The 72,089-nt window shown below is 29.3% G+C and overlaps 2 protein-coding genes and 1 pseudogene across 3 annotated transcripts in view; all 3 read right to left on the bottom strand.

Annotated features, from left to right (window-relative positions):
* Window positions 1-37,721: 37,721 nt before the first annotated feature.
* LOC111280600 (uncharacterized) lies at window positions 37,722-39,028 on the bottom strand. The gene is made up of 4 exons (XM_022868038.1): window positions 38,929-39,028; window positions 38,649-38,795; window positions 37,969-38,055; window positions 37,722-37,879 (listed from the first exon to the last, which is right to left on the bottom strand). The coding sequence occupies exons 1-4, from the start codon at window positions 39,026-39,028 to the stop codon at window positions 37,722-37,724; spliced, it is 492 nt and encodes a 163-aa protein (XP_022723773.1).
* A 629-nt stretch (window positions 39,029-39,657) lies between these two features.
* On the bottom strand, window positions 39,658-48,476 carry LOC111280599 (katanin p60 ATPase-containing subunit A1-like; annotated as a pseudogene).
* A 20,838-nt stretch (window positions 48,477-69,314) lies between these two features.
* Window positions 69,315-72,089, bottom strand: part of LOC111280518 (putative disease resistance protein RGA1) — a 4,523-nt gene continuing 1,748 nt past the window's right edge. Inside the window, exons 2-3 of one of the 2 annotated variants that reach the window (XM_022867995.2) lie at window positions 70,337-72,089; window positions 69,315-69,684 (exon numbers count right to left, since the gene is read on the bottom strand). The exon at window positions 70,337-72,089 is cut by the window's right edge and continues 1,033 nt beyond it. In XM_022867995.2, coding sequence (XP_022723730.2) covers window positions 69,627-69,684; window positions 70,337-72,089 — 1,811 coding nt within the window. In that variant the 3' untranslated portion in view covers window positions 69,315-69,626. Of the gene's footprint in view, window positions 69,689-70,336 lie in introns of both variants that reach the window. The other variant, XM_022867994.2, reaches the window with a different exon arrangement.

Genomic DNA, 72,089 nt, shown 5'->3' with positions numbered 1-72,089 from the left:
TATCGAAAATTATTTCAAATGCCTTAATACATTTATGACATTTTAGAAAAATTTCTTCACATAGAGATTTCTAAAAACTCAGTATTCGAATTTTTTTAAGATCTCATTCACAAGGATTTCATTTATTTTTGGAATTGATGTTTATGGATGAAATATGCTATTCATTGATTAATTTATAACATTATTACATTGTACAAAAGTTTATTTTTTATTATTTTTTATAAGGAGAAGTAAATAGGAATTTTTTTTATTGAAAATTGTCCTAAATATCCAATACTTTGAAAATAATTTAGAAAAATTTTCTCACCTAAGAATTTCTTAATAATCATTATTTGGATTTCTTTAGAATTTTATCATTGGGAACTCACATTACTTTTGAGATTATTGTTTGACAAGCAGACGATAAAATATGACATGCGTTCAAAAAGTATTTTATTTTTCTTTTTTCTTTTTTTATCTAAGTCATCATACTTATTTTTCCTTACGTTATATCTTATCTAACTTAAATTCTTTTTCTTTTATTATCTTTGTTTTAATTATTTAATTGTTTTGTCTTCATTATTATTATTATTATTATTATTATTTAAAAAGAAACAAGAACAAAGAAAATCTTTTATTGAAAATTATTTTAGCGCTCCACTTAAACAACATTTTATAAAAATTTTCTCATTTAAGGATTTCTTAAAAATCATTACTCAAAATTTTTTAGTATCTCATCTTGAAGACTTCCATTTTTGCTTCCCTTTTTTTTTATTTATACTTATTTTTATTTTGTTTTTATTTTTATTTATGAAATTTTTTAAAATAAAATTATTAATTACCATAAGCAATATTTGTGCATTATTTCATTAATTATATTATTAAAAGAGTCGCTTTTCCGTTTCCTTTCCCTTTCTTTCTTTTTTTTGTACCATTATCATTTTATACATATATATTAAAAAAATAAATGAATGAAAAATATTTTGTATTGAATATTTTTCAAAACACTTTATTATTTAGTAACATTTTTAAAAAAATATCATCACTTAAAAATTTTAAAAAATCACATTCGAGTTTTTTTAATATCTCATTTTCAAAAATTTTTATTTTTATTATTATTTATTGTTATTGTACACTTTCAAGTTTTTAGACTTTTATTTATTTATAATAATTATTATTGTTATTATTATTATTATTATTATTTACACCTTTTCATACATGTATTCTTTTAATTTACTAATTTTTTAAAAACTAATTTTCCTATTTCCAAAAAAAATGCATTTATTTTATATATTTAAAACATAAATATGCACTAATACACTAATAAATAATTTAAATAGTTTAAAACTAAAAAAAAAAAATTATAAAAAATCGACTGATTATTGCTGGTCAACGATTTATGGACGGTTCCGGCAATTCAAACACAGTTTAAGACGGGCCACTGTGGTTTGGAGCGGTTCCGACGGATTTGACCGACTTAGGAATGATTCAGAGATGGTTCAATTGAGCCAACTGAGGGCTAATGTTAGGAACTGGATCTGGGTCAGGTCGTGCGAACTTCGAGTTAACCCACGGATTGATTTGAGCATCTGGGGCATAACACGACATCGTTTTTTTTTAATATACAAGTTAGTTTTTTTTGCTACTTCATTTTACACCCATTTCATAAAAAAAAAAAAAAAAAAAAAACTCTTTGCCTACAACCTAGAATAATCTTCAAATTTTGCCTACACGACCTTCTTGATCCCCTCTTTGCTATTCCGGCCTTGGTTTTGCCAGAAAACCCCCCGAACAACCTAGATTTGACCTTGAAAGCCATAGGTTTCGAAGCCAAAACCCCCCCTTTGCCACGCTAAAAGCCTCCATTTTATACTATATTGCTTCCCCTTCCTTGCCTGTTTCTTCCACCCAAAATCGAGCATCGATCTCCCTCAAACACCCCAAACCGAAAGCCCCTTTTTTGTATCTTTTTTTTTTTTTTTGCTATGGCTCGCTGAAAAGGGATGTGCTTTTTTTTGTGTGATTTTTTGTGGATTTTTTTTTAGGTTAGGCCAAATGGGTTTTTTAGGTAGATGAGCAATGGGTTACGATTTTTGGGGTGATTGGATCGGTGGCCGAGGCTGCTTAGTGGTTCACTTGGCTTTTGTGGTTAAAGTGTTTATTTGATTTGGTTCTGGTGGATGATGATGGTGGTGGCTTGGCTAGGCAGTAGCAGTGTTGTGTGGTTGTGATTTTTTTTTTTTTGCTATGAGTGATCTGGTAAAGGAATTTTTTTCCCAAATATTTTTTTGTATGTGATTTCTTTTCCAGTCTTATAGCCAATTCCAAATTTTCGGTTCATGGGAAAGACTGAGTAGAGGGCTAATGATCTGGTGGGTAAGAATAGGGGTTGATGGCAGCTAGATTTTAGCTACACTGGTGGCTATTGCAAGTGCTAGGGTGGCTGCTAGGGTGGACGGTCGACTGTGATGTTGTAAAATCCCAGTTCCTTAAAGTTTCATTCTTCCCATTTTGAGTAATATTTCTTCAAAGGATGGGTAAGTACTCTGTAGCCAAAAGAAGAAAGGGGATCTAGTAGGAGACTAGAAAAGTGGGCTAAGGGTGGGACGGCCATATGGCTATGGGCTTGGTTGGTTGGTGCCGTATAAGGCACATTTTGTTGTTTTATTTATTTTCTTTATTTATTTGTTTATTCATTATTATTGTTTTATTCAGATGCCTCAATTAATAAAAAATTTAACTAATTTTAAAGTTATAATTTTGGGGCATAATATTTGGATATGAACCATCTTTGTACGTTGGTTTTTCAAGCCCGATTGAACTCAAACAAAATGTGGACTGAACTTTAAGTTTCCATATTCAATTAACTTGTGCTCTAGATTTTTCCTCTTAACTTTATTCACACAATCGATCCCTCCCGAATTTAAATAACTAACTCAATTAGATGTTTGAACAGTTATGAATTGAGAGCTGTTTATAAAATAAATATTCGGATAAAATAAAGTATCTACAATGTTTTTTTATGAACAATTGAATGAAATCATCCCAGGTGCATGGAGAAAAAAATGACTTTGTTATGGTCAAAATGGCAATCACGACCTAAGATTTAATTATCTGAAGGATTAATTTTTGTCTCATATACTAAGTTTGCTTTCTTTCAACATCTGAAAGATTACTAATAACATTCGTTAAAAAAAAAAAAAAAGAAGAAGGAAAGATTACTAATAACATGTTTTTCAGAACTTTTAATTGAAAGTGGATCCAAATATTTTGAGAAGAGAAATTGGAGTTTATCAAATGCGAAAAGATTAGTTCTCATTATATAACCTAATCCAGCGGATTAAATTTTGTATTTATTTAAAAAAAAAAAACTACTTCTAATAAGATTTTATTTGGATGATAATAATGAGTAAAAGTAAATTAGGAAAAGCCAATTCGTTGGTTATTACAAATTGAAAAATTACAAAAATAAAATACATATATTTAAGCATAATATTATTATAAAAGCAAAAAATTTACATTTTCTTATTCACAAAAGTTAAGTTCTTAATTTTCATTCTTCAAAATATCATTTTCATTTTATACATAAACTTGGTTTTCTTTTTTTTTTTTACATGTAAATTCACTCTTTCTTTAACTTTTGAAGAAAAAAAAAAGAAAAAAAAGTTCAAAAAGAAAAATGGATCCTACATATATTTGTTCCATTATATTTTGAGACAGGTTGATCAATGTCCCATACGTAGTTGCTATAAAATTTTGAGTCAGGGAGTTGCAGGTCCAAGCCCTAGTCCTTGTTCTTTTCAAGCTAAGCACTCCTTATAGTTTCTTCAAATATATTTAGGAAACTTTTAATTTCTTAGCCACTCCAAATTAAAAGGAACAAAAAAACATTTGTTTGCTTCCTTTATAGTAGGGTAAGCCACCAGCCAAGATAATATATGACCTAACTCAGATTGACAATTCAAATATATATATACATATATATATATATATATATTTTCAATTCCAAAATACCAAAATATTTTATTCGATCTCAATAGCGAGACATACCCTAACTTTACCCATTTTTAAAATTACATAATAAGAAAAAATGTTCATAGGTCGAATTATATCAGACCCGATCATCCTTCTAAAGGCCTGGCCAAAGGATGCTTTTAATTAAAACTTATGACAAAATTTCAAGTGTTCATCAACTGTATATTGATTAAATTTTTGTAGATAAATGTAAATATAAATATAAGCTACTCTTTTAAATATTATTGAAGGTAAAGGCTTCTCCTACAAATGCATGTCAAATTCAAAAAAGAAAATTATTAGATTTGAAAATAATGTTAATTTTAAACTAAGGTCCTAACATGCATCGTGCATGGTAGCTAAATGATTGCCAAATTATCTTAATAAAATTTGTCTCCCCAATTTAACAAAAAAAAAAAAAAAAAAGGAAAAAAGCTAAACATGCCCAAGCAAGGTTATTATTTGACAAAAAAACAAAATCACAAAAGAACAAAAGAACAAAAGGTAACAAGAAGGGGAGAAAAGACCAAAATAAAGGCAATGAAACATAAAAACCAAAAGCCCCTGAGGATTGTCTACTTGCATTGCACTTAGATTCCATGGCACAAAGGATAAGGATTTGCACTAAACGCAAAAGGAGACAATACGAAAGAAGAAAACACCATGAAGGCAATGCCAAAATCAAATATAGCTCTCGTAGGACTAGCAATCACCTTGGCCACATGTCCTTTGTCTTGTGGTCTATCTAATGGAAGTAGACAAACCAATACAGCCAACAAACCATTGATATAATTGGTTCTCTCCCAATTTCCTTAATCATTTCCTTGTTTTTGCTTCTCTTTTTATTTTTACTTTTTCTGTTTCTTCTACATATACAAAAGGAAGTATTGTAATGGCTTGAACCTGTGATTTCCATCTAAGGCTCCCTTTACCCACACTATTTTTTATTTATCCCAAATAAAAAACTTTGGCAAAGTATAACATTTTGAATCATCATCTAACCTCCTATCATTTTATTGCAATCAATTCAATCTTCAAACATCAATTTTCTCCAATTGAATTTTTATTGGACAAGAATTGATAAATTGTCAACAACTATTTCCATCCAATTGAGGTTCAATTGTGTGAAAAATATGTTTAAGGATTTAATTAGATGAAACTAGATGTTGAAGGGTTTAATTAGATGAAAATAAATGTTTTAAATATCAATTGATTACAATAAAACAATAGAGAATTAAATAATTATTTAATTTTTGTTTAATAATATTTTTATATTTAAGCCAAAATTTTTTTCTTTTTTTCTTCCAAAGAAATAATAACATTAAGTTTTTTTTTTTTTTTCTTTTGAGTTAAAATTAGAATTCAAACTCGAGATGTTCAATCCTAGAATTGAGTTTAGTACCATTAAGATAACTAGAGTTACATACTAGCTAACAATATATATCTTTGAGTATAAGATGGTTAAGTGATACCCAGTACTATATTATACGTATGGTGGCTTTGGATTCAAATCTCGAGAAACTAAGTAATTATATAGTGTTATTTGTAAATATCGATCGTTTTTAAACAAAGAAGAAAAAGGGTATGGCCACAACTTTTATAGCATGGCTAAGCATTTGACCTAAGGTGAATTATTTGAAGGCAAAAATTTCATCCATGATGTGAAATGTCACTGTAAGAAAATGGAAGATTAGTGGCAATTTAATAGTGATGTTTCACTTACAAACTCCGTCGTGTTTTTATAAAACTTAAGGCTTTTATTATCAAAATGTCACTAAATATTTAGATAGAGACGTTTTTACTTATAAACACTACCCAAGACAAAAATTAACGACGTTTATCAACTAAAACGCCTTGAATAATCCTCTGTAAAAAATGAAATGATTATTGAAGACGTTTTTGATAGAAAATACTTTGTATAATCCCGTTATAAAAATGAATAAGAGATTACTGAAGGTATTTTTGGCAAACAACGCCTTAAATAATCCCCTCATAAAAAAATGTAGTCGATTATTGAAGGCATTTTCTACAAGAAACACCTTCAATAATTTTGCTAAAAAATTTGAGAGGATTATTGAAGGCATTTTTGGTCAAAAACTAAAAATGTCTTCAATAAATATCCTATCAAATTTTAAGGATCATACAGTTGTTAACCATAAAGTCGTAGGTTCGATTCCTCCTTTTAGCCTATTTTGGATTTTTGAAGGGATTATTTGTAAAGGATTATTCAAGGTGATTTTTGGGTAAAAAGGTATTTACTAATCTATTTAAAAATTTTGGAGAGAGAATATTGAAGGCGTTTTTGATAGAAAAATGCCTTCAATAATCCATAGAAAAAATTTGGAACGGATTCTTGAAGGTATTTTTAGCCAAAAACGCCTTTAATAATCCAACCAAAAAATTTTTATGAAGAATTATTAAAGGTAGTTTTGGTCAAAAATGCTTTTAATAATTCATACAAAAAAATTGGAATAGATTATTGAAGGCATTTTTTGCCTAAAATGCCTTCAATAATCCATTCAATAAATTTTTATATTGAATTATTGAAGGCGATTTTGGTCCAAAATTGCCTTCAATAACATTTTGTTAAGGATTATTCAAGGTGTTTTCTGGCTAAAAACACCTTTAGTAATCCCATCAAAAAATTTTGGTTTAGTTATATATGTGAAGTCAGTTGTAGGTTTATGCCCAGAAAACATTTGAAGTCAGTTATAGGTTTATGCCCAGAAAACATTTGGTTTATATTTGTGATACTATGAATTACATTTTGGAATTTACATTATGAACAATGTTGTATTTCAATAAATTGACCATACATCCGAATTTAAAATTGATAATGTTGCCATATAAATATACTTTTCTCAAATAATCGTACTCAATATATGTGTATTCATATAAAACAAATATATAACAATAATTTTAAACCAATACCTTAATCTATAAAATTAAATTATCCATTCAACTTGGCATGTTGAAAACATTATAACAAATGATCCTCATATATTTACATTCAACCAACAATGTCCAACCTCAAGGTTTATCAATAAATGATAATACATACTCACATCACTTTTTACGGACTTCATCAAGTTCCTCCACAGTGAATCTCTCATTACTCTCCCACTAAAAAATATATCAAAAGTAAATGTTGATAAACGAGAATATAATTTAGCTTTTTTTTTTAAGATATAATGACTTTATGAAATTTATACTAACCTTGAATGGTGTGATCATAAAATCATATAAAACTATCTCCTGCATAAAATAAATGACATAATATCCACATTCAATATATTTGGGTTGACGAGGTACCTAAAAATTAAATTTAGTGGGTTTAAGAAATATTTATCTATACAAACTCAGCATAAAAGAATAAATTTTACATTTACCGATAATGACACTCAGTTTATCTTTGCCTTCTTATCTAATGCAGATATTACCCTAAATTGAAAAGAAAAAAATTACTTAATACATAAATAAAATTACTTATAAAGAAACAGAAGATATATAATATAATAACATGTAATAACTTTTTATAAAAGTTTTAATTTTAGGGTTAAGCATCGTTGTTGATTGAGTTGAATTAAGTAAGTATGGCATTAAGGAATTGGTATCAATCACAATAAGCTACCAATGACGACTGCAAAATAATAAGAATGATATACTCAGATTAGACATCATATCAGATCCGGATAAGGTTGGAATAATTATTTGTATGAATATAAGTTACTACGCATTATACGAGAGCAAATAATAATCAACCCATTTTTTCATGCATTCAATCACATGATTAGCACAAAAAGTGACTGTGCCACTCTGCTCACTAATGAAGTTGGGGTTAACAAATCTAAATCTATAGGTCATTTGTCTCACCTTGACCTATTTATATAGTAAGCTGTATGATAACAATCAACAATCCTAGTTAGTAATATACCGTAATATAGATTAATACATATTGAGTTTGCATATTTGTATTTATAAGCTAACCTCATGTAAGCAACAATATCACAACTGATATTTCATCTAGTTCACAAAATTCTTCAACCTCATTCACACTAATGTAAGAAAATAATGGTTTATCAAATAACCCTTCCTCAGACTTAATGGTTATACAATTTTCTCCAAATAAATGATTAAGTGAATAATTAGATAACTCATCCATGGCTGCCTGAGCAAGGGTCATACTCTGAGTCCCAAATTTCTGTTACAATATATAATGAAATATAAGTATTAAAACCAAATCAATAAATATAATAAACAAATAATATTAAACTTATAAACAAAATCATACTTTATGGCCGGTAACAGAGGTTAGGTTCCTTCTTTACTTGTAATGAAAGCTTGTCCTAGGTAGATGATGCTATCCAACTAGCCTACAGGTATGCTATGCTGCATTGCTACCAACATGGCCTCCAAAGTAATGAGTCTTTGTTGTTACTTATTGAGACATTGCTCTTGATCATCAAGTCATTGCTATTGTTGCTCAATATTGCTTCATATTGTGCATTTGTTGTTCGAGGGGTTTTGGGTTGATTACTAAAAACCTTTGATGACAACACAAATTTACCAACCCCACAAAATCGACCAGGCCTTTCTTTAGCTCATAATGCTAAATACAATGGATCTTCGCCATACTAGATTGTCAATTCACCGAATTTAACTTTAGCACCATAATAATCTTGAAAGACAATAATAAGATGGGCTGTAACAACAAATCTATACAAGCTAGTATAGAGTCATGCATACAACCATAATGCCAATCATACGTGATTTAATGAACATTTATACATACAATCTTTTTAGCCAATTCTTCTATTGCTTCATCTGTAAAAGATCCATCATTTCGTAGATGTTTTTATTTTCAAACATCCTATATGGAAACTTCAGTGCCAGAGCCACTAATTCTTAATAAATTACCGTAATATAAGAATTAGAATCTATGAAAAGAATGATCATAAATATTCATTTATGAGTATAAAACAAATGCGTGAATACTTACAAGCTCATACTTGACATTTGCATATCCTTTTTCACTATCCAATGGTGATATATTTGTTTGGCTTTAATGTTCCTTTGGTTTTCTTTGATTTTCTACAAAAAAAAAAAATTACGTAACTCACATATGAAGATATTGAATATATTGCATAAAATCTTATAAACAATTTTTTTGGTAATGGGTTTATGTACTAAAAAAGCTTCTGATAGTTGATCTCAAACAAAATTTTTTCAATCTTCAACATTTATAACATCTGCATATGATATAGGTGGAACAACCAATATATCACCTTGATCAACGAGTGGTAAAATATATTGGATTGTCAATCTACTTTTAAAGTCTCTGAATGCCTTTCCAGTAGATTATAACACAAGCTTTTTATAGTTAATTGGCACGTCGAACTATTCCTAAATAATTTAACACAATTAGTATGAACACATTAAATTTTAATTAAATGATCATTTAACAAATTTTATGAAATAGTTGAATAAATATACCACAACCGACTATCATATACCATCCTTTATATCTTCAAGAACTCATTGTCAATTGGTGTAAGTATTTGAAATGCTACTATAGACAATAACACTAATATGAGTAGCCATCTTGGTAGCTCCATCAAACACAGGCTATCCACTTTGATTGAAGTCTATATGAATTTTTGTGTCACTCACTTTAATTTATTTATTTCATCTCCTTTTTTTTTTTACCTACAGGTGTGTCTTGTGCATGTTCAGCAGAAGAAGAAGTATGTTGGTCAAAGTCTATAATACTTGCAATTTTGATCATAATTATATGAAATACACAAAACTGTCTATCTAAATTTAACACTGTATGTAATAAAATACAAGCAATATCATACTACGTACAGAAACACCATTCAGCAAACCAATTAGTAATACGTTTAGAAACACCATTCAGCAAACCAATATCATACAATACCATTCAGTAAACTAAAATATTTAAACTAAACTGCATAGAAACACCATACATGCAATGACAGGCACTTAAACGACTAAGGTGACGGTGAAATGAATAAAAATATATATGCAGATGTAAATAGTAAGGAACCAAAAAAATTACCTTTGTCAAAGAATATAAATAATACAATAAACAGAAAAAATACCTTAATACAAGTAAACAAAGAAGTGCATGACGTTGAGTTGTTGAAGGTCAGTGGCGATGATAGAAATAAAGAAACCAAAAGTCAAACTAAAAGTGTTTATGGGGTTTGGTTTGGTTGGTTAATGTAGCTTTTAATCGTTCTCTATAATAGCAGTTTGTGATTTTGAAGTTTAAGATAAAGGAATGAATATAAAAATTATAAGTGGAGGCATTTTTTTTGGCAAAAACGCCTTCAATAATCCTGTTAAAATTTGACTATTAGATTATTGAAGGTGTTTTTACCAAAAGAAACCTGTAATAATCCCAAAAAAATTTTAAAAGGAAATTATTGAAGGCATTTTCTGCCTTCAATAATTTTATACAAAATATTATGATGATTGTTGAAGGTATTTTATAAAAAAAAATGCCTCTAATAACTTCTTTTAAAAATTTTGAAGAGGAGATTATTGAAAGCGTTGTTAGTCAAAAACGCCTTCAAAAATCTCCTTATTAAAATTTATGAGAATTATTGAAGGCGTATTATGCAAAAAATACCTTCAATAAATTCTTCTAAAAAATTGAAGTGAATTATTAAAGGCATTTTTAGTAGAAAATTGTCTTCATTGATATTCCCTTGATAAAAATGGAGGGGATTATTGAAAGCATATTATGCAAAAAACACCTTCAATAAATTTTTCTAAAAAATTAGAATGAATTATTGAAGTTTTTTTTAGTAGAAAATAACCTTCATTGATATTTTTCTAATAAAAATGGAGTGGATTATTAAAGGCATATTATGCAAAAGAACATCTTCAATAAATTCATTTAAAAAGTTTGAAAGAATTAGTGAAGGTGTTTATAGTAAAAAAGACCTTCAATAATCCCCTTAAAATTTTACTACGAGATTATTGATGGCATTTTTTACTAAAAAGATGCCTTTAATAATCTCAAAAAATTTTTAATAAGAATTTATTGAAGGTATTTTTTTAAAAAAATGCTTTCAATAATCTGACCCATTTTTTCAATACCTTGTTTATTGGAGGCATTTTATGCCAAAAATGCCTTCAATAATCCTACCCAAAAATATTATGAGGATTAGTAAAGGCATTTTATAAAATAAAAAAAAATGCCTCCAATAAATTTTTTAAAAAAATTAGAGTGGATTATTGAAAATATTTTTAGTAAAAAACTGCCTTTATTGATATTCCCCTGATAAAAATGGAGAGGATTATTGAAGGCATATTATGTAAAAAATACCTTCAATAAATTCTTTCAAAAAACTTAAGGGAATTAGTAAAGGCATTTGTAGTAAAAAACGCCTTCAATAATCCACTTAAAATTTTATTACGATATTATTGAAGGTATTTTTTACTAAAAGATGCCTTTAATAATCCTAAAAAACGTTTGAAAGGAATTTATTGAAGGCATTTTTTTTTAGAAAATACTTTCAATAATCCAGTCCATTTTTTCGATACCTTGTTTATTAGAGGTGTTTTATGCCAAAAATGCTTTAATAATCCTACCCAAAAACATTACGAGGATTATTAAAGGCATTTTATAAAAAACACCTCTAATAATTTTGAAGATAAGATTATTAAAGGCTTTTTTTGTCAAAAACACCTTAAAAAATAATCTCGTTAAAATTTAAAGGGATTATTGAAGGCGTATTATGCAAAAAACATCTTCAATAAATAAGCTATTAAAAATTTGAGGCAGTTAGTGAAGGCGTTTGTAGTCAAAAAATGCCTATAATAATCTCATAGTTAAAATTTATTATGAGTATCGAAGGCATTTTTGGTAGAAAATTACCTTTAGTGATAAAAAAAGAAGTGAAGGCATTTTTCTGCCAAAAAATGTCTTTAATAATAGATTATTGAAGGTATTTTTACTTAAAAAAGCCTTTAATAATCCTAAAAATTTTTTAAGAGAATATTATTGAATGCATTTTTCTTGGAAAATGCCTTCAATAATCTACTCCAAAAATATTATGGAGATTATTGAATGTATTTTTTTTTGTTAAAAACACCTCTATTTGTTAGATGTATGCACTTGTGTCTTACAAACTCCAATAAAATTGTCCCTAAACTTAGTGCATCCAATCTCTAACTTCAAGCTTCATCTTCATTAATCTATTATTTCTCTTTCCAGACCAACTATAATTTACTTGAGCTTTCCTTCAGCTTTTAGTATTCGAGCTTTGTCTTTTAAAACCCTATTTCAATTATTCCTTAGTTATTTACTTTAGCTTTTACTTTATTTTACTATTCTTTCAGCTTTTGCAATTTACGATATTTTTTTTAGTTTAAAATTTTTCTTCAAAACCCACCTTCCTTAAATACCCATTTGAACCCCATCATCCATTTCCATTTCCCTTTCATTTTCATCTTTTTCAGGGTTTCCTTTAAACCAATTTTACCTTATTTCAACCCCAACTACAAATACTCTAGGGTAATGTCTGGTTTAGCAGCAAAGTTTTAAATGCTTTATATCAGGTAGCTGAAAAAGTACTTCACACCAAGGAGTTTTGATTTTCTGTAAGTACTGGTCTTGTTATTATTTTTTGTTTAAAATATAGTAAACCTAAGTATCTTACATGTTCATTTTCATATAAATGATTTATATAAATTTGGTATGATAATGTAGTAAGTACTAAATGGATAAGAGTTGGATGTAAAAGTCAAGATTAAGTCAAAAGTACAGAGATGAAGTAGAAAATTTTCTTTATTTTGCATTTGAGAATACAAGTAAAGATAATATGATATTATGCCCATGTGTGAAGTGTACTAATATCGATTGACAAATGTGTGAAGTTATTTTTGAACATTTAATTTGTATTAGATTTGTCTCGAGATATGTTAATTGATATTTTCATAGAGAGTCTGTACCGTCAAGGTCTTCCATTACAGTTTTTTTAACTTTAAGGGCTCCCCAATACCAACATGATCTTTTTATAGTAGATGACATTGAAATCATGTTGCGAGATACTTTTAACATTCATAACCAATATTTACATAATATGTTTCCCTAAAATGATGGATTTAATCAGTCTAAAGTTGAAATGAATGAATTTGGTAAACATGAGATAGGTGTAGGTAATCAATAACCTAGAGGAGAAGCATCAAAATTTGATAGGTTACTTGAGGATATGAATGAAGAACTTTATGAGGGATCGAAGCATTCAAGGATATCTTTCTGTGTTCGTCTTTTTCACTTAAAAAGCTTATGTGAATGGATGAGAAACTCTCTGACTTTATTGTTAGAGTTTATAAAAGAAATGTTTCTTTTTGCAAAAATCTATTAATCTTGTAAAGAATCAAAGAAGATGATTAAAGATTTAGGTCTCAAATATGAAAAACTTCATAGTTGTCCCAATGATTGCATGTTGTATTGGGGTGATAGAAAAAATAAAAAATCTTGTCATTTGTATGGTACTTCTCATTGGGTGAACAAAAACATTGATAAAAGGTTGAATGAGGATGGTGATGAAGTCTATGTCAAAAAGAAGTCGGTTAAGGTTTTACGCTATTTTGCATTAATACCAAGATTTCAACGACTTTTCATGTCTTCAAAAATTACAGATTCAATGAGGTGGCATTATAAGAAGTGGACAGATGATGGATCATTAAAGCATTTTACAAATTTTTTAGCATGAAAATCATTTTATTTTAGGTTTTCAGACTTTGCATTTGATCTTTAAAATGTTATGCTTGGACAAGCATCTAATGGATTCAACCCGTTCAAAATAATGAGTACTTTTTATAGTACTTAGTCAGTTTTATTGATTTCGTACAATTTGCTACCATGGATTGCCATGAAGTAACAGTCGTTTATTTTATCTATGATAATTCTCAAGAAAAAATATCCGAATAATGATATAAGCATCTACTTACAACCTCTTATTAAAAAGTTAAAGCAATTATAGAAAGGAGTTGAGACCTATGATGCATAAAAAAAAAGATAACTTCAATATGTGTGCTGTTTTATTATGAACTATCAACGATTTTTCTACTTATACAAATTTATCTGGTTAGAGTACAAAATGTCATTATACTTGTCCATGTTATGCTACGCAGACATGTTCGAAGTGGTTACATAATGGTAGGAAGTTCTGTTATATGACACATCATCAATGGTTAGATGATAATCATTGATTTAGATTCCAAAAATATATTTTTGATGGAACTGAAAAGTTGAGGAGATTGCCTTTACCAATTAATGGGTCTAATATCTTGTCAAAGTTAAAAGATATTAATTTCACTTATGAAAAAATGACTTTATCAAGGAAAAGAGTGAGAGACATCTTTGAAGGTGGCTAGCCTCATATTACACAATTTGGTGATACTAATACTCAAGTTGATGATCTTGATGTTCAAAGTGATGAAAATGATGATGAAGAAGATGACCCTAATGAGTCTGAGTTGTGAAAAAAAAGAAATATCTTTTTTGAGTTACCTTATTAGGAATATAATTTATTACGTCATAACCTTAATTTGATACACATAGAGAAGAATGTTTATGAAAATTTTATTGGGATAATTCTCAATGTGAATAGAAGATCAAAAGATGACTTACAAAATTGGCTTGACCTAGTTGATATAGGGATTTACCTTGACCTTCATCCGAAGTTTCTTCCTAATGGCAAATATTGATTGCCTCTTGCCTGTTTTAGGATTTCTAAAGCTGAAAAAAATGTTTTTTGCAAGGTTTTGAAAAATGTTAAAGTTTCGGATGGCTATACGTCAAATATATTGAGATGTGTGAATTTGAAAGAACGAAAACTTTCTTCATTAAAGTCATATGATTATCACATTTTGATGCAAGACTTATTTCTCATTGCTTTACCTTCATCAATGTCAAAGTAAGTCCCTTCTGTGGTAATTGAATTGAGTAACATATTTAAAGCTCTATATGGGAAATGTCTAAAGGTGGAAGAGCTTGACAAATTTGAAGATCAAGCCACGATTACTTTATGCCATTTAGAAAAGATTTTCCCTTTAAACTTCTTCACTATTATAATGCATTTGGTTATCTACCTTCCATATAAAGTAAAAGTTGACGGACCAGTTTATTATTGATGGATGTATCCTATTGAAAGGTATTATTTGTTAATAGCTTGATTAGGTTATTATTATTGATCATGCCACTCTAGTTAAAAAGATATATGAAAAATGTTTTATACCATAGGTTTTTGGAGAGGTTAAATCTTATTATCACAACAAATGCTATCCGAAAGGTTCTATTGTTGAAGGATATTTAGCAAAAGAGTGTATGACATTTTGTTCTCATTATTTATAATATGTTGAAACGAGATTTAATAAACCATAAAAAAATATTGGTATGCAGCATACTGACTTTGCATATAGTTATCTTTTTTAAAGTTTTGGACAACCAATAGGCAAAGCTGAAATGATGGAGTTAGATGATAAATCTTAGGCATAAGCATAGCAATATGTTTTTTTCCATCATGACTCAATTGAATCATTTTGCATGTAAGTTTTTTTACAAATAAATAAATCATTCAATTAAGCATATTTTATTAAATTTTTTGTCATTGTTAATACTTTATCATGATGCTTTATAGTAAGTATAAAAATAATTTAAGAGCTCGTGCACATTATCGACAATCAAACCCTCGAGAACTTGATAAGTTATTCACCAAAAACTTTCATGAATGGTTAGGAGCAACTGTAAGTAATGCCATATTTCCCATTATGAGAAATCTACATAGAATGCTTACGGTATAACTAATATTAATAACATATATATATATTTATTCCACCTTCATAGGTTTAGAGTGGAAAGCTTGTTAGTGAAGAGTTGAAATGTCTTTCACAAGGTCTAAACATGATTGTGAAATGATACAAAGGTTTCATCATCAATGGATTTAGATTTCACACTAAATCTCGTGAGAGATTTAGAAGTACACAAAATTCAGGAGTTGTTATTACTTCATTAACTACTAGCTATGCTAGTGCTAGGAACATAAACCCTTTAGAGTGAAATATTGACTATTATGGCATGATTAATGATATCATTAAGTTGGATTATTATAGCAAATGGAAAGTTATCTTATTTCGATGTAATTGGGCTAATGTGAATAGTGTGAGGGGTATTGAGAAAGATTAGTTTGTATTTACACTTGTGAATTTTTCTCGATTAATTCACACTAGACAATAGCTCATCGATGAACCTTATGTTTTTTCATCTCAAGTTAAACAAGTCTTTTATTCTAAAGACCTCAAAGAATTAGGTTGGTTTGTTGTTATTCAAAACACCCCTAGAGACTTATTTGATATGGGGTTAGATACCAGAGATGATGTCAAACATGGAATTGAATGTTATCCTTTTACTAAACAAAACTTGGATGAAAATATCTCTAGTACCCCTGCTCAGTGGGTCCACAAAGATGTTAATGAAGATATTTATGAACCATAATGAATCATCTATATTTTGTAATTCGAGTATTTAAGACATAATGTAATAAATGCTTGTATGTAATTAATGTTGCATTCACTATTGCATATTTATTATATTATAAATCATACATTATCTTTTGATTTAAAGGAATACAATAATGTAATATGCTTTTATGATGAAGGTAAGCTACAATATGGAGGAGTAGATTGAAAGGAATACATATCAGAGATATTAGTTCAGAGCCATCTACGGCTCCTATTGATATTGGCTATGGACTGAATCTTTTGGAGGGAAATGAACGTACTATCGGTTCTAACTCAGTCACTTCTAACCCTTCAACTGCTATTGGATCTGGCAATATGGGAGGTCTAAGTTTAGATAGTATTTCGTCAATTGATTCTGCTTTAAATTTGAATACATGTATCATTTACTCTATATTTAGAATTCAATTATAATGATTAAAGTATTGGCGTTTTACAAATTGATTTTTTATTTTTTGCAATTGGTAACAATGGTCAACAGATGACCAAAGGCTGGACAACTTTGAAGAAATTGTTTGCACTACCTTCGAATGAGCGTATTGTAGTGTCTACAAACTCTAATAGGCAACCAATTGGTGAAAAGGCTTAACAGTTGACTGGATTTCTAGGCATGCTTGCCCGTAATGGAATGAAATTGCCTATTCATTATGAAATATGGCATAAAGTTCTAGCAGAAGTTAAGGCCGATGCTTTAAACCTTATTAAGATATTAGTATAATTAATTACATATAAAAATATAATTATTTTACATTTGGTTTATTGATTCAAACTTTTCTTATTGTATTATTATAGTCATGATTTATACTTGAAATACCAATTTCGTTTGTGCTTAAGTCATTGGAAAAGAAATGGAAAGACTATAAGCATAATTTGATAAATAAGTATTTCGATCGAAATACAACTATAGAGGCCACAATGGAAAATCTACCCCATAATGTGATTAGGTGGTAATATGAACAATTAGTTAGATTTTGGTTCTCAAGAAAAGGAGAGGTACTAATTTATAACTTTGTATATTAGTTTTAAATAATAAAAGTGTTTTATGTTTTAAGTTGGTAATATTTGTATTTCTACCTTATACACAATTATTTTTTATGATAGGAAAGAGAACAGATTGGGATTGGTAGCAGAAAGTGACAAAAATATAGTCACACAAGTGGATCAAAAAGTTTTGCAAGAAAGCAAAAAGAAATAGTAAGTTTATGATTTTAAACTTATTCTAATTAATGAATTTTTTATGCCATTAAAAGGCAAAAATGTAAATTAACAGTTATTGTTCTGTTACAATAGTTTTGATAGTTTCAATACATGATATTAAACTTATCCAAAGTATTAAACCTAGTTTCCACGGTTGATATGTATGAAAAAGTTATTGTTTACATTTATTTAGGACTTTTTGTGCCTTTAATAGGTAAAAATACAAAATTGTTGTTATTGTTCTATTTTAACAGTTTGGATAGCTTCAATACATGATATTAAAATTGTCTGAATGATTAAACTTGGTTTCTATGGTTGATATGTCTGAAAAAGTTATCGTTTATGTCTATTTGGGATTATTTTTTCCTTTTAAAGGAAAAAATACAAATTAAACTTTTAGATGGCTTCAAATCCATGATATTAAACTTATCCAAATAATTGAATTTGGTTTCCATGATCGATATGTATGAAAGGCTAAAATGCTTTTATTGTTTATACCTGTTTAAGACTATTGTGTTATTAAAGGGCCAAAATATAATTTTACAATTATATTTCTATTTTAATAATTTAGATAGATCAAATACATGATATTAAACTTATTTGAAATTTTGAACTTGATTGACAAGCTTAATATGCATGAATAAGTTGAAGTTAATATGTATTTAACAATAACATATGTTTTTATATAGGAGATTGAAATGGGTGGTAAAATTGGACATGTGAAACATTTTCACTTAATACAGTTAAAAAAAGACGGATCTTACCTGAATGTCAAAACACAATAAATTGTGATAATTTGTAACATCTATTTTAAGAGAAAGTAAATATTTACTCATTTTACTATATTATGTGTCATAACATATAGATCCGTTGACCTACCGCTAGACATGGATTAGGAGTTATCACTAATCTTTTTTTGTCTAAGTGAGATTGGCCACCTAATTGAATTTGATCTGCAAAAAAGAGGTTAGGTTCAAAAGTTGATTGCATATGGGGAAGGTTGTAGCACCCCCATAATGCCTATCTAAGGGATGGGACTAGTTTGATTTCGAATTATCCAAGCCTTAATCATTTTTATGATTTACCAAATAATTTATTAATGAATTATTGATTTTTTTGTTATTCGAATTATTTTTTTCTTTTTTTTTTACTTCATTTTTCTTTTTACCCTTTTTCTTTAGATATAAAAATGGTAGAAATAATCTTCCCTTTTTCTTGTATTTTTAAATAAAACCAAGAAATAACAAAAAAAGGTTAAAATAAAATAAAATAAAACAAAATAAAAAAATAAAAATAAAATGGAAAAAAGGAAAACCTATGATCAGGTATGGTCAGGATGCAGGTTGACGCGCGAGTCTTCGGGTCAATGCGTGGATCCTGGCTTATCCAAAATGGTGTCATTCCAGGCATCTATATAAACTAATTCCAACGTTTTTGCTTTAGAATTCTTTTTGCACTCTCTCTCTCTAAACAAAAAAGCTCTGCCTTCTTTCTAGAATTTTTCAAACCACCTATCAAAAACTGGGAATTTAACCAATTTTTGGCAAAGTCATCAAAAACTTCAACCAAAAACTAAAAAACCATCGATTTCTGGAAAATTGGCCAATTTTACCAAAAAATTCAGACCCCGCAAAAAAATTCAACCGAAAAATTTCCAAACCTAAAAAAACTCGAATTTCTCATAGATTTCTCGAATTTTGTCCTAATCACTCCCAGAACCTCCCAGAATTGTCCTGAATCCTAATCCTAACCTAAAAACCTAAAATTGAACCTACAATTTCATATTGAAATCCAGAACCATAAAATTAAACTACCAAAACCCTTTTTGCCAAAACTTCCTAGATTTTTTTTAAATTTTTCCTCATTTTTTCTGTTGTGTTTCTCTGTTCTTCAGTGTCAGAATCAGTCTAATTTATAAGCAGTCCTATGAACAATTTTAAGAAACAGAAAGAATCATTCCCAAGCTTGAGTCATGGGATTGCTTTCTATCCAAATGAGATTTTAGGTCCAAAATTTTGGCAATCATATTGATTTGATTTTGTGTTGAACAAAAGGATTTTGATCCTGATTTTTTCATCCATGTACAGGTTGAATCGAAAAGGAAAGTAGCAAAGAAGAAAAGAACAGAAAAGAAAATGAAAAATAAAAATAAAAAAATAAAAATATAATAATAAAAAATAACAATAATAAAAGCATCAATTTGACCTAAATGGGCTAGAATGGGCCCGAACCAAGATGGGCCTTGACTAAAATGGGCCTAATTGGGCCCGAATGAAAATAGGCTCAATTGGGCCCTGATTAAAATGGGCTTAATTGGGACCTGATCAAAATAGGTGTTTATAGCTACCCCTATTTACATATCTTTGTTAGACAAGGATGTTGCAAAGACCTAGAAATCCTCTTTGGTCTTGAATTTGAAAAATGACTTAGATTGAACCAAGGTCGAGTGACCAGGACTAAATCAAGTCGAGATAAAAAATAAATGATCAGGATGAAATCACGAGTGAAATAAGGTGATCAAGATCGAGTTAAGGTAAAAAATAAATGATCGGGGTGAAACCATGAATTATAAGAAATGATCTGAACTAAGCTAAGATCAAGTGACTGGGATAAAACCACAAGTCAAATGAAGTGACCAGGACCGAGTCGAGGTCAAAAATAAATGATTAGGGTAAAACCATAAATCATAAGAAATGATCTAGACTGAACTAAGATCAAATGATCGGGATGAAACCATGAGTCAAATGAAGCAATTAAGACTGAGTCGAGGTCAAAAATAAATGATCGAGGTGAAACCATAAATCATAAGAAATGATCTGGACTGAGCCAAGATCAAGTGACCAAGACAAAACCACAAATCATAAGAAATGATTTAGACTAAGCCAAGATCAAGTGGTGGATAATGTAAATGCATGTCTTACCTAGAATGCAAATGGAACATCAATTGTGGTGCTAAGGCTTTTGTATCTTCCTTTCTATGCATCCTTAGTAGAGACACCATCTTTCATTATCCTTAATATTTATCTTAACTATACATTTTAGCAAAAAAATCCTCATTCATTAACCTGGATACACATATTTGGCAAAGAAACTATTTTTTATCAACCTAGAGGTGCATTTTTGGCAAAAAAGCCATTTTTCACCAGCCTAGAAGTACATTTTTAGCAAAAAACTAATTTCCATCCACCTAGAAGCATATCCTTGGCAAAGAAACTAATTTTCATCTGTCTGAATGTTTATCCTAAGGGAAGCCATGCAAATAATTTTTTCTCTCTTTTTTTTTTCTTTTTGTTTATTTTTTTATTTTTTTTGTCTTTTTTTTTTAGAGGTTTTCATCCTTTGCCTTTATTTCTTTTAATTCTTTAAGGTAGCATACAATTTCTTATGACTTTGTTCAGTCATTAATCATTATCCCAGTTTCAAAGTGTGGGATGCAAGTTACACATTTCTTCCACTTATGAATGGGTATAAAGAAAAAGGACAAATATATTGGCAATGTATTAAAACTAGGAGAGAACAATAAGACGGCTTTCATTTATTTGGATAAGCAATAAATTATAAATAATGGTATAAAGATAAAAAAAAAGGTATTTAGGAGTAGCTATTTAAGGTAGCAATGCCCCAAGACAAATGATTAGATAATCATGATAATAAATCTTAGATCTCCTTCAAAAACTTAATTAAAACTTGATGCCCTAACACTTCAAAGCTCTTTAAAATTTATTGTCCTTGATATGCCTTCCCAAGTGATACCAATTCAAGTTGCCTTTTAGAGTTTCAATTTGAACCTTTTTCTTTGGATCCAAGTTGCCCTTTCGGGTTTTTAACTTGAACTTTTCTTTTTTTTTTTTTACTTTTTTTTGGGTTCAAAATGCCTTTTCATGTTTTCAATTTGAACTTTTTGCTTTTTTTGTTTTTTTATTTTTATGTTTTTTTTAATCAAGCAAAGTACTTCTTTATTATGTCAAAATTGACAGGACCAGAAAGTTCATCTCCATCCATTTTTCACAAGATCAAAGTTCCTGAAAAAGCTATTTTTACCACTAAGGCGTTTCCCAATTTGGGGTCTACTTCTTCTATCATCATGCTAACTTGAAAGGATTCTTTATAACACGAATTCTTCTTCTCGAAACTATCCAGGTTTGATCTTTTTGTATTAAGCTCTCATCATTCTTCTTTGGTACAACATGGCACAATGCCGTCAACCTCTTCTTTCAATAAAGTTCAATTACTCATAGAACTCTTAAATCCATTCAGCTTCTTCTAATCTTACTTCTCTTAGGACCCTTAACAATGGGATTTCTACTTCTACTGGCAATATAGTTTCCATCCCATAAACCAAGGAAAAAGGAATTGCCCTAGTAGAAGTACGCACAAAAGTTTGATATGCATGTAAAACAAAAGGTAATTTCTCATGCCAGTTCTTTTAGGTTTCAGTCAACTTCTTTAAAATTCTTTCGATATTTTTATTTACAGCTTCTACTACCCCATTCATTTTTGGATGGTATGGAGCTGAATTGTGGTGTTTGATTTTGAACTGAACACATACTTTTTGCATAATCTTGCTATTTAAATTCTTGGTATTGTCTAAGATGATTCTTTCTAAGAGTTCATATCTGTAGATTATCTCTCTTTTGATGAATTTGCAAACCACTAATCTAATCATAGTTGTGAAAGAGGTAGCTTCGACTCATTTAGTGAAATAATCAATCATCATAAAAATGAATCTATTTTCATTTGAGGCCTTTGGTGTAATAGGCCCAATGACATCCATCCTCCACATAGAAAATGGTCAAGGTGGTGCTATGACATGTAAAACACTAGGCGAAACATGAATCTTAGTAGCATAAATATGGTATTTATGACACTTTTGAGCATAATCGATGTAATCTTTTTTCATTGTCAACCAGTAATATCCAGCTCATATAACCTATCTTGCCATCATATGCCCATTTGCATATGCTCCACATGTGCCACTGTGAACTTCTTCCATAATCTTTTTAGCTTTAAAAATGCCTACACAGTGTAATAACACTTAGTCCTTACCTCGTTTGTACAAAACTTCTCCTTCTAAGAAAAATCCCATAGCCAACCTTCTGAAGATTCTCTTATCATTTTCTGTTGCTTGATCTGGATACTACTAATTATTTAAATATCGCATAATATCATAATACTAGGGGTTGCCATCTTCTTTCTTTTTCAAATTGGCATAAAATACTGGTATGTCTTTGATATCTAGTTTAATGGGTTGAATTTTTACAGTATCACCGATTCGTACCATTACAGACAATGTGGTTAAGGCATCTGTAATCTAATTTTCTTCACGAGGTAAGTGTTCAAACTGAATTATTTTGAATTGTTTACACAACTTTAATATATATTTATGGTAAGGAATAAGCTTTGAATCCCTTGTTTCCCATTCACCTTTTAGTTGATAAATGACTAGAGCTGAATCCCCAAACACTTTTAATGTTTCAATTTTTCTATCCAAAGCAGCATGCAATCTCATGACACAAGCTTCATGCTCAACTACATTATTAGTGCAGTTGAAATTCAATCTTGCCGTAATAGGGTAATAATGTTCTACTGGAGATATCAAAACTGCTCCAATCTCGTGCCTCATGGCATTTACAGCCCCATCGAAATACATCCACCATATCTCTTCGTCATCCTCATCTTTTTTTAATTTTGAGATGGCCATTAGTTCTTCATCTGAAAAATCAAGCTTCATGGGCTCATAATCATCAGCGGTTCATCTGCCAAGAATTTAGCAATGACACTTTCTTTGATTGCTTTTTGGCTCACATATACTATGTCATATTCAGAGAACATCACTTGCCATTTTACAATTCTTTCTGATAGTGATGGTTTCTCAAAGATGTATTTGATGGGATCCAGTTTAGCTATGAGCCAAGTTGTGTGGTAGAACATGTATTGCCTGAGTCTTTTAGTTATCTAAGCTAAAGTATAACACATTTTCTCTAATGATGAACACTTGGACTCATACTCTATAAACTTCTTGCTTAGGTAATAACTAGCTCTTTCTTTCTTGCCAGATTCATCTTATTAGCCCAATACGCATCCCATTGAGCCCTCATGTACTATTATGTATAGAATCAATGATTTTCCCAGAATAGGAGGTGCTAATATTGGAGGATTTGATAAGTACTGCCTAGTCTTATCAAAAGCTTATTGACATTGTTCATTCCATTTTTTATGAATATTCTTTCGAAGGAGTTTGAAAATAGGGTCACATTTGAGAGTAAGTTGAGAAATGAATCGGGACATATAGTTTAATCTACCCAAGAAAACTCCAACCTCCTTTTAAGTACTTGGTGGAGATAAATTTTAAATAGCCCGAATTTTGTTTGGATCCACTTCTATTCCTTTTTCACTAACTATAAATCTCAGTAACTTTCCTGATTTGGCTCTGAATGTACATTTAGTCGGATTCAGTTTGAGTTGGAACTTCCTCAACCTTTCAAATAACTTTTTGAGGTTAACTACGTGATCCTCTCATTTTTGAGATTTAGTAATCATGTCATCCACATACACTTTAATCTCCTTATACATCATATCATGAAAGAGTGTTATCATACCCTTTGATAGGTTACCCTGGCATTTTTTAGTCCAAAAAGCATGACTTTGTAATAAAAGGTTCCCTACATGGTGATAAAAGTGGCTTTTTCCATGTCATCTAGAGCCATTTTTATCTTCTTGTAGCTACAGAATTCATCCATGAAAGAGAATATTAAATGTCAAGCTTTATTATCCACCAAAGTATCAATGTGAGGTAAAGGAAAATTGTATTTAGGGGTAGCTCTATTCAAATCTTTATAGTTTACACATATCTACACCTTGCCATCCTTTTTAGGGACAGGTACTATATTAGCCATCCATTCAGGATATTTGGTCACTTGTAAGAAGCTTGCATCAAATTACTTTTTAACTTTCTCTTTGATTTTTAATAGCATCTCCAATTTCATTTTTCTTAGCTTTTGCTGCATCGATTGGTATTTTGGTTTCAATGGTAACTTATGCTCCACTATTTCGATACTGAGTCTAGGCATATCTTGGTAAGACCAAGCAAATACATTAACAAATTCCTAGAGCAAATCCTCTAATCGCTGTTGGTTAACAACTAAAAGTGAAGTGCCAATCTTAACTTTTTTCTTATTTTCGACATCACTTAAATTGACCAATTCAACCACTTATTGATGAGGCTCAATGGATTTATCTTCTTGTTCAATTAACCTCATTAAATTCAGAGACAAAGTATATTCCTCACAATCTTCTTCAATATCAAGTTTATTGGTATTAATTAAATTTTCAAAGTTAAACCCAGATCATTGTCATGATTATCTTCGCATTCATTTGGAGACCTAAAAGTTAATAGAACAGGAAATATTGGTAAGAAATTTTGATGGTGAAATGAATGGAATGAAAGAAATTAACAAAATGCATGTTCTTACTTTTATTAAAACAATGAAAAATAAAAGGCCCAAACATAAGATTTTTATCCCAATGCTTTTGGGCATAAGCGATTAGGAGATGTGGTTACATTGAAGAAAAATCAGAACCATAAACATTAGGATGGCCCTCCAATTTTGCAATTCATATCCTGATAGGCAAGGGTAAACTAAAGCTTCCTCGTTTTGGCTTCTATCATCCACCATGTGAATGGATAGCTTAGTAAAAGCTTCTTTCCATTTCAAGTCTTCTTTTGTATCCTCTTCAGCTCCCCAGTGTATGTATCCTCTAGGAATGAAAGTTTCATTCAAATGAGGAAAAATAATTGATTCTTTCTTTACCATTCTGTTATTGCTTTGCCATTCTTCAATCTCATAACCCAATCCAGATGTACAACTATAATCCTTAATCTTAAGAATTTCCCTTATCCTTTAAAGGCTTTTGCCCAGGCTAAACCTGATACTCCAACCCTTGTTAACCATCTGATTGATCATAATCCAACTGAACTTGAGTCTTTCACCCACTACATTAATAGGTTCAAAAGATCAGTAAGAGCACTCCAATGATTCTTTTGTCGCTTTCACATATAGGGCATTTATGGGTTGGGTCACCAATAAATCTTTTTCCTTAGCCAGAATCACCAATTGTCATTCTACATTGAATGGTCTTCCCAATAAACAACTGTATGATGGAGAAATATCCATAACTTGAAATTTTATATTGAAAACACATGAACCAATCTATATGGGTAGCTCGACATCTCTCAATACTTCTCGCCTAGTCTCATCAAATGCTCAAACTATCATTTGACTATCTTGGATATGAGATATATCGAAGGGAAACTTTTTCAAAGTGGACACGGGCATAACGCTAATGGCTGACCCATTATCAACAGAAATCTTGGCTACTATATGGCCTTTACATTTAACAATGATATGCAATGCTTTGGTGCTTCTTCTACCCTCCGACAGAGTCTCATCATCACTAAAAGAGATATGGTGTGGCACCACTAAATTGCCTATCAAATGATTCACATACTCTACGAAAACATTATGGGCCTCTTGGATGTATGAATTTATAGTCTCTTTTTCCATTCCCAACATTTGACCCAGCTTCCTACGACTTTCTGATTTGTGTTTCTTCATGTATATTCTGTCTGGATACAGTAGATGCATACCCACTAGAGTTGAGTATTTCTCAATTATTGGTACTAGATCAACCTCATTAAAAATGAAACATCGATAGGAAGGATCCCAAAATTGTATCATCACTTTGATAAGTGAGTAGTCAAGCTTTACTAACAAGAGATATGCATTATGTCCAAACTTCTCACAAAAAGCCTCTTACCCTAAAGGGATCATACCATTTCATGTGTTTGATAGGCTTTTCAAGTCATTATGTTTAAAGAGTAGGCAGATTTCTCCTGATAGTGTAAAGACAGCACCAGATGGCAAACAGTCTCTTTCTTTTAGCTGCCTTTTTTTTTTATTCCATTCTCATTTCTATGGGTGAGTCACATTTGGATAGCATAGATGAGGCACAAACCTGATTTTTTTATGGAATCCATGATGACTTTTGTTGAAATAGCTTTAAGGCAAGAATACTATACAATCTGTAAACATGTTCATGAATGTGTATAAAAAGAAATAAAAGAAGACAAAGAAATTAGTTAGTCATTTCAATGAGACATAGGCAAAACATCACATAATAGTTAAGATGACCTAGAATTTTAGATTATCTATAGAGGGTGGGAAAATAAGGCTCTATCTACGGTTGGGCTTTTAAAGCTAACTATATGTATGTGGTTTGGCTATTTCTAAAAAGTTCCCAAATTGTTCTTTACATTATGGTCTATTACAGACTAGTAAGGTACCCTAATCCTCACTCATCATAGGTTTCAAGAGGAAAGGGTTTAATCTGAGTGGAAATGTTTCGTAGGCCTATGCAGAGACATGAAATCTCATGAAGGCATAGGTACTTCACTCTCTCCTAAAGGTAAAGCTCGGGTGGAGAGCTTATGTTATGCACATACAAATGAATGACAAATATATAAATAGATAATTAGGCAAATATAAGCAATGAGAAATAAGCAGGTATACACAATGAAAGGAAAAAATAATAATGCAAATATAAGCGATAAAAAAGAATAAAATAATTTCAAACTTATTAAGTAGGGCTTGGATAATAAGAAATCATTTACTGGTTTGACTCTTAATGTCCCCAGTGAAGTCGCCAAGCTATCATAGCGTATAGATCTGTGGACCTACAACTAGACATGGATTAGAAAGAGTCGTCATCGATCTTTTTTTGTCTAGGTGTGATTCGCCACCTAATTGAATATGATATGCAAAAAAGAGGTTATGTTCGAAAGTCGATTATACATGAGAAATGTTGTAGCATCCCCATAACATCAATCTAAGAGATGATACTAGTTTGATTTTGAATTATCCAAGTCTTGATCACTTTTATGATTTACCAAATAATTTATTAATGAATTATTGATTTTTTTATTATTAGAATATTTTTTCTTTTTTTTAGTTCAATTTTCTTTTTACCCTTTTTCTTTAGAAATAAATATGGCAGAAATAATCTTCCCTTTTTCTTTTTTTTTTTTAAATAAAAGCAAAAAATAAAAAAAGGTTAAAAATAAAATAAAATAAAAAAATAAAATAAAATGAAAAAAAAAACTTGCGCTTGGGTCGGGTTAGGACACGGGTTAGTGCACGGGTCTTCGGGTCAACGCGCAGATCTTGGCTTATCCAAAATAGTCTCATTCCAAATAGATATATAAACTAATTCCAACACCTTGCTTTAGAATTCTTTCTGCACATTCTCTCTCTAGATCGAAAAGCTCTGTCTTTTCTTTAGAATTCTTCAAACCATCAATTAAAAACTTCAATCGAAAACTAAAACTTTCATCGATTTTTGGAAAAATTATAGGAAAATTCAATCAAAAATTGAAAAACCATCGGTTTCTGAAAAATTTGACGAAATTTCATCAAAAAATTCAAACCCTATCGAAAAATTCAATAAAAAAATTCATCTTTCACAAAAAAATTCATCCCAAACCTAAAAAAACCCAAAAAACCCAGATTTCTCAAAAATTTGTCCTAATACTCCTAGAACCTCCCAGAATCATCATGAATCCTAATCTTAACCTAGAAACCTAAAAGTGAACCTACAATTTCATATTGAAATCCAAAACCCTAAAATTAAACTGTCAGAACCCTTTCTACCAAAACTCTTCATATTTTTTTAATTTTCTCCTCGTTTCTTATATTGTGTTTCTCTGTTCTTCAATGTCAGAATTAGTCCAATTTATAGGTAGTCCTAGGAATAATTTTAGGAAAAGGACAATCAATCCCAAGCTTGAATCCTAGGATTGCCTTCTATCCAAACAAGATTTTAGATCTAAAATTTTAGCAATCATATTGATTTGATTCTGTGTTGACTAAAAGGATTTTGATCCTGATTTTTTCATCCACGTGCAGGTTGAATCGAAAAGGAAAGTGGCAAAGAAAAAAAAATAGAAAAGGAAACAAAAAATAAAAATAAAAATGAAATAATAAATATAATAATATAATAATAATAATAAAAGTATCTAATTGGACCTAAATGGGCCAAAATAGGCCCAAACGAAAATGGGCCCAAACCAAAATGGGTTTAATTGGGCTCAGACCAAATTGGGCGTTTACATTATGAATTAATCATTGAACTTGATAGTTTTATCTGATTAATTTATAGGAGAAAGTGAAAGAAAAAATGGTTACTGAGATTGAATTAGCATCTGATGGTTCTGTCAACATACAAAAATTGAAAAATCAAATTTTCATAGAAATTACTGAAAAAAAAGGTATGGATAAGTCTGAGGCCTTGGATTGGGTCCAACGCCATCTACCTACTATAGACGTAGCCTCGGCATTTTAAATTCTTAGCAAGTCAGCCTTCGTAAAACATTTCCATATTGAGAGAGGAGTTGCAAACTATGCAATAACATTTTTAGCAAATGAAAGCAAAAAGAGAATAGAAATGTGCCAAAATTGAATAAGAACGTACCAAAATGGACCAAGAGCGTGCAAAATTTCAGCAGTTGCATGATTGATTAGATCATCTTATGAATTTTGTACAACAATAATTTTCAGGAACTAATATCAATGGTCTACCAACTCAGGTATTATATTTAGTAAATACTTATATTTTTAAATATAAAAATAGTTTATTATTAAATTTTAAAACTTTTATAATATTATTTAATAGGTTTTTGAGCACGCTAGTAACCAAGGTGAAAAAATTCCTTCATCAAATGACAGTATTTCAAATCTATGCAGTCATCAATTTTATACATTTTAAATTATTTGGTTAATGTATTAAAATAATTATGGATGTTATTATACTAATTATTAAACTTAATGTTAATTACATGCATATTTGAACGTGAATTAAGTATTTATTAATTTCAGTTTCTGAATTTTAATTCACTTTTATTTCTTTTAACATTTCTTGTTAATGAAAATAATAAATATTAAAAGAAATTTTTAAAAAAAGTATATTTCTTAATTTTACGGTGTTTGTGTTCAAAATGTTGCTAAATTTAGTGGCGTTTGTATCATAAAATGCCACTAAAAGTAGTGATGTTCTTATAAAAAAATGCCTCTAATTTAGCGGTATTTTTCTTAACAAATGCTACTAATTTAGTGGCATCTTATGATAAAAGCCAACATATTAGTGGTGTTTTCTCGATACAAATGCCACTCAATTAACGACGTTTTTCAAATACAAATGTCGCTAAAATAGCGACGTTTTATAAAAAATGTTGTTATATTTTCCTGATGCGTGTATAGCCAACATTCTTAGTGACATTTTTTGCAAATGTCATAAATCTTTTTATGAATTTTATAAATGCCGCTACATGTTGAAAAAAATGCCACTAAAGACCTAAACTCCTATAGTGTGTCTATACTTCATTTGGAGACTTATATATCCAGCTCTATTACTTATTATGTCTAATCAATAAAATAAAATGTCATGTTTGATCTTTATATACTTTCTTTTCCCTGCAGAGTAAATTGTATATTAATTTCAAATTTTAAAAGAAAAACTCAGAATTATGTTATCGTTTTAAAGATAAACAGTAAAAGAAAATGAGAGCAGAGAGAAAACGAAGATAAAGAAAGCAATTAACTTATTATAAAATTAATGAGGATGATTTTTTTTTTTGGGCACATTACATTAGTTTTGTTCCTAGCCATTGGTTTCCATCTCAAACACAGAAGATAATTACAACAAGAATTGAAAAAGACCAAAGAAAGAAGCGAAGTACATATTAAAACCAGTTTCTTTCATTAATAAGGACCTTGATTAGGCACATGCCCTGTCCTCTTCTAGATGATTTTGTTGGACATTGCTACTGTATCCAATCCTTTAAGTTTTTAATCTTTGTCAAGTCAGTCCAAAGGACTTAATCAATCAATATTGAAGAAAACCATAAAAAAAGAGCTATAAAAAAAGATGGAATTCAATGAAACTCCATATTATCAAGGTTTAATGGTGAAAAGCCTTTGCCAACTTTTTTTTTCTTTCTGTTGTTCAAACTTGAGAGCATTTTAGCTTTTGCAGTGGTTGGCTTTGTTTAGCCAGACAATATAACCAAATTTATTTTCTTTTTAATTTTTATAAAAATTAAACAATAATTGAAACCTATCAATGTACACTTGTTGTAGCGATTTTGGAATTTTTAGACAAAAAGAATTTTAAAATAAAAAAAATAAAAGTTGCCACCAATTTTTTTAAGGTGTGATTAGTCACCTAAAAGTTTATATTTTAAATAAAACTATAAAAATGAGTTTAAAGTTTATCAAAAAAATAATTTCGATCTACAAAAAATTAGGTTGGGCTCAGGAACCGATTGTGCGTGGGAAAGGATTAGCACCCCCACAACGTTCATACATTCATACCAATTAATACCTTATTTTAGGTGTTAGATGAAATGATTTTGATTTGAAATTTAATGATAGTTCCCTTTATTTTTTTAAAAGAAAATTAATTTTATTAAAACTTTTTATTTATGAATATGAGGAAATTTTTAAGTTAAAAAATTACTTTAAATTCTCCAACATCTAGGTAGAATTTGTAATAACTCTTTTCGCTTAAGATTTACCACAACACTCCTTAAAAATGAAAATAGCATTCTTTAGGGAATATAATTGTTGGTGACTATCTAACATCTAAGCAGAGTACCAATAATTATTCTTTTCAGGATGTTATTTTTGTTTTATTCCATATTTTAAAATTAAACATAATTTTTTATGCAAAAATGCCAACGATGGTATTATTAGACAAGAAACAATAACTGAAAGTACAAACATGTGAATTGAGTGCAATCAATAATAAATAGATGCATTAATAGATGTTATGCGTAATAATGAAATGCAATTTTGCAATTGGGTTATTAAATATAATGAGATCACCTTGAATCCCTAACATCTAGGCAAAGTTTAAGTGCACATTCGAAAAAAAATTATTTCACATGAGATTTTCACATATATCCTTAGAATTTTAGAATGGTCTTTGGCAAAGCTTAGGTCGAAGTTTTAAAATTGGAATAATTTTTGGGTAATAATTCAGGATTACATGTCAAGTTAGGGTTTGGGTTGAATTTAGGGTCTTGATGGATTTATAAGATTTGGGACCTCGTTTGAGGGTTTTGAGATATTAGGGTTTTGGATTTTAAGGTTTCAGGCTTTGAGTTTTATGGGTTTAGGATCTAGATTTTGGTTTTAAGGTTTTGAAATTTAAGGTTTCGAAGGTTTTGAAGGTTTGGATTTTATGGTTTAAAAATTTTAGGGTTTCAAAGTTTTAAGGTTTGGAAGTTTGTGTTTTTTATTTTAAATTTTTGGATTTGAAGGTTTTGAAGTTAAAGTTTTGGGTTTTGAGGGTTTGGGGTTTTGTAAGTTTTGAAGGTTTTGATTTTTTTTTTTAAAGAATGAGAATCATCGATAATTCGAACTTCGTCAATTATTCTCAACATCTAGGTGAACTTTTGAAGCAAGTTCGGCTTTCATGATTCCTTTTTTCTTGACAATTTTATATTAATGCAACATGAAACAAATAAATTATATACATGAAAGCTAAAATAAATAAGTAAAATAGAACAACCAATTCAATCAATTTTATTCCTATTTGCTTTTTACTATTTTTTTTCTAAAAAATAAAAGTAAAATAAATTTATTTGTTTTTTAATTTACTCATGGAAAAAAATTTCTTTATATTCTAAATTTAATTAATTAAGTTTTATTTTTAATTCTTTAATTCCCTAGGCAGAATTAAAAATTTTAAAATACGATTTGAATTCTTTCCAACATCTAGGCAATGTTTTCAAAGTCATTGCATTTCATTAAAAAAACTATTATTCTATTTTTATTTTTAAAAACCCTTTTTTTAAAAATATTTTTAATTTGAAATTATCTTTTCTTTTTTTTAATATATATTTGTTTGCATACAATTCATAATAATATTATAATATCAAACATTTATAAACATATTAATAAAAGTACCAAAGCTATGATAAAATAAATGATTAAATAAATAAAAAATAAAATGTACCTCACATTGAAGTTTGGGATTAAAGTCCAAAACGAAATCCACAGCCTGTAAGACCTTTAAACCAACTGAAACACTAGTAGAACTGATCTTCTTCTCTTTTTTTATTTTTTTTTTCAAAACACCCTTATTTTTTTATTTTCAAAACTTTTTTTTATTTTTAAAAAAGCTTTATTTTTGTTGACTCTTTAAAACTTTTTTTACTTTTAAAGCTTTTTTTTTCAACGTTTTAAACCTTTTTTTATTTTTTACTTTATTTTGACTTTTCAAAGCCTTTTTTGTTGACTGTTTAGAATGACCTTTTAAATTTTTTTTCGAAGTTTTTTTTTTTTTTTACTTTTCAAACAATTTTTTTTTCAAAAAACTTTCAAGTTTTTTTTTGTAAAAAAATGCCTTTCCACGTTTTTTTTTTGGGCGTCTCACTTTTTTTTTTTACTTTTCCAATCTTCGTTCTCTTTCTTCTTTCTTTTTCTTTTCTCTTCTTCTCTTTTTGCTTTATCTCCTTTCTTTTCTCTTTTTTTTCGTCTCATGCTAAAACTAAACACTTTTTTTTTTTTGGCTTACCTCTCTTTCTTTTTTCTTTTCTCATTCTCTTCTTCTTCTTTACCTCCATTCTTTTGTTTTTTTTTCTTATTTCCTTTCTAGTTTGACACTCTTAGCCGAAAGTTACTATCACCTCTTTTTTTTTAACTTTTTTCAAGCTAGTTTTTGGCACTTTGTTCCTTATCGGATCAATAGGGACTGTGATTTTTTTTTTATATGTGAATTTTTTATGGTGGTGGTTTGTTGGAATGGGGTTTTTGTGGCTTAGGGTTGTTGTAAGCTTGATGGTTGGTGATAAGGTCAGTTCTAAATGATTTTAAGGGACTAGTGGGTGGAGATGAAGGCATGAGTGAAGGGTACGGTTAGTGCTCTTAGGGAAAGGGCTAAAGCGAAGGCTAGTATGAGGTTCGGGTGTTTCGTGGGTTATGGTAGTAGGTTGGGTTGTGAGTGTATGGGGCTTAGACGAGGTGACTAGTGGGAGAGGTCTCTGGTGCTGCTGGGTCATGTGGGTTTTCTAGCTTGTTGATGGGGTGCCTAAGACTAGTGCTAGATGGTGAGGTCTCTCATGGGATGGGGTGGTGTCCTCTGATGTGCCAGGCTAATAATGAAAAGTTGAGGCTCTGAGGATCTGTGGGCTAAAGGGTGGCTAAAGATTTAATGAGGGTTAAATGGGACTTGCTTGTGGGTGAGGGGTGTAGGTGCCTGGAATGGGTCTTGGAGGTCTGGGGTGCAGGTTTGGCTAGTGGCTTCTTTGATTTTTGGTAGGGTGTAAGAGAGTGTCCGGTTTGGGGCTCTTTGGCCACGAGTGTTTGTTTCGAGACTGAAGGGTATCCGAGTACCGGGTATAAAGGTACAAGGTGCTAGGGTCCTTTGGCTTAGAGAAGGATGCGATTTTTTAGGAGATTTAAAAGGAGGAGTAGGTGATTTGGTAGGGTATGGGTCCTGGCAGTGCAGGGTATGAGTGCCAATGGAGTGGGTTGGGTAGTTGGGGTAGGCATTGTTAGGCTAAAAGCCTCCAATCCAATCCAATCACACCAACAGAAGCGAAATCAAACAATAAATCAAACACATAAGAGATAACAATTTAACGTGGTTCGGTCCAACTGACCTACATCCACGGATGAGAAACAAGATTCACTAGTTGTAGAGAATTACAAACATACATCATATCATTAACCTCACTCAACAATCAATACTCATAAGACACTCTTAATCTCCTCTAGTCCTATGAAGTATTCTCAACCCAAACAAACACAAACCCAAACCCTTGTGCACCCTTTCAACATAGCCAAACACATACCCATATGCTCCTATACATCATACCTATATGGACCCTCTCAGTCTCCTCTAGTCCACTCACGAACAAATATACATACCTATAAGACGTAGAGCCCCAATACTCTTATGGGGTGTCTATCCCACAAAATCCTACAACTCTCTTACATCTTTTTCTCATACCTAACCCTGTAGAGACTTCACCTATTTATAACCATACAAACTTGCCCATTAAGAATCTTTTTCCTCTTAGAATTCTTCTCACGTAAGTCAAACTTGCCTATTAAGAATCCCTTTCCTTTTAGAATTCTTCTCTTGCAAGTCAAACTTACTTATTAAGAATTCTCTTTCTCTTAGAATTCTTCTTTTGCAAGTCTTCTTGTCCATCAAGCAATATCTAATAAATCTCAAACAAATCTCTTATGGGATTTGAGTCAATATTCTCAACAATCTTCACCTTAACTCAAATTCCATCAATCATCTATCTTCATGCTAGACATGCTTAGCTCTACCTGTAATGGAAGTCTTATAATCATTTTCTCTTCTCTTGTGTCTTCACGCTTCATACAAACCAATCTGCAATCTTCAAAACTCAAACTTGAACTCTTCTTTTGAATTGAGCTCCTTTAAGCTTATTTCTTCCCATGTCTTAAACCAAGCTCTTCTCACATCTTAAACCTTTAGCTTTTCCACGTCTCAAACCTTCAGCTCTTTTCACATCTTGAATCTTCAACTCTTCTCACGTTTCGAACCTTCAACTCTAATACCATTTGTTGGGGAACACCACAGCTCTGATACCATTTGTTGGGCTAAAAGCCTCCAATCTAATCACACCAACAGAAGCGAAATCAAATAATAAATCAAACACATAAGAGACAACAATTTAACGTGGTTCGATCCAACTGACCTACATCCACGGATGAGAAACAAGATCCACTAGTTATAGAGAATTACAAATATACATCATATCATCAACCTTACTCAACAATCAATACTCATAAGACACTTTCAATCTCCTCTAGTCCTATGGAGTATTCTTAACCCAAACAAACACAAACCCAAATCCTTGTGTACCCTTTCAACATAGCCAAACACATACCCATATGCTCCCATACATCATACCTATGTGGACCCTCTCAGTCTCCTCTAGTCCACTCATGAACAAACATACACACCCATAAGACGTAAAGCTCCAATACTCTTATGGGGTGTCTATCCCACAAAACCCTATAACTTTCTTACATTTTTTTCTCATACCTAACCCTGTAGGGACTTCACCTATTTATAACCATACAAACTTGCCCATTAAGAATCCTTTTCCTCTTAGAATTCTTTTCCTGTAAGTCAAACTTGCCTATTAAGAATCCCTTTCCTTTTAGAATTCTTCTCTTGCAAGTCAAACTTACCTATTAAGATCCTCTTTCTCTTAGAATTCTTCTTTTGCAAGTCTTCTTGTCCATCAAGCAATATCTAATAAATCTCAAACAAATCTCAAACAAATCTCTTATGGGATTTGAGTCAATATTCCCAACAGGCACAAGGGGCAGGAGCTCTAGGTATAGGTTATATGGAGCATGGTGTTGGCAAGGTCAAGTGGATAGGCTAATGCCCTGCACAATGCCTATCCTTGTCCCATCTCTTTTTTTTAATTAATTATTAATTTTAATATTAATAAATAAAATTTAAAAATGGAATTTCATCTGATACATTTGGATAAAATTCGATATCTACAACACTATAATTTTTTATATTCATAGTTGCATAAAACTATAATAAAATTAATAGTGGTGAAATCTAGTGATAAAATACCTAACTTTTAATTTCAATTATTAACATATATCCCCTTACAATCTCAACTCTTATCAATATTTAACCCTTATGATCTCAACTCTTAATTTCCTCTTGTATCAAAAGAAAATCGTTTATCATTTAATCGATAATTTTCTTGTTATGACTTTTAAAAATAAACTCATATGGTCTACCAAGGAAATCAAATATGATACTTAGTACAAGAAATTAATTGTAAGCCTAAAAGATTTGTAAAAGGTTGCTCGAGTGTCAAATTACCCTAAATTAAAACTGTTTAATAGTAAAAATTTAATAAAAAAGCTTTTCTAACACTTATATTGATGTAAAAATGATGGATAATTAAACTGGGTCGACATGTTTTAAAAGGTTATGATCAGCCCAAATTAATCCCATCTTCTACGTCTATTTCTCTCAAATATTGGATATGATATGTCATACAATAAAATCATCGTAATCATGAAATCTTTTAAGAAAAAAAATGGAAAACGAAAACGAATAATTGCTATCAACTAATTGCCAATGTCGTTGAAAGTCTGCATACAATTTTTCTTCTCCAAAACCATGGTAGTACGACTATCAAGGTTAGTCTACAAAGAGTTCCCGAACCCTACAATCGTATATATGCATGTTTAGCTATAATGATCAGTGAAAAGCAAGAGTTCTGATGGCGGAAATTCAGAGTAATAAAAATTAAAAAAAAGACTCAAATTGAGAGCTATGAGGTTAAATTATACTACTTTAGTAAACGTGTTCTAATAATTTGTTGTTAGTTTAGTGATATTAGAGTCCGCTTTAGGGCAAAGGATCTCAGACCCAGACGTAGCCAAAAAGACAAAAAAAAAAACATGTTTAGGCATAATGATATCAATAATGATGATAACATTGGCAAATTGTAACAAGGCCGGCTAGTTTAAAATGGGTTTAATATTGTAAATCTAGTAGCCCAACGGGGTTCAATAGGCTTAAATTTCTGGGCCAGTTGGTTGAAATAACGAACCCTTTTGAAATATATGTAAATAAATAGTGATATTAAGCATTTTTTTCAGGTTTGTTTATAAAAAAATTACTTAGATAACCACGTGTAATATATATTATTATAAAGCTTAAAAATAGTTACCATTGCCATCTGAGCTCGAACTACTAGATGCCGCTGGCGGTTACGATTGCGGATGCCCCAGTGGCAGGTCGAACCCAAGGCCCTAACAGTCACCTCGAAAGTACCCTAAAAAATCATACTTCGGCCCTTGTTAGTTTATGCTAGGTTTAACCTAGCAAGATCAAGAGAGTGAGAAAGGAGCCAACTTAAATGCTTTAAAACAAGCTAGGCCAGATGACTTTAACAAATTCGCTGAGCCTTGATTGCAGTGACAGATTTGTCCAGTTCCATATCCATTAGTCACACATTTCCCATCACCACACCAAGCAAGATCACAACCTGTGGAGCAAAAAAATATAGTTGGCATGGTATTTTCTTGAACATGACAATGAAAATGAAGTAATATGAGAATAATGCTTTATATAAACGGTTAGTCTGATTTGCTGGTGGTGGAAGAGAAGCTAAGGGTGGAGGTGGTGATGGAGATCTTTTGCCACAACGAAAATCGACTTTGCCTGCAATTGTTGAGTAAATAAATAATTACTGAATTAATTTTCTTCCTTCCTTGTGCTCCTTGAGAGAATAGATTATGAATTACGAACTGTATAGACTTTATTAAAAAAAAAAAAAAAACTGTATATACTTAATTTCACAAACTTATCATAACAGTATTTTCTAAGATAATTAAGAGACAGCAAAAGTTAGGCAAATATTTGGCAGAATGTAAACAATAAGTATAGTGTGACTAGAAAAGAAAACATTCATTATTCGTTCAAACTTCAATGTTACAAGAGAAAGGATTCTTTATTTACTATTTTAAGAAAATACCATAGAAGTATTCTATTTATATATAGAAAACTGTCACTAATTAAGGAAAGTATCACATATAATATCATAATCATAGATATTATTCTAATTACAGTATCATAGTCCCTAATATTACGTTTTAATGCATAATTACATAATATTACGAAATATTACATTAACATTCAACATGTCTATTTTCCCATGAACCCATGATATTCCTAACCATTTACATTTCTTTGGCAATATATATACATACATGAAATAACATAAGTAGAGAGGAAAGAGAGGATGAGCAACTGACAGTTAGGAATAAGACAAGAAGAGAAGGTTAAAGGACCAACCTGTATCTTTTTCCAACCAGGTTTACATTTGCAGTCAAATCCAAGCAGTGAATTGTTGGAAGCCTCACATGTTCCTTGCCCACAATTTATAAACAAACAACCAGCATCTGCAACATGTTTCATCACCAACAATAACATCATAAGCAAGCACAGAATTGATCATAAAAACATCAAGCTTAGGAGAATCCAAATCCCACCATAACTGATAATGTTCATAAGAATGATTGCAGGGGGTGTTACCTTCAAATGGATTTGATGTCACATATGAAGAAGTGGCTGTTACAGTTGAAGTAGAGAAAGAGAAGGAAAGAAAAGACAGTGAGATTGAGATTCCAACCATCCATTGGTGTGGGAGCAGTCAGGAGCGCAGCAGTTGGTGAAGACAGTTGGACATATTTATTTATAGTAATAGAGGCAGATGAAGGGCCTGGATGAGCGTGTTGGCTTATCTATCTTTCCGCTTTGGCTGACTCAGACTTTTCGTAACCTTGATGTTCCTGTAAAAGCGAGGACGAACATGAAACAATAAGCAGAGCATCACAAACAAATCTAAAGTTCAAATCTTACTCATACAACCTAATTGCAAGAAAAACAGAGGCATCTACTCATTTCATGTATGCGATTTGTAACAAAGAACAATTTAAGGGAAAACACAGACTCTGGCATGTTAGCAATATCTCTGGGTTTACGAATTTGGATTTTGATTAAATGGACAGTTTACTGATAAAATTAGCGAACAATGATCAGGTACACCAATGAGATTACGGATAAAAATAGCACAACAATGTATTGTGACACTTTAATCACAAACAATAAGCCACTTTCAAACGACCACACAAAAATGACAGGAAATATAAGAAATACTTACAATGAACACCCTTTTGATAAACATATCGGGAAAGCAAAAAATAAATCATCCTCGAAAAGACTTCTCTATTTTCGTTATGCTGATCCAAATTCGGCAAACCATTATTCATGCTTCTCAATATCGGCCTGAGAAACACTTCGCTGGACTTTTGCCAAGGCTTCTTCAAAGTCACACATCGCAACAGGATCCTTTGAAATATCATCTTTGGACATGTTCTTAATCTCATCACGTGTCTGTCCAGCTATTTTACCCCTCATGCAATTCAAGGAAGCATCACGGCAAACATTTGTGAGATCATCCCAACTATCCCTCGGTTCGACGAGCCACTTCATCAATGTCCACATCAGCAGCTACCTGCCACAAAAAAATACCAATACCATTAAGTAGAACACAACTTAATGTTGTCGTAAATTATTAGTACTCATTTTATAAATGAACAATGAAAAGGAGTAGAAGGATACATCCATACATACATATATATATATATTAAATTAGAAGACTGACACAGCACGCGAGCTGTAAAATAGAAATACCAACTTAAACAGAAAAAAGCCAAGAGTTTGGCTTTCAGGACCTTGTAATCTTACTGACAGATACAACAAAGACAAGCTAACCTTTTCAAGCTATGGAGAGTCTTTGGTATTCAAAGCACAATGAATGACAAACTGAAACTCAATTTATAACAAGAATAGTACGCTGGCCATTGGTCAATGCTTTTCGGGGGTCATTTGTAAGGAAACTTAGAAAGCCTTCAAACTTCGGGTGCCTTGCTAATGTTTCTGTCAGCAATGCCAAATTGCGGTGGCGGATCTTCCATAGCTGAAGCATGACATCTTCAACTCCCCCCCTTTAAAAATAAAATCTTTAAGATGCTTCTGCCTTCTATTAAAATTTTATGTTGATATGGTCACATCAAGGCGATTTTTAGGTTCTTTTTAGTGAAATAGATAATGCTAGAATCCATACTACCAGCCCAAGAAATCTACTAAAATTTTTTAAAATTTATTTATCAATAATTAAATCAACATAAAGGACAATTGTGACAATTTAGGGAAATTAAAACATAAAATTAGAGGGTTCTATAAAGGGGACTCTAGATACGATAAATTAGTGGTTTCACTTTTCTCAACACTTCATTCTCTTACATCCACCACTGTCACCCAAAAAATAAAACTACTAGGCAGTGAAATTTCCTGTACTCATTAAACCAGTTAATGAAGAAAATAGCTTTTGTGAGATATAACCCGTCTATTATAATATTCTATAAACATTTAAATCATCTACTTTTCACATCATTCATATATATTCTTTTATTTGGCCCAAAAGAAAGATTTTAACTTACAGCAGCACTATTATGCTTCCAAAGCTACATTTTATCTTATCGATCAATCACATGAATAATTATAGCTAAAGTAAAACTAAATATCAATAAAACAAATAAAATGTGGCATGACAGAAAACACAAGAAAGAAAATAATCATACCATAAAGCCTTCAATCACAAGATTATTCATAGATTAGCGAGAGTAATTTACCTAACTGTTTTTAAATTGATCCAAATAAACTACTTAGACTCCCAAAATTAGGCAGAGGAATATATATACGCTTTTCCAGTCGTCTCCTACACTGCATGAAGAACAATTAGATACAACTAGTGCAACCTAGTAACTTGAATGATAAGATCTCTGAAACATATGACTTGGTGCAAATAAGATATCCAGTCAAATGAGAAGGAAGAAAAAATATTCAAAACAAAAAAATATCAAACATAAACAAGGCCAACCTGAGAGCCTCATCTATGTCCCATGGGAAGTTAGTGCAGCCAAAACCATCACTATCTTCCGGCTACCATCTTCATTCGTGACAGTATTATTTACACCATCTACCTGAACAAGAAGCTCAGATTTTACCCGTCTAGATGATTCATGCTTCCCAGAAGCCCTAAACAAAAAAAATGCATTCAAAGTCGAAAGTTTGACAACATTAGCAAAGAATAAATCTATTAGTGCACAACATCAAGGACCTTATTTAATGGTATACAAAAAGCTAATGCCGTAAAGAGAGAGGGAGACAGTTCAGTGCATCAGTAAATGCACATAAAACTCCCCTCATGCTAGAAAAATATTGAGATCTAAATATTGAGTTAAACGTTAAAATCCCGGCACATACATCCACCTCCCCCTCACGCTAGGAAAAATATGCACAGAAATATATATAAACTCTGAACATCAAGAATAAATGAAAGATAACTGCCAAGATAGAACCCACATAACAGCCAAACTGTACAGTAACAGGCGGTGAACTTACCCACGGGCATTGCAAAAAGAGTCAATCTCATCAATAAAAATTGTACTAGGTGCATAAGCTCTTGCAAGATCAAACAAGAACCGGACCATGCGCTCACTCTCCCCACGCCAATTTGGGGCTAATGTAGGAGAAGAAACATTGAAAAAAGTTGTTCCACACTCAGTGGCAACTGCTTTAGCCAGAAGAATTTTGCCAGTTCCAGGAGGCCTGAACATAAGAACACCTTTCCATGGCCTCCCAATTCCCTAGAGACAAATATAAGAATAAAATAACTCGTCCTGCCCAGCAGTCCAGTTCAGAATAAACATATTTAGATGTGGGAGAAAAAGGATACGAAGAAAAGTTATTTTTGTAATTTTCCAGAATTTTAAAAACAAAACTAAGTCCGTCTTAATGACTTTTTCTATTAGTAATTTAAAATGTGGTGTATCTCACGTTAGATAAAAAAATTTAATTATTGATAAATAAAATTAATTTTTGTATTAATTTTATTTATATTTAAAATAATTATGTTTGGACAAAAATAATTATCATATGACAAATGATCATAATTATTTGAATATAAATAGATTGTTATTCATAAAAGTCATGATTATACAAAAAGTTATAACCATCTGAATAGAAGTTTATATTTGTTCATTCATTATAAATAAATCTTTCAGTATAACTATTTTTATTACTTCTTATTAAAGAGTTTGAAACTTTGTTGTATCCTAAAAGTATAATTGCCTTTAAGAAAGTATTCTTCACGTTTCAAAGCCAAAATTCTTTTCTGTTATTCCTCCTCTCTTATTTATTTTTTCTAACAATTTAAAGGAAATAATGAGAAATTTATATTTCGCATAAAGAAGATACAAGGAAAAAAAATTGGCATGATTTAGAGATCAATATTAGAGAAGGTTCAAGGTGTCAAAGAATTAATGTTTTTGTGGACCAAAATTTTAATTTTGATAAAGATCTTCATTAGAGATATGTATTTTATTTTTTGCATACTAGTAAAATAAATTGTTAATGTGTTTATCTCATTCAATCAATCTTTTTACCAATAATTATGCAAAAAATTGATTACATTGCATAAATTTATGCATATATTGAAATTGACTCCACAATTGAGTTTAATGAATTGTATTATATTTATTTGAAAAATCGATTTTTATAAAGGCTGAGATGGGAAATAGCCTGCAAACATAAAAAAGAAAGATATGAATTGATCTACAACCAAAAAAATTATCACTCGTTATCAAATAACGAATTAAATAGGGTTATAATGAAATGGACAATTGTTTAATTGTCATGTCTCTATTATATATAGAATAGGCAAATTGTCTCATAATTTCTATGAAAACAATAAAAAATGGGTAAAGAAATTTATCAAAAGAAATTAGATGCAAGTAAGAAATATATGCAAAAAATAAGATTTGGCTACAATATTAGTTTTATTATTAAATCATGGCACCAAAATTGACATAATAAGTTGAGTTAAGCTATTTGTATGATTCTATCTTTGTTGGTCATTTATAAATCAAATGTTGATATAATTAAAAAAAATATTAAAGCATTTGTCGGTTACTAGCATTTTGAAGGATGCTCATCAATGTCTAATTAGGCGTATTTATAAATCAGAAAAGAACATGCAAATTCACTGATCCAAAGGCACCAATACATGCATGTGTTTAATTTCATTTTGTGATGGCATGGAAAATATTGGTATAGTTTACCATATATTACGAAAATGAACTAAATGTGATGGGATTTCTTTCTTATACATATAAGAAAGATATGGACATGGAGATAAAATGCCATCATTCATTTAATACATTATTAGTTAAAGAAAATAAAGGTATTTTTGCTTTTTGTACCTGAAAAAATGGCCTTTTGTAGGCTATTAAAATGAAGTAAACAAGTTTCTGAGATTTTCAATACTTTCATGACTATGGCAAGGATATACCATATTAACATATAGGCTTAAATAATAATATTGGTTTGTAAAAGCCGTAAGCCTTAGATTTAGCCAATCAATAATTTAACCAATAAAAATTCATCATGAATTTGTGCACGAAATATGAATAGAACTCATATTATGATTATTGTTTATACTATTTTATAAAATGATTCTTTGGATTCATGTTTCATGACTTGCATTAATACGGTGATCTAGATTTGAATATATTGGTCAAAAAATAATTGTGAAAGTATTTGAAATTGGAGTTAAATATACTATGGACTCTTATTGTTTATAGGCATATTGTTCCTATGAATAAAGTTTGAATTTATTATATATCGAAAAATGTTATGACCAATTAAAAGTGGTAAATAATAGAGATATATAGGCCACACAATGATGGAGAAATAAAGTTATCATAAAATTTTTAAATCAAGTTTAGAGGTTTCAATAATCATGAACTTGGAATTAGCCATTGGGCAATTACTATATGCATTGAAAACACATGATAGCATTTGAGATTGTTAGTTTTCACTAAAAGCCATCATTATAAATGAGATAATTTTAATAGTCAAATCTACATGATTTATAAGTATAAGGTTGATTATTATGGTTGGCTTAAAATAGCTAAAGGCCAAAATTGATGCCACAATCTTGATCATGTTATGGTAATTTTTATTATGTATATGTCTACTTCATGGATTGTACAAATGATTTATCATCTATGGTTTTATATAGTGAAAATTTCAAAATATATTTACTTTGGAAGCCATGAATGATTCAAAAATCTTGTGAATTTGAAAACTTTTATAATAACAAAAAAAGAATGCTATTTGATCCATTTGGGTTATGAAAATGGTTTTGTTCATAATAATAATAAAAAATTATTAATAGTGTCCATAATGAAATAGATTCATATAAATATTTATGAATTGACATAAAAGTCGTAAAAGAAGATTATAGAAGCATGATTATATTTGAAATCTGCTTATTGATATAAACTTTTATATTGAATTAAAATATAAAAGTTTTGGAACTTTTATTGAAATATTATGATATCAGCTAATTATTTTTCACTAAAGGTGGATTTGGAGGCCTTTTACTTAAAAAAAAAACATTAAATAGTGAAAAGATAAATGAAATGCCAACTTGATTAAGCATATATGGTATCTTGATAATTGAATGAGATATTTTTTAATAAAAAAATGCATACTTGCACATGGTGGGGGTGATAAGAATCAAAAGAAATAAAAATTACCACCATAGCATTGTAAGATTTTAGTATAATTTTATAAGCAAATTATACAACTTAATAAGTTTGAATAAAGTAAAGTCATAAAAATATCCTTAAAAAAAAATTAAAAGAACTAAAATGGTTTGGTTTATTCATTGAGTTTTTCCAATTGTACTAGAAGTATAATTGTATTAAAGATGTATAGAAGTATGGAAATAGAATGGTTGAAAGTTATGAGTATAGAATTGTGACCACAACTAACACTAACTATTTCTTAAAGTGATAAGAATGAGGCAACAATGTCTGGAGCATATAAATGATATGCAAAATAAAAAAGTTTGGATAGATTAGCCTGAAGTGATTATATTAGAGATTCAATTTCAAGTGGAATTAATTACCATAAAAGAAAATTGCATTCCAAAATATCTGGTTAGTAGTACTACAAGTTGAATGAATTTAGAACCTTACTATTAGACACCAATAATGGGAACCCAACTTTGAAGTAATAACCTCTAATTACAAAGTTTAATGGGTAAAAACAAGTATTGTTATGTGTCTATTAAATACTAGTAAAATTCATTCAAATTTTGGAAACTAGTGTGATCCATTACATGGGAAGGATGAGTTTTATACTCTTAATAGAGTTTTAAATGTCTAAAGCAGTGGAGATATAATGAAAACTCTACCTATATAAACATAGAAGTGGTGCCACTTTAACAAAAAGAGTTGAGGTCTCTCTTGTAAATGTTTATAAATAAGATAAGCACATGGCCATAATAGTGCCAAAAATGATTATAAACCTCTGACAGAAGAATAAATATGTATTATGTGTGCTATATCTTCAATTCTAACACTACGAGTTGAGGTTTAATCTGTGATCACCATCAACTTCATTACAATTCTAAGATATATACGCTAATTAAAGGTTTAAATCGAGAGATACCTTCTTGTATTCAAAAATTTATTTGTGTGAAAGGTAAAAAGTAAGCACCAACATTCCAAAACTAGTAGGGGATTGTTGGTAGTTTAGAATGCGGTGCATCCCACATTTGATAGAAAGATTTAATTATTGATGAATAAAATTAATTTTTGTATTAATTTTATTCATATTTTTAAATAATTATTTTTTTATAGAAATAATTATCATATGGCAAATGGTCATAACTATTTGAATAAAAAATAGATTGTTATTCATAAAGGTCATAATTATAGAGAATGTCATAACCATCTGAATAGAAGTTTATATCTATTCATTCATTATAAATAAATCTTTTAGTATAACTATTTTCACTACTTCTGATTAGAGAGTTTGAGACTTTGTTATATCCTAAAGGTATAATTGCTTTTAAAAAAATGTTTTTCACACCTCAAAGCTAAAAATTTTTTCTGTTATTCCTCATCTCTTATTTATTTTTTCTAACATTTCCTTACTCCCTAAATATATATACAAAAAATTAGACTTAGATTACTGTCGTTATATCTCTTTATTGAATGCTAACTCAAGGCAATGAAGTCATAAGAAATAATATATTTAGTATGCACACCATATTATGTGATAGAAACAATAATCGATATGGTAATATTATATGCCTTCTACCAAATGATATTTTAATGATAATTAAGCTACAGCTGCAACTACAGCAAGTACCTATAAATATTCAAGCATCCATAAAAGAAAAACAATAGCTTCCTCTAAAAGCCTTTTTGCTTTAGTCAAACCAGCAATATCATCCCACCGTACTCCAAGAGTGGTTTTTAAAACATCCTTTTCTAGCATGGCAACCAAATCTAGATCAGGTCCTTCATATTGCAACTTCTTTGACTTTCCATCTTCAGCATCACTATTCTAAAAAATTGCATAGGTAAATCAATTCCATATTTATTAATAAAATAATATTTTTAATAGAAAATAGATTTTGAAAAAAATTAAAATTCAATAAAAATTTTTAAAATAACTTTGTTAATTATATTGGTTTAAAAAATTAAATAAAAACTCTATATCATGTTAAAATGTTATGTAAAAATTTTCATATCATTTTTAAAAATAATTTTATTAATATACGCAAAAATATAAAAACTTTATATTTGAATAAAGTAAAAAATATTGTTTAAAACATTTTTTTTTTTCATAATATTTATTTTATAAAATATATTTAAAAAGAAAAAAATATTTAATATTTAATATTTAATATTTAATATTTTAAAAAAAAAATTTTGGATAGAAAATAAATAGATTTATTGTGACTTATGAGTAAAATAATAGTTTTAGTAAATTTTTTTTGTTTTTAAATGTATTAAATTTTTAAAAAAAGAATTTGAAAATTTTAACTTAATTTTAAATTTTGAATATCTATTTTCTATTTAAAACAAAAATCTATCTAATAAGTTATATTATAATAAAAAAATACAAATATCAATATAAATTTAATATTTTTATAACACATGTATGAAATATATAAAATTTTGAGATAGTTTTGTCTTTGGTCCCCAAACTTTGAGAGAATTCTATTTTGGTCCCTCATCTATCACATAAGATGTTAGCTCACATCATCGCGTAATGCCAGCTGGCATTTGCCATCAATTTAGACAGTTTCATAAAAGAAAATACCAAATAAGAGTACTTTGGGAAAAGAAAAATCTATTCAAGCCTATCTTTTTCTATCATGTATTCTTCCATCATTGCTTATCGATATTTCCCTATCTATTCTCGAATACTAGTTCTTTTCTTTGAGGCATGATAGCATCATTAAGTACCATGTGTGTCTCTTAAGGCATTCATTATTCCTATTTTAAGGGTTTAGTCTCCCCCCGAGTGTTTTTTACCTTCTTTTAGCCGTTCTTGTCCAATCAAATACTATCTTTGGATGTGCACCCCTCATAACACATTCTTTATTAGGGAAAGCCCTTTTCTTTTATCATACAAAAGAAAGAGATTAGAGTTGTCATAGGGATCATATTAGAACTTTTAAATTTTAGGGACTATAGACACTAAATTTTATTCGAGTCTATCGAATGAATCCCCTTTTATTTTATTTTGGTTATCAATATTAAAGTCAATAATTAAATATAATAATAATAATTTAAAAAAAAATTAAAAAAAATAAGAAAAAAAAGATGGGATAGGGATAGGCATGGTGCTGTGCACGACACCAACCTATCCACCTGCCCCTGCTGGTACCATGCCCCTATGAAACTCTCAACCACCCATTCCCTTACCAATATCCATACCAAGCCAGATACCTACACCACCAACTATCCTAAAAGGCTAGCCCCTTAAAGGCACTAGACCTTCGCCATGCAAGAACAAGCTTTCTCCCTTACACCAGACCTCTCATAATAGTGACCTTGCCCAAGCCTCCTCGCATGCCCCCGAAGCCTCAAAGTCCTAGCTTCCACACACCCTACGAGACCCTTCAGTTTAGCACATACTCCCACCATACCACATCTCCACCAAGATCACCCGCCCAATGACCCCTTTTACCTCACCTAGTACCCAGTCCCCTTCTAAATCAATAACCCCAAAAATAAAAAAATAAAAAAATAAAAAACAAAAAATCCATAAAAATGGAAAACAATAAACACAATCCTTGTCTAATCGGTGAGGAACGTAATGCCAAAGAACTTCCTACAAAAAGGCAAAAAAAAAAAAAACATCATTTTTAGTTTATAAAAAAACAAAGAAACCAAAAACTTTAAGGATTGATTTGCTCATATTGGGACTATTTTTAGTGAAAAGGAAACCAGATTTGGAAAAAAGACATTAAGAAGAATTTTTTGGAGTTTTTTGGTATTTTTCGATGATTGAATGGCTACTGGTGACCATCGATAGCAACCACCAATGGCGGAGGAAACGGCGGCATGGTGACTAATGTTTATTAGGCAAGCCGAAGAGTCATCGGCTTTCAGATTTTTTTAAGGAAAGTAAATTTTTTTTGGCAGAAATGAGAAAGTGAATAAAAAAATTTTAGGGTTTTATATAGGGTTAAAAAAACCCAAAACGACGTTGTTTTAAGAAAGAAATATCAACGTGTAGACTATTCTAAAAAATTGCACAGGTAAATCAATCTTATATTTATTAATAAAATAATATTTTTAATAGAAAATGGATTTTGAAAAAAATTAAAATTCAATAAAAATTTTTAAAATAACTGTGTTAATTATATTGGTTTAAAAAATTCAATAAAAACTCTATATCATGTTAAAATGTTATGTAAAAATTTTCATATCATTTTTAAAAATAAATTTATTAATCTACGTAAAAATATAAAAACTTTATATTTGAATAAGTAAAAAATATTATTTAAAACATTGTTTTTTTTTTCATAAAATTTATTTTATAAAATATATTTAACAAAAAAAAATATTTAATATTTAATATTTTAAAAAATAAATTTTTTGGATAGAAAATAAATAGATTTATTATGACTTTGAGTAAAATAATATTTTTAGTAATTTTTTTTAAATGTATTAAATTTTTAAAAAAAGAATTTGAAAATTTTAACTTAATTTTAAATTTTGAATATGTATTTTCTATTTAAAACAAAAATCTATCCAATAAGTTATATTATAACAAAAAAATGCAAATATCAATATAAATTTAATATTTTTATAACACATGTATGAAATATATAAAATTTTGAGATAGTTTTATCTTTGGTCCCTAAACTTTGAGAGAATTCTATTTTGGTCCCTCATCTATCACATAAGATGTTAGCTGACATCATCACGTAATGCCAGTTGGCATTTGCCATCAATTTAGACAGTTTCATAAAAAGAAATACCAAAATAAGACAACTTTGGGAAAAGAAAAGTCTATTCAAGCCTATTTTTTTCTATTTTTTATTCTTCCATCATTACTTATACCGACATTTCCCTATCTCTTCTAAAATACTAGTTCTCTTCTTCAAGGCCTGATAGCATCGTTAATTACCATGTGTGTCTCCTAAGGCATTCACTATTCCTATTTTAAAGGTTTAGTCTCCCCCCAAGTGTTTTATGCCTTCTTTTAGCTGTTCTTGTCCAATCAAATACTGTATTTGGATGTGCACCCCTTATAACACATTCTTCATTAGGGGAAAGCCCCTTTCTTTTATCATACAAAAAAAAGATAATAGAGTTGTCTTAGGGATCTTATGAGAACTTTTAAATTTTAGGAACTATAAACACCAAATTTAATTTAGGTCTATCGAATGAATCCCTTTTTTATTTTATTTTGGTTACAATATTAAAGTCAATAATTAAATATAATAATAATAATTTTTAAAAAGAAAGAAAAAAATTTTAAAAAAATAAGAAAAAAAAAGATGGGATAGGGATAGGCATGGTGCTGTGCACGACACCAACCTATCCACCTGCCCATGCTAGCACCATGCCCCTATGAAACTTTCAACCACCCATTCCCCTAACAATACCCATACCAAGCCAGATACCTACACCACCAACTATCCTAAAAAGCTAGCCCCTTAAAGGCACTAGACCTTCACCCATGCAAGACCAAGCTTTCTCCCTTACACCAAACCTCTCCTAATAGTGACCTTGTCCAAAGCTCCTTGCATGCCCCTCAACCCTCAAAGTCCTAGCGTCCATGCACCCTACTAGACCCTTCAGTTTATCACACACTCCCACCATACCACATCTCCACCACAATCACCCACCCAACGACCTCTTTTACCTCACTCAGTACCCTTTCTAAATCAGTAACCCAAAAAAATAAAAAATTTTTTAAAAAATAAAACAACAAACACAAGCCTCGTCTAATCGGTGAGGAACCCAAGGCCAAAGAACTACCTACAAAAAGGCAAAAAAAATACATCAGTTTTAGTTTATAAAAAGAAAAGGAGACCAAAAACTTTAAGGACTGATTTGCTCTTATTGGGATTATTTTCGATGAAAGGGAGACCAGATTTGGAAAAAGGACATTGAAGAGAATTTTTTGGAGTTTTTTGGTATTTTTCGATGATTGAATGGCTACTGGTGACCATCGACAGCAACCACCAATGGCGGAGGAAACGGCGGCTTGGCAACTAAAGTTTTGAAGGCTGGCTGAAGAGTCATCGGCTTTCAGATTTTCTTGAGGAAAGTAAATTTTTTTGGTAGAAATGAGAAAGTGAAGAAAAAAATTTTAGGGTTTTATATAAGGTTAAAGAAACCTAAAACGACATTGTTTTAAAAGAAAAGATCCACGTGTGGACTCAGATCTAGCCTTGGATTCGTGCGACCCGACCCGACGACCTAACTCTTTTAGCTAGCCTTGAACTAGTTCAAGTGAACCGCTTTCCCGAACCACTCCTAGCTTATCCAGTTGAGCCAACGTTGACCAGTCCATTAACCGGTTCGGTTCAAATAAAATTTTTATTTTTGTTTTTTATTTATTTTATATATATTATTTTTACTTAAAAATGTTTAATTTCGGAATAAATGTTTAGTTTTTTTAATATTAATAATAATAGTAAATAAGAATAATAATAACAAATAAAATCTAATTTTTGATATTTTTAAATTAAAAAAAAGACAAAAATAGACTTAAAATAAACCTTATAAAATAAATAAAATAACAATCACTAAATAATAATAATAATAATAATAATAATAATAATAATAATAATAATAATAATAATGAAAAATGATTTCAAAATTTTTTATTTTTCTTCGCTAAATAATAATAAAATAATAAAAAAGTATAATAATAATAATAATAATAATAATAATAATAATAATAATAAATGCTATAAAAAAAACAATAATCTAAAAAGTGATAAAAAAATTTTCCTGCCTAAATGATAAAGGGAAATCTTTTAAAAATAATTCCGTCTAGATATTGAAGAATTATAAAAAATATAAAAAAGATAATAAATAATAAAACAATAATAAAAATAAAAAGATATTATTATTAATAATTTTTTATAAAAAATTATGAAAAATATTATTAATTTTTGAAAATCATAAAAACTGAACTTGTTTCGAAAATCTGCTTAGATGTTGAAGATTTTTAGAGATGTTCACACTTTCTTTAAACCCTAAAACCTTCCAAACCCTAAAACTAAAATCCTAAACCCTATAAACCCTAAAATCAAAACCTAAAACCTCAAATCCTAAAATCAAAACCTAAACCCTCCAAACCTTAAAACCCTTAAAACCCAAAACCTTTTAAACCCTAAAATCAAAATCCTAAACCTCAAACCCTAAAATCTAAAACCTAAACCCTCAAAACCCTAAATTTCAAAACCTTAAAGTCGAAGTCTTAAAATCTAAACCCTACAATCAAAACCCCAAATACTTGAAACCTTAAAACTCTAAAAACTTTTAAACCCTGAAATCCAAAACTCTAAAAACCTTTAAACCCTTAAAACCTTGAAATCCTTCAAACATTAAAATTTGAAACCTTAAAACTTCGAAACCCTAATTCAAAATCAAAACCTTAAACCTTAAAACCATAAACCCTCAAAACCCTAAAATCCAAAATCCTAAAACCTAAAATTCGAAACCCAAAAATCATTCAAACACTAGAATCTCGAAACCTCAAAAAACCTAGACCTTAAAACCTTAAAAACCTAAAAATCCACCAAAACCCTAAATTTAACCTAAACCCTAAATTAACATGCAACCCCAAATCATGACCCAAAAATCATTCAAACTTCAAAACCTCGACCTAAACTTTACCTATGACCTTTCCAAAATCCTAAGGATACGTGTGAAAATCTCACTTGAAATAATTTGTTCTCAAGTGCCACTTAGATGATGGGATATTTAAGAAATTTTATTTCATTATGCTTTTCATGCGAGTCCTTGATTCGCCTTAACAATGGGATTAAAACTTTAGTAAAAAAAATATAATTATATAATGGGATCTTAAATATAAATAGTCGCACCTAAACTCTGCCTACATGTTAAAGATTTAGGGTGTTCTCATTATACTTAAGAACCTAATTTCAAATTTGCATTTCATCATTACACATAACATATATTAATGCATCTTTTTATTATTGATTGCACTCTATTCACATGTTTATGCCTTTAGTTATCGTTTGTTATCTAATAATATCGTTGTTGGCATTTTCGTATAAAAAATGTGTTTAATTAAAAAATGTAGAATAAAACAAAAATAATATCCCGAGGGGAATAATTCTTGGTACTCTGCCTATATGTTAGAGAGCCACAAATAATTATCTTCTACAAAAGATGCTATTTTCATTTTCAAGGAATTTCGTGATAAATATCACCTAAAAGAGTTATCTTTAAAGTTCTACCTAGATGTTAGAGAATTTTAAGATAATTCTTTAACTTAAAGATTTCTTCGATATTCCTAAATAAAAAACTTTAATAAAATTACTTTCCTTTTTTTCCAAAAAAATAAAAAATGAAAGAAATTGGTATTAAATTTCAAATCAAAACCATTTCATCCAACACTAAAAATAGTGCATAATTAATTGGTACCAATTTATGGGCATTGTGATGGTGCTAATCCCTCCCCATGTATAATCGACTCTCGAACTCAAAATTTATTTTCGTAGACCAAAATTTTTTAATAAACTTTGAACTTGTTTTTGTAGTTTATTTAAAAGTAAACTTTTGGGTGGCCAATCACACCCTAAAAAAGACTGGTGGTGACTCTTTCTATTTTTTTTATCTTTAAATTCTTTACATCTGGCAATCTCAAAACTGTTACGATAGCTTGTTGACTTCGCTGGAGACTTTTGAAAGTCAAGCCAAATATTTTAATTATGCGTTATTAATAATTGTTGGATTTAATTGGTTTTATTTGATATTTAATTTAATCCCCTTTATTTAAATTTTTTTCAAAAAATATATACAAGTTAATAAATGAAATAAATTGTATGTTAGTTATTACTTTGTTTTGATTTTATACTTATGATTTATTTATGATATTTTAATTAATATGCCACTTTATACACTTTAGCATATGCACTTACATGCATGAGCTTTAGACCCGAGTTCTATCTTTTTAAGAGGAAGTAAAGTAGCTATGCTCTCATGAGATGATAACCTCTATATTTGCTAACGAAATGTTATCATTCAAATCAAACCCTTTCTGTTAATAGCCTACAATGTATGAGGATTGGGGAGCCTTAATAGTCTATAATGGACGATGATGTGAGAAATAATTAGGGAACTTTAGATAACTAAATCCTAACCCGGCATATTGAGAACCATAGAAAACCTGCCTAGGGTAGAGCCGTGCCACCTTTTTAAAATTACCAAAAGTTAGGACACTATATACATTATATTATTTTGTTGTATGGTTGTTATATTGTTTATATTACTTGTTTTATTTGAATTATTGAGTCATTTTATTTTTTATATATATTTTTTTATTGTGTTACTTACATTACATAGGCATTATATTTTAAGAAGGGGTATTTGTTTTAGGTCAGTCATCAACAAGAAAAAAAAAGAGAAAAAAGAAACAAGAAAAGAAAAAAAAAGTTCTTATAAAGCCATTAGTGGTGTCGACCTTGTGTAAAAATTATTTAAAAGTCCAAAGCCATACAATTTTTTCTTAGGATATGTGGGGCACTTTGATACAGTTTGTGTTTAAGGGTAATAATAGTGTAAATAAAATTAGGATAAAAAATGAAAAAAAAGGCAAAAAAAGCAAAAGAAAAAAAAAGATTTAGGATAGGTAAGAAGTTTGTTTTCTTTTTGGAATTTAGTTATTCCATTCATCATTAAGTTGGTTTGTATATTTTTGGGTTATTCCATTTTTGTATATATCTTTGCATCATTATCATTTTCAAGCATTCATAGACATGTTGCATGTAAATTAGGAATTGTGCCATTCATTCAATAAAAATACTAGCACAAGCATTGTTGGTATTAAACCCTGAAAATAATATTTTTGTTAGTGGGTATAAGAAGTCAAAAATATGAGAGATCAATTGGAGGCTCGAATTAGTGTGTTAGAATGAAATCAAGAAGAGTTTGGTCATGACATTCGAGATATGACAAAATACCTTGCTGAGTTGAGGAAAATCATGGATAGACTAAAGAAATTTATTTTGATGCTTTTTCAAGAGTCTTTACCAATTTCAGCCTAAGTGAGTCTTATGAATTCATGGAGTCATGATCAACCAATTTTTGCTGAGCCTAGTACACTTTCAAAATATGCTAAATCATTCATGGTTTAAGCAATAATGAAGGGTTGGACGAGATCATGAAAGGGATGAGTGATCTAACCATTCAAGTGTCTGAGCTCTAAAATTTGATTTTTAAGATGAGGTTACTAGGTTTCATACAACCTTCACTAATTGTTCCAATCTCAAACTTGCATTCAAATTTTTCTCATGAATGTTTTCGGCCTACTTTCCAAGCATTTATGATCAGGCCTTAAAACTTCATACAATCTCCGAGAAGTCCATATTTGAAGCAAAATCTTCAACCTTTCATTCTTCAACCACCTGTTCAGCCAATGGCACAAGTCCGAACCTTTGCACCACCACCGAATCTTAGGACTCCTAGTCAACCTATTACCCAAAAATTACTTAGCAAAAAGAAATAATTAAATCCTCCCCCATTTTATATGAAAGACTCTTTCACTATCTGTTTGAAAGGCACCTTGTTGTCCTTATACCTTTAGAGTCTTTAAAGCTTTCGTAACCAAAATATTTTGACCCAAATGTAAGATACGAATATCATGGTGGGAAACGAGGCATCCATTAAGAATTACGAAGGTTTCAAGCACAAGGTGCAGTCACTCATAGATGCAAAATGGTTCGATCCAACTACAATAGGGGATTAAAAGATCTAGGAATAATGAGAAAGGGATAGCAAGATGACAAACATGGATGGGATTTTGTTTAAATAGGGTCAAGTGATAGGTTTTTGAAAAATGAAATGCCTTGTTAATTTCTTCTATTTGAAAATGTTTTTTTATGTTGATATAACACTGTCTGTTGAACTTAGATGTTCATCTTTCATTTTTGCTCCTTTGCCAATTTTCATACTTTTCACTAAAATGCTTTATCATTTATGCATTCATTCATTCATTCACTCATTCATTCATTTATGTATTTATTCAATATAATGCAATTTTTATATGCTCTAAAAGAAAGAATTTCTTTGAAAATAATTCTACGATTTTTTTTAAGAATCTAGAGAATATTGATTGGATAGAAAAGATGGAGAAGATTATTAACGAACTTTGTGCTCAAGGAAATGATCAACTTGAAGGACCTAGCTTAGGACTCATAAGAAAAGAGTCAAGGAATCTAAATGAACAAAAAAGGTACAATCTCTTAGAAGAAAGAGTTCAAGCTATTGAAGGTAAGGATGAATCTTATAATGCAAAGGAATCCCAACTAGTTCTAGATATGGTTATTTTGCTCAAGTTTAAGGTTCTAACATTTGAAAAAAATAATGGAATTGGATGTCCTAAGACATATTTGGCTCAATACTATCATAAAATTGATGGGTATGCCAGTGACGAAAAGCTGTTTATTTATGTTTTTTAAGAAAGTTTAATTGGGGCAGTAATCAATTGGTATTATAGTCTGAAGAGCAGCCAAATTCGTACTTGAAGGGATTTATCATGGGCATTCTTGAAGCAATACCAGTATATGTTAGAGTTAGCTTTAGATCGATTAACCCTTCAAAATACGAGAAAAAGCCTTAATAAGGGCTACAAAGAATATACTGTTAGATGAAAGAAAATAGCATCACAAGTATGACCATCTCTTACCAATAGGGAGTTAAATTCCTTATTTATGGATACCTTTCCTTCTTCCTGTTATGATAAGTTGATCAGTAATACTTCATTAGAGTTTGTAGATCTATTGTTTACTGTGGGTATAATTATGGATGGGATAAAAAGATAACGAATTATAGATGCTAGTGATGAAAAGAGAGGATATATTTTTGCTAAACAAGCTCAAGAAATAATTGTTCTAGGGCAAAATTAGAGAAGCCTCACCATTATACAGAAAGATTTAATGAATAACTATTCACAATGGTTACCATATTTCCTCAATCGATATTACAGACCGATGATTTTCCTCAACCACCACATCATGTGCCCTAATTCTTTCACCATAAACATTTACAGAACTAAGGATCAACTCAAGCCATTCATGAAGTCGTAAGAGAAAAAGACTCAAGGTGTATCATTCATTTCCAGTGCCTTAAGATGAGCTCTTTACCTTAGTTGTAAAAAATATATGATATTTGCTATTCTTACAAGACCTAAAAAACCTCTTTACCCAAAGTGGTATAATTTCAATACTAAATGTGAGTTTCATGATGGGATTGAAGGGTATTCCATAGAAGATTGTACTGCCTTCAAGGATATAGTTCAGTTCCTGATCAATGCAGATCTCATAAAATTTAAAGAATTGATTAGTGATTATGATGATTGATAGTGGAAAAGTTACGGGTCAATGATGCTAAAATTAAATCGCCAAGTGGGAAAACTTTGTTTGTAAGTTTGAATGTCATTTTAAGAGTACCATTAGTAATGTAAATTTTTTTGTTCAAGTTTGAATGTTTGCATTGCATGAGTGAACATTGTGTATCATAATGTTTTATGGTTATATTATCATTTGAAATATTTTATTTTGTATAAGTTTTAGATATATTATAGGTTTTCTTTGAAAAAATTAGTAAAAAGGGGGAAGATGTTAGATATGAATAAAGCCCCACGTAGTTAAGTACCGAGGCTATGGAAACACTTTTTAAAAAAAAGCAAAAAGGAAAAAAAAAAGAGAAAAAGGAAAGTTTCGAGTATAGGATGAATTGGCAATCACTATTAGGAATTTATCAATACCTAAACACCAACTTTCTTAAATCATCTAATTGACCCCATTCATTAGCCATGACCTTTCAATAACCTTGAATTTAAATTTTTGAACCCTACTTTCACCTAATAATGTTATGATATCAAAAGGTGATTTTTTTTTCAAAGCAATGAACAATAAAATAGCCAATGTAAAAAAAATGTGGTTCCTAGCAAATTAAGTATATATAACATTTTTAAGAATTCAAATGTGGTAATTTGATGTGTTAAGATTATGCTAAAATTTTCAAACCCAAGTTTTGTAAAATGAACTCAAACATACTGACCTTTCAGCTCTTTACCCCAAAATTGGCCTGGTTCTTTTTCCTAGGGCCATGTTTGTCAAAGAAAAAAACCTCATTACCTCTAAGACAACTTAAATTATGATCAACCATTTTATTCTCTTTTATGGAGTAACTTAGATCATCAAAGACCTTAAATAGATTTACCTCACATGATCATTTTTTTCGTTCATTCCACGTGACCATTTTTTTCATTAAAGGTGGGTTGTTAAAATGAGGCATCTTCCATGAAATGTATTATTGGCCAAATGAATTTAGGTATGAGTTATGGGGGTATGTAAAAAAAAAAACAAAAAAAACAAAAAAAAATGGTTATGACATCATGCACTTGAAAATTTTGAACAAATCTAACTAAAGTCCTAACAAATTCAAAGTTTTGAAATAAACATGGAAAAAGTCCAAAATAAAAAAGGCCAATAATTAAAAAAAAAAAAAAACAATACAAAAAACACAAAAACTTTCGAAATGAAAACCTTTTTTCAAGGGAATTACTTTTCAATTTAAGTATTTATGTTTGAAATGACAAATGGTCATATTTCATTATCCCTTCACAAACATAAAAATTTATCCCTTGTTACCTTTTTTAGCTTGATTGATTTTTTTCAAAATAAACCCTGACTAAGTGTCATCTTCCACACTGGAAGGCAAAAAGGAATGCGTTTGGGGGTTAAGAATCGGGATGTCAAATGAAATCTTATGTGTTAGAGCAAAGGCCTAATATAAAAGTTCATAAAAGTTTTGAATCCACTCAATGAAAGAATGCAAAAGAAAAGAAAAAAAAAAAGAAAAATGAAAGGAAATGAAGAATAAAAGAAAGAAAAAAGAAAAAAAATGAATGGCTGGAAAGCATTAGAAAATAAAAGGGAATATACCTTAGAGTGTATCCTTTAAATGAAAAATGACTATTAGTTTCAAATACCCTTAAATACTTGTTTTGGGCCTTTGTATCATTTTCTTTGGCAACCCTAAACCTTAATCTACGTTACAACTCTTGAAAAGTCCATATTGGATCAAGCAGAGAGGCTTAAAATTAAAGAGTTTCTCTTGAAAAAATGATCATAAATCTTTTAAGTCCCTCTTTATTACATAATTTTCTGTTTAGACCATTAACCCCTTTCCAAAAAATTCATTCCCTTTTTCGGATTAGGTTTGAATTTTTTAATGCATGGTGTGTAAAAAAATCAAATTAAAAAAAAATAGAAATAAAAGTGGCTTTAGGGTGAAAACCCTAAAAAGAGTAGTCTAGAACAAATCTTGAAGGCCACTTATAATGCTAAATGTGGTAAATGCTGAACAGAGATAAGCCAAACCTTATTGAAAGATCTGAAATATCAAAGTCCCAAAAATCTGAGATGGGTTGATTTCGAAAATCTCAACTTTTGTCTATTCTCAAATAACCTTTCAAAATCTCAAGTCCTTATAGCTAATCTTGACATATATCAAAATGTCGTATTTGGAGACTAAAGAAAATGTTGAATATGTTTGGTTTTCAAGGAATTCATGTTTCTAGAAAAGCTTATGTTTAATTTGTGAGCTTGCATGGAAAATTATACGCCTTTTTTATTCCCTTCAAGAGTTAAAACCCTTTTGAATAAACAGAAATCTCTATCTACAGAACTATTCAATCATTTGAAAAGAAAATTTTTGCCTTTTTCATTTCTGATAGGGATTGCCAAATTCTAAAAAGGGTCAAACCCAGTTTAGCTGGCATCAATGAAGACTTAAGCTTAGATTATTTGGCATCAAGGAGATTTAAACCCAGTATAGTTGCCATACAAGCCCAAATTATCTGGCACCAATAAAATTTAAGCCTAGTTTAGCTGGCATAAATGAAAAGTTAAGCCTAGATTATCTGGTGCCAATTGAGTCTTAAGCCTAGTTTAGATGACACAATAAGCTCAGATTAGCTTACACATAAGCCCAGATTAGATGAAAAAATATATACCCATTTTATCTCTTTTAAGTGGTAAGTCTTTTTAAATCAGTAGGAATCTTTGGGTGGTAAATCAGCCAATCCATTGAGAGAGATTTTTCACCTTTTTTTCATTTCTAATAGGAATTCTAAGTCCTTCAAGAAAATTCAAATCTATATAAAATTTAAGCCTAGTTTATCTGGCACCATAAAATTTTAAGCCTAGCTTACTTGGCACTAATAAAAGTTAAGCCTAATTTATCTGTCCACCACTGAAATTTTAAGCCCAATTTATTTGGCTCCTAATGAAATTTTAAGTCCAGTTCCACTAGCCTTCAATGAAATTTAAGCCCAATTTATTTAGTACCAAAAAAAAATTTAAGTCCGATTTATTTGGCATCCATTGAAATTTTAAGCCTAGTTTAGTTGGCTTTCAATGAAATTTAAGCTTAGTTTATCTAGCACCAAAAAAGATTTTAAGTCCAGTTTAATTAGCACGTAAACCTAGATTAACGATCACTTTAGTTGACTTGTGGTGCTGTTCCATTCGATTTTTATCTTTTAACTTATGGTGTTGTCCCGATCATTCTTTTTTATTAGACTCGCGATATTGTCTCAATAGATTCTTTTATTTTTTGACTTACAGTGTTGTCCCGATCGTTCTTTATTTTTTGACTTGTGGTATTGTCCTAGTCGATTTTTTATTTTTCAACTTATGGTATTGTCCGGATTGACTCTTTATTTTTTTACTTATGATGCCATCCTAATCGTTCTATATCACTTAACTTCTGGCTCAATCCTAAAAAATAAAACTTTTGAAAAATCCTCGATTTGCCTCTGGACAAAATTGTTGTCTTTATCTTTGCCCTATTCTTGATTCTTAGCAATACACAAACAAGACCAACTGTAGACATCAAATTTTATCTAAGTCTATCGAATGAAACCCCTTTTTATTTTATTTTGTTTATCAATATTAAAGTCAATAATTAAATATAATAATAATTTTAAAAAAAGAAAAAAAAAAGAAAGAAAAAATATTTTAAAAAGAATGAACAAAAAAAAATATGGGATAGGCATAGGCATGGTGCTGTGCACGACACCAGCCTATCCACCTGCCTCTATCAGCACCATGCTCCCATGAAACCCTCAACTACCCACTCCTCTACTAGCACCCATACCAAGCCAAATACCTACTCCACTCATTATCCTAGAAGGCCAGCCTCTTAAAAGCACCAAACCTTTGCCCATGCAAGACTAAACTTTCTCCCCTATGTCAGATCTCTCCCACTAGTCACTTTGCCCTAAGCTCCTCGCATGCCCCTTAACTCTCAAAGTCCTAGCCTTCACGCACCCTAAGAAACCCCTTAACCTAGCACCCACTCCCATTGGACCATATCTTCACCAAGACCACACACACAATGACCCCTTTTACCTCACCCAATACCCAGTCCCCTTCCAAATCAACAACCCAAAAAAAATAAAAAAAATAAAAAAATCCACCAAAAAAAAAAACAAACATAGTCTTCACCGCTAAAGAGCTACATGCAAAAAGGTAAAAAAAAACATCAATTTTAGTTTATAAAAAAAAAAAAAAAAGAGATCTAAAACTTTCAGGCCCATTATGTCCCTATCGGGGCTATTCCCGGTGAAAGAGACCAGATCTAGAAAGAGATCATTGAGGAGAATTTTTTAAAGTTTTTGGCATTTTTTGGCAATTAAACAGCCGCTGAAGGCCATTGACAACAACAACCAACGGCAAAAAAAGTGACGGTCCAGCGCTCGGAGTTTGGAAGGCTAGCTAAGGAGTCACCGGCTTCTGGATTTTTTTTAGGAAAATAAAGTTCTTTTTGGTAGAAAAAAACAATGAAAAAAAATTTTAGGTTTTATATAGGTTAAAGAAACCCAAAACAATGTCATTTTAAGAAGGAAGGATAAATGCATGGACCCGAATTCGACTAGGGATCCACACGATTCAACCCGATAACCCACTTTTTTCAACTAACCTTAAATCGATTCAAGTGAACCGCATGTTTGAATTGCCCCCAACTAGTCCAATTGAGCCAGCGTTGACTGGACTATTGACTGGTCCCGTTTAAGTAAAAAAAAATTTTATTTTTTATTTATTTATTTGTTTATTTATTTTTATATATTACTTTTAGTTAAGCATATTTAATTTTTTGTCAAAATAAATGTTTAGTTTTTTAATATTAATAATAATAGTAAATAACAATAATAATAATAAATAAATAAATTTTAAATTTTGATTTTTTAAAATTTCAAAAAAAGACAAAAAAACTTAAAATAAACCTTATAAAATAAATAAAATAACAATAACTAAATAATAATAAGAATAATGAAAAATGATTTCAAATTTTTTATTTTTCTTTTTTAAATAATAATAATAATAATAATAATAATAATAATAATAATAATAATAATAATAATAATAATAATAATAATAATAATAATAAAGTAGCATAATAACCAAAAGAAGCTATAAAAAAAACAATAATCTAAAAAGTGATAATAAGAACAAAGTGATAAAATAATTTCGTCTAGATATTGAAAAATTATAAAAAAATATAAAAAAGATAATAAATACTAAAACACTAAAATAAATAGATATTATTAATAATAATTTTTTTATATAAAAAAAAAAAAAGAAAACATATGAAAAAATATTATTAATTTTCGAAAATCATAAAAACCGAATTTGCTTCAAAAATTCGCCTAAATACTAAAGACTTTTAAAGATGTTCGCGTTTTTTTTAAACCCTAAAACTAAAACCTTAAACCCTTTAAACCCTAAAATTAAAACCTCAAACCCTAAAATCGAAACCCTAAACCTTTCAAACCCTAAAACAAGACCTTAAAACCATCCAAACCCTAAAACTAAACCCTAAACCCTTTAAACCCTAAAATCAAAATCTTAAACCCCAAACCCTAAAATCTAAACCCTAAACCCTCCAAACCATAAATTTCAAAACCTTAAAGTCAATGTCCTATAATCTAAACCCTAAACATCCAAACTCCAAAATCAAAACCCCAAATACTTGAAACCTCAAACTTTTAAACCCTTTAAAACCCTAAAATCCAAAGCTCTAAAATCTTTCAAACCCTTAAAACCCTGAAATTTAGAACTCTAAAAACATCTAAACCCTTAAAACTCTAAAATTCGAAACCCTAAATCCTTCAAACATTAAAATTCAAAACCTTAAACCTTAAATTTTAAAACCTTAAAACTTCAAAACCTTAAACCTCGAAACCCTAACCTTAAATCAAAATCCTAAACCCTAAAACCATAAACCCTCAAAACCCTAAAATCTTAAATCCTAAATCCTAAAATTCGAAACCTAAAAATTATTCAAACACTAAAATCTCGAAACCCTAAAAACCTAGACCTTAAAACCCTAAAACTTTAAAACCTCAAAAACCTAAAAATCCACCAAGATCCTAAATTTAACCTAAACCCTAAATTAACATGCAACCTCAAATCATCACCCAAAAATCATTCAAACTTTAAAACCTCGACCTAAACTTTACCCAAGAGCATTGCAAAATTCTAAGGATACGTGTGAAAATCGTACTTGAAATAATTTGTTCTCGAATGCTGCCTAAACGATGGGATATTTAAGAAACTTTATTTTATTAAGCTTTTCATGTGAGTCCTTAATTCGCCTTAACAATAGGATTAAAACTTTAGTAAAAAAAATATAATATATAATGGGATCTTAAATATAAATAATCGCACATAAACTCTATCTAGAAGTTGGGGAGTCAAGGTGGTCTCATTATATTTAAGAACCCAATTTCAAATTTATATTTCATCATTACACATAATATTTATTAATGCATCTATTTATTATTGTTGTAGTCTATTCGCATGTTTATGCCTTTAGTTATCATTTGTTATCTAATAATACCATCGTTGGCATTTTCATACAAAAAATGTGTTTAATTCAAAAATGTAGAATAAAAAAAAATTACATCCATAGGGAAATAATTCTTGGTACTTGCTTAGTTATTGAAAAGCCACTAATAATTATCTTTTGCAAAGGATGTTATTTTCATTTCAAAGGAATATCATGATAAATATCAGTTAAAAGAGTTATATTTAATGTTCTGCCTAGATGTTGGAGAATTTTAAGATAATTCTTCAACTTAAAGATTTTCTCAATATTCCTAAATAAAAAACTTTAATAAAATTACTTTGCTTTTTTTTTCTAAAAAAAATGAAAAATCAAAGAAATTAGTATTAAATTTCAAATCAAAACCATTTCATCCAATACTAGAAATATCGCATGATTAATTATTATCAATTAATAGGCGTTGTTTCTAATCTTTCCCTACACATAACTAACTTTCGAACTCAAAATATGTTTTCTTATACCAAAATTTGTCATTTGATAAACTTTAAACTCATTTTTATATTTTATTTAAAAGATAAACTTTTGAGTGGCCAATCACACCCTAAAAAAGATTGGTGGTAACTCTTCCCATTTTTTTCGATTTATAAATTCTTTACATCTGATAGTCCCAAAACCGTTATGACATTGACCAAAGTAGAATTTGAGTCAAAGTTTATGAGCCTAAGTACTATATTACTATGCATTTATAACTATATTATAATTGATTCATTATTAAGGTATTATGCATTTATTATTGTATTATTACTAATTTACTAAAAAGTTATCAATTATTGACTGCTAATCATTCATTTACTATTAAGTTATCACTAATTTTAGTTATCGATGATTACTATTAAGTTGTACTGATTACATTTAAGTTTTCAATGATTAATTATTAAATTATTAATTTTCTACTACTGTGTGATCATTTATTTGTATATATCCAAAAAAAAAAAAAAAATAACTACAATGTATGCTAGATGATGTAAAGAAAAAGAAAAAGTTCAAGTGTAAATGACTTGAAAAATATAAATAAATACTCTTCATTTACTATTAGTAGTTTAACACATAATAAGTTAAAATAATAACTTTTATATTAATGCTAGTATTAAAATTAAATTAAATAAATATATACAATATATATTAAGTCAACATTTCTAAAATATTCTTCAAATTTTTTAATTCATGATAAAATAGTAAATATTAAGAAAAGTTTTATTCATGATTTGTTTGAATTATTAAGGTATATGTTTTTATATTTGTTAGTGAAGTACAACTGCTTATAAAAGATTGAATATTTTGAAGTATTTTGTAACCAATGGAATTAATAAACTTTGCCTTATGTTTTTATCTTTAAGCATATAACTTTGATTAAAAATTTTGTTATATACATGATATAAGTAATGAGAATAAATTTACTAAATAAAATTTATAAAAATTAAGCTAACAATAATTTTGAAAAATATTAAATTTACAATAATTAATTTTACATTCTCCAAAAAACTTCTTCTACTAAGAAAAAAACAATATATTTTTTATTGTTGTTACATTCTTATCACTATTATTCAAAATGACTTTTTTTATATTTTGATGCCAATCAACTTCTCCATTTTAAATAGGTAAAAAATATTGTAAGGGGTCATAATTAATCTCAATAATGTTTAAGTTTATGCAGTTTTCTTGAATGAATATGAACTATAATATCTCTTTCAAATGAAATGTTTGAATTATTTTCCTCAACCCATATAGCAGCAACTTGATCAACAAATAAATGATTTTAAACTCGTTCATCTAGATTAACATTTCTACAATATGAATTTCAAAATCCTCAAAAGAATATATATCCTTTAACCTCTACAAGACTTAGGTATAAGGATTTTTTTCTTTTAGAATTACTATTAGTATCTCCATTACTTTTGCAGTAAAATTTTCATTATGTTGTATTCTCATTCTATTTTGAAATTTATTATTGGTGTTAAAAAGTATAACTAAAATAACATGAATTAATCCATACCCAAATTGAGTATAAATAATTTTTTTTACTCATTTTAAATTTTAATTTAATTAAAAATAACATAATACACATAACTATAAAAATGAACTAACTTAACTTGATTTTAATTTATTTTAAAAAGTCAACAATGTAGGACTGATTTGGATGTCATTGGATCTCTAGTGAAATGCGAATAGCTTAACTTTTTAGTACAATCGCATAGTAAATATTGTTTGGTAACATTTGCTATGTTTAAATCTTTTGATCGCATGAAAAAATGTCAATTTTGGACAAGGGGGTTAAGGAATTTTGTTCATTCCTATATTACCCTCAAATGTGTTTTTATTATTAAAAAACCTAACATTTGTTTTATTTATTATGATTTTTTATTTAAAAATTGTGAAGTAATTTTATTAATATTTAATTTAATATGATTACTTAATATATAAATAAAATTTATTATTATTTTAACTAAAAGTTTATAACTATATAAATAATTAAAATAAAAAATATTATTTGATTTTATTATTATTTTTATTATTATTCATTTTTAATTATTTATTAATAAAAATATTATTTGACATAAAAAATAATTTTATAATTTTATAAATGCTAAATAAGTTAAAATTTTTATTAAATAGAAATTTTAATCTAATGCCTATAATTCTCATTTTCTCTTCCATTATAATTCAACTCACTAGCACCGCTTCTTCTACATCTAAATATATATCTTATAACTGATTTTAATCTCATCACTATAATAATTAATATCACCATTATAATAATCAATCTTACCTCTATCTTTGTTTTCAATCTCATCGAAGTTAATTTCACTATCCATCCAAATGAACACTTAATAATTATTTAAAACAAAAAATGATTGAACATAACTAAAATCCATATTGAAATTGTAACCTAATCAAAATCCAATATTTCTTATTTATCTTTCATAACAATTTAAAAGTTCTTTATTTAAAATTTTCCCCCTTCATCTTCAATCTTTTATTTTTATTTTCTTTATGAATGAATTAGTTAATTAATTAAGAGTATTTTAAAAATGAAATTACAATTATAAGTAATTGAGTATACTTGTTCTTTATTTAAATTTAGGACAATTTTAAATTTAACTTTTTAAACAAAAAGAAGTATGCAACAATTATTGAGCTAAAATTGCTTATTTGCGTAAGTGAATAATTAAATATACTATGAATAGAAGTAGATAATAAAACTTGATTCAATCTAATTGTTGTCGATCCTAAGTCTAAAATCCAACTCAAAATTATAAAAGTCAAAATTCAAAATGATTAAAATACTAAATACACAATTAAATAAAAATTTATCAAATTAATTTTGCCAATGAATGCTCTTAAATCATTTTTTAATTTAGTTAAATTATAATTTGTAATAATATTTTATATTAAATGTAATAGTGATAATTAATTTGATAAATTTTAATTTTGTTGAGCAAATATTACCTAATATGACAACCTTAAAATTTTTTTAAAACAAGAATATTCTTCCATTGACATAAAAAAGAAAATGAAAAAAATATACAATATTTTTCCAAATAATGTTACAAAAATTTTGAAATCAATACGTTTGTATATTTTTCATTAAAACATCATATACCACTAATCTTCTTTGTGATATGGAGAAAATATAATTATGTATAATCAATTAATCTTTCATTTTATTTTTCTACTTAGGATAATCTTTCATTGGTAATTTCTATTAACTAAATGTAATTGTACATTCTATCAATTGAAAGTTTAAATTTTTTTTATTTAAAAAATTTTATAATCCATAAACTTTTATTATATAAAAATATTAAACTACATATTTTTAAAACTAAAATAAAATCTTAACCTTAATACTTCTCATTTTTTAAAAAAAAAAACATTCAATTCTAAAAATAACAAACTTTTTTGTGTAATACTTACACAATTTATAATAATTTCATTTTTAGTATTAACAACATAATTTTGCATGAATAAATGTATAAATACATTCAAAAAATAATTTCAATAAATTTTGTTGCACCTTAAAAGAATTCACCTAAAACAATTAATTTTACTTTCCTTAATAATTTTTATTTATAAAATTCATATTAGATCGTTCAATCGCTAAAATGACAAGCAAAACTAGCAATTTAATACAACTGAAAAAATTAAATAACTTTGTTATATAAACTAATTATATATATACATATTAACTTAAAATTTGAGAGAAAATTAAATTAATTATTATTTCAATTAAGACGAACAATTCTTATAATAATTTGAAGGAAATTAATTTTACATAAATCATTTAATGCTATGGATGAAAAGTCCAATTAAATTTTTAAACGAATTATATAGTACTAATTGTTGTTGGAAAGGTACAATTGATTTGTATTTAATTTAATATTGATTTTTGTTTATGGGAATAACAATTATAATATTCTAGAAAAAAATACAAAAGAGAAATTAATAATAGATATCAAACTAAACTGTAAAAATGATTTATTAAAGAATTATTTCAAGGAACTAAGAAAATTTAATTATGTTATCAATGATCAATGATTAACTCATAAAACATATAAATAATAAAATCATTAACATACATATATAGTTAATATATTAAAACAAAAATTAAAAGACAAACAATATATATACTTAAATGATTTAATCAAGATTATCTTTAATGAAATTATTTATCAATATAAACTGCATATACAATTATTTTTATAACAACTAACAAAACAAAATTCATATATTTATTTTATTCTTATGCACATTAAGTTTTGATTTCTTTTTATTTGTATTTTCATTTAATGTGAAAAATTATTTTTTTATGAAAAATAAAAAAATCTTTTTACTTATAAAAAAGGAGTATAATAATAAAAAAGGTAATTTAAATTAAAATTTATAAAAACTACTAATAATATTTTAATCAATTACTTTTAATATTTTTAAAATTAAAATTTTAATTATAAAAAAATCTAAAAATAAAAAATTCATTTAAATTAAATTTTATAAAAATATTTATCTAAAATATTTTAGTCCTTCAAGTTTAATCACTTTTGAAATTAAAATTTTAAATAGTTTAATTTCACATAAACATTATTTTTAATTTTAGTTGATTTAAATTAAATTTAAATAAATTAAGAAAGGTTATATATTTAAAAATAAATTTATTAATTTAAAAATTTACAAAAAAATTTAAGCCAGATACCTTTGAAATTCACACTTTTATATATAAAAATTATTAAAAACAAAAAGCAAACAAACAACATATTAATAAACAATAAATAATCAAATTTTAAACGAATTTTTAACAAATCTGTTCAAAAACATAAACAAATTAAACATATCTCTATTCATGTTCAATTTATGTAATAAAAGAATATAAAAATATTATTCAAAATCATTTTTTAAATTTAATAAATGAATAAAAACAAACAAAAATCAAATGTATTCACAAATAATTCATGAAAGCTCTGGTCGTTTACACATCTAAAAATAAATACAATAAAATGTAACAACTGGGATGAACGGGGGAGTAACACTTCAATCGAGGAAGTAACACTTCAATTTCAAAACGGAGGATCAATAAATGATAACACTGATTCTTTCGGTATTCTCGTCCAAGTGTTTCCATCTTCACAGTCATCAAGCAAAATCTTAAGAAACAAATAGACACAACATGCTTTAGTCACCTTCCTTCTTGGCAATGACATCCCAACTTACTTGACTGAAAATCCAGTTCCTGCCTTCATAACATCAATGGGAGTTTGTTAGAAAACATCATCTTAGAACTCATACGCCTAAACTACAAACTAGCAATTACTTGGTTCCATTTGTTATTAACATTAAAAATAGATGATTACCAAGTCTACGTTCCACTGATCACCCAAAAGTATTATGGGGGAATTTCCTCTTGACATGCTTTGAAATCAAAATTACAAACAAGGATGTCACATGAACTTCAAATACTAGCACTAACATCAAAGCTTTAAAATTAAAGCATGCACTAACAAGTGATGTTGCAAGAACCCACTCGATTCATGCAGGTATTCTTAAAAGATGACATTTAACAAGCTTAGAGCTCAAATCTCAGCATATGTAGCCCTTTCTTTTTTTCTTAAGTTATGTCCTCCTCTGCACTATAAAAAAGTGACATTGCAAGTATTCCAATAAAGTGCTGCAAAGGAGTTTGAAAAACTATTATTGCAAATTTAAAAGCAAAAGGAAACAGCATCAGGAAAAAGCAAATCCTTATCACATGACAGTTTTGCAGTAATATTTTCAGACATAGGAAAAATTTTAGATAATTCAACCCCAATTTCAGAATAAGTATATGCCCTACACTTGAATTGACTGTAAATTGAACAGATACTAATAATGAAATATAAGAAAACCTTTGTAGTGGTTGCAATTGCAAAACTCCAAACTCTTCAATAGAAGAGCAGTGAACTTGCACGCATAGACCATCAATTATGATGCTAGGGATATGAGAAATTTTAAGCCAGTCCTCTCCTGTCTCCTTTCTGCAACGATCTGAAAGAATAGGACTCTGACATATATCTAATTGCTTTAGACTTGTATTCTGAAGAATGTAGCCAGGCAGTGTCCTTAACTTTGGGCAGGAATCAATTGTTAGGGAACAAAGCCTTGGCATAATACTAATATGTTCTTCTTCTTCTCTGCTTTTTAATGGGATCCAATAATCCCACTTTTCCATGTCACAAAACTCAAGATGTTTTAAACTAAGAAAGGCAATGATAGATGATGAAGATGAGGATAATGCCGATATCTCTTCTCTTTCTACACCCAAAAATTCAACTCCCACTTTCTCCACTCTTCTCATTTTCCCTATGTAAAGTGATTCAAGGGATGGCAATTTCCCCAAGGGAGGCAATAAGTTTAAGTGAAAGCATAAACACAGTGAAACATGCTTTAGCTTGGTCAGATCCATCATCCAGTTGGGGAAAATGGTGGTGCTATTGTAGCACCATATCTCCAACTTTTCCAAGCAAGGAGGTGGTTGTAAAGCTTCAAGAAGTCTTCCATCATCTCTTCTCAGCCATGTCTCTGGCATCAACCCCTTGGAAATAGTAAAATCTAGTATCAAACTGCGGAGGCCTTTCTTGTTTTGAAGTTCTGCTCTCTTAGCTTCAGTCGCATCACAAACTCCTAATCCACTTATCTTCAGATGTCCTCGAAGATGCATTAAGTTTTGAAGATCTCCAAGAGTAGATGCTCCGCTGTTAGTGCCACCATCCACTGCCACGAACACCCTTAGTGACCGAAGGTTTGTTAATCTTCCAATTCCTTTCGGCATTGCCATCAAGCTCACGTCCGTCCATTCATTATCAAGATGCCTCAAGTTGATTAATTTTCCAATTCCATGTGGCAATTCTTTAAGACTATCGCACCATGTGAGGTTTAAGGTTTGTAAATTACATAACTCGCATACTGATTCAGGTAATTCTTTCAATTTTCTATTATGTTTCAAGTTAAGGTATCTCAAATGAACCAATTTTCCTATTTGATCAGGAAGTTCGTCAACTGAATTTCCAAACAAACTGCCACTCAAATTTAATGTCCTTATACAAGTCAGTTGATCAAACAACTTGGGCAAAAATGTGCTTACTGATGAAGTATCATGATTGCTTGAGTCAATAAGGAGACTTCGCAACTTTTTGGAGTAGCAAATAGCAGGGTCAGTTGGTACAAGTTCTTTGCCAATCAATGTTACATGACGAGCCTTTTCACAAGAAGAATCTGCTCTGAACTCTTGAAAACCATCATTTACTAGCACCAAACATTCAGTTTTCGTTAAAAGTTGAAGAAAATCATGTACTATATCATGCATTTTAAATTCCAGAATACCATTATCATGTTCAACCCTTTTAAAATCCTGAAAAAAAGAACGCATCATTAGCTCGTCAAAATATTCCTCACCCACAATCTCCATCTCTTCACCCCGCACTCCCTTCAGGTAATCTTGAGCCATCCACAACTTGATCAATTCATCTTTGCTTAAGATCTTGTCTTTAGGAAAGACAGCACAATATGAAATGCATTGCTTAAGAGCTGAAGGTAACTCGCAGTAACTCAAAAATAATGGAGGGAAAAGATCTCGCTCAGCCTCTTCAATGCCCCATATTT

The sequence above is a fragment of the Durio zibethinus genome, chromosome 28, assembly GCF_047325235.1.
Source record: "Durio zibethinus cultivar Kanyao isolate XHJ-2024 chromosome 28, ASM4732523v1, whole genome shotgun sequence".
Classification (NCBI taxonomy): Eukaryota; Viridiplantae; Streptophyta; class Magnoliopsida; order Malvales; family Malvaceae; genus Durio; species Durio zibethinus.
This window is presented reverse-complemented; position numbering and strand designations above follow the sequence as displayed.

Bases quoted from the DNA above. Each gene is read 5' to 3' on its own strand.
- LOC111280600 (XM_022868038.1), bottom strand. From the start codon at position 39,028: ATGGTTGGAATCTCAATCTCACTGTCTTTTCTTTCCTTCTCTTTCTCT. The intron at 38,796-38,928 runs GTAACACCCCCT...AACATGTTGCAG, and splicing joins GACATCAAATCCATTTGAAG to ATGCTGGTTGTTTGTTTATA. The intron at 37,880-37,968 runs GTTTATATAAAG...TTTGCTCCACAG, and splicing joins ACCAGCAAATCAGACTAACC to GTTGTGATCTTGCTTGGTGT.